This window comes from Gopherus flavomarginatus, chromosome 2 (assembly GCF_025201925.1).
Source record: "Gopherus flavomarginatus isolate rGopFla2 chromosome 2, rGopFla2.mat.asm, whole genome shotgun sequence".
Classification (NCBI taxonomy): domain Eukaryota; kingdom Metazoa; phylum Chordata; order Testudines; family Testudinidae; genus Gopherus; species Gopherus flavomarginatus.
The window spans coordinates 151,236,573-151,297,520 of NC_066618.1; the positions used below are offsets into that span (position 1 = coordinate 151,236,573).

Genomic DNA, 60,948 nt, shown 5'->3' on the forward strand with positions numbered 1-60,948 from the left:
GAAGGAGGTTATGGGGATGGATAGAGAGATAAAGGGGGTGTTTGGGGCTGGATAGATGGAAGGAGTGTCTGGGGATGGATGGATGGATGGATAGAAGGAGTTTCTAGGGATGGATGGATAGACAGAAGGAGTGTCTGTGGATAGATGGATGGATGAATGGATACAAGGAATGTCTGGAGGGGGATGGATGGAAGGAGTGTTTGGGGATAGATGGATGGATAGAAGGAGTGGTGAGGGATGGATGGATGAATGGATAGAAGGAGTGTCTGGGCATGGATGGATGGAGGGAGGGAGATTGTGTCTGGAGATGGATGGAAGGAGTGTCTGAGGCTGGCTGGCTGGCTGGATGGATAGAAGACGTGTCTGGGGATGGAGGGAGGGAGGGAGTTTGTGTCTGGGGATAGATGGATGGATGGATGGATGGAAGGAGTGTCTGGGGATGGATGGATGGAGGGAAGTTGTGTCTGAGGATGGATGGATGGATGGAAGGAGTGTCTGAGGATGGATGGATGGAGGGAAGTTGTGTCTGAGGATGGATGGATGGATGGAAGGAGTGTCTGGGGATGGATGGATGGAGGGAAGTTGTGTCTGAGGATGGATGGATGGATGGAAGGAGTGTCTGGGGATGGAGGGAGGGAGGTTGTGTCTGGGGATGGATGGATGGATGGATGGAAGGAGTGTCTGGGGATGGAGGTAGGTAGGTAGGTAGGTTGTGTCTGGGGATGGCTGGAGGGAGGGGAGAAAGGACATGATAAAAGGGAGAGACATTTTCCATGCTCTCTTTCTCTATTCCACCTACATCTACAGACACCATCACCAAGTGACTGAAGCACTAATCAAAGGGGAGAGTCTGGCTGAAGAGCAACTAGCCAGCCTGTGGTGAGAAGCATCTAAGTTTGTAAGAACAACGAGGAGTCCGGTGGCACCTTAAAGACTAACCGATTTATTTGAGCATAAGCTTTCATGGGTAAAGAAACCACCTCTTCAGATGCATGGAGTGAAAATTACAGGTACAGGCATAGACATACTGGCACATGAAGAGGAGGGAGTTACCTCACAAGTGGAGAACCAGTGATAACAAGGCCAATGCAGCCAGGGTGGATGTGGTCCACTCCCAATAATTGATGAGGAGGTGTCAATACCAAGAGAGGGAAAATTGCTTTTGTAGTGAGCCAGCCACTCCCAGTCCCTATTCAAGCCCAAATTGGTGGTGTTAAATTTGCCAATGAATTGTAGCTCTGCAGTTTCTCTTTGAAGTCTGTTTCTGAAGGTTTTTTTGTTGCAGGATGGCTACTTTTAAATCTCATATAGACTGTCCAGGGAGATTGAAGTGTTCTCTGATTGGCTTTTGTATGTTACCATTCCTGATGTCCGATTTGTGCCCATTTATTCTGTTTGGCCAATATATATGGCAGAGGGGCATTGCTGGCACATGGTGGCATATATCACATTAGTAGATGTGCAGGTGAACGAGCCCCTGATGGTGTGGCTGATGTGGTCGGGTTCTATGATAGTGTCGCTAGAGTAGATATGGGGACAGAGTAGGCAACGGAGTTTGTTACAGGGATTGGTTCCTTGGTCAGTGTTTCTCTGGTGTGGTATGTAGTTGCTGATGAGTATTTGCTTAAGGTTGGGGGGCTGTCTGTAAGCAAGGACTGCCTTGCCTCCCAAGCTCTGTGAGAGTGCGGGATTGTTTTCCAAGATAGGTTGTAGATCATTGATAATGTGCTGGAAAGGTTTTAGCTGATGGCTGTATGTAATGGCTAATGGTGTTCTGTTTTTTCCCTTATTGGGCCTGTCCTGTAGTAGGTGACGTCTGAGTACCCGTCTCGCTCTGCCAATCTGTTTCCCGACTTCCCCAGATGGTATTGTAGTTTTAAGAATGCTTAATAAAGATCTTGTAGGTGTTTGTCTCTGGGTTTTTGATCCACGAAAGCTTATGCTCAAATAAATCTGTTAGTCTTGTGGATAAAGACTAACACGGCTACCCCTCTGATACTTGCGTGTGTAAGGGCATTGAAAGTGTTCAGATCAGCTTAGAATGTGTTTTGTTTTCATTTCATTTGATCAAATCTGACTTGTTCTGCTCTGACTAATAATCACTTAAAATCTGTCTTTATAGCTAATAAATCTGTGTGTTTATTCTACCTGAAGCAGTGCATTTGGTTTGAAGTGTGTCAGAGACTCCCCTTGGGATAACAAGCCTGGTACAGATCAATTTCTTTGTTAAATTGACAAACTCATATAAGTTTGCAGTGTCCAGCGGGCATAACTGGACACTGCAAGATGATGGTTCCTAGGGTTGTGTCTGGGACTGGAGATATTAACTAGTGTCATTCCATTGCAAGTAGCTGGGAGAGGCTTACATGCCAGAGGTTGTGCGTGAACAGCCCAGGAGTGGATAACACCAGAGGGGAATGTCACACACTCCTTCTATCCATCCCCAGACACTCCTTCCATCCATCCATCCATCCATCCATCCCCAAACACAACCTCCCTCCCCTGATACCCTACAAGGCATGCTTTATATGTAAGATCAAGATTATATGAAAATGAGGAATACGGGGATTACAATATGCTCCCCCAAGGTACAGAGCATCGCATTTCCCCCCTTAGTTTACTGCAAGAGGGTTAGTCACTGACTAGCTCGAAGGCAGTTTGTGTTATAGTTCTCTTGGCATGCAGCCATCAAGGTCAGGAGGCAGCGTGCCTCAGTTTCCCCATTCACACACAGCAAACCAGGTTTTTTATGGTTTCTCGGCTGTGTTAAGCAGGTATTAATTGAAAAGAAGCATTATCATGAGGTTTAACATCCGTGTCAAAATTCTTATCCCCAAAACTTAACATTAATACCAACATTTTTATCACAGATGTGTGTTTACAAGTATCTTTTTGATCCCACGCCCTTTGTTCAGATATTCTAGTTCAAGGTTAGTTTGTTCATTACCCAGGGTGTCCTTTGACTCTCTCCCATGTAACCAGTCACTGGCTTTTCCTTCCCTCCAGGGTTCCCCTTTGCGTGGGCTCTTAATTTAATCATGTTTCTGGAATTTTGGTGCCTCAGGGTCTGGCAAGATGGGTGTTCAGGGGGATCCTGCACATTGACTGGCCCTTTGGGGCGCGGTCTCCCAACCCCAGGACTGTACATATGCAGAAAATCCACCTCCCCTTTGGGGTTACCCTGTGTTTCCCCCTCCCAGAACTGGGTCCTTCCTTGACCCTTAGAGGACTATGATCTGTGCTCTGTGGGCGTGGTGTGTTTACCTTTTGATCAGATTCACCTTTTCCCAGCAGCTTTCCCATAACTGCTCCCTGTGTCTCACCAGCCTGGGGGAAAACACACACACACACACCTCATCAGTTGGGTCATTTGTATTCTGGCAAACTACCACTTGGCCATTTCCTGCTCCCAACTCCTCTGATTATCACAGGCGTTGGAGCTGCATCTTGATGTAAAGAGACACAGTTACTTTCCAAAAACGTCTCAGAAATAGCATCCTGAAAAATTGGGACCTGGATTGAGGCACCTCCACCACCCCTTTCTCTGTTCCCGAGAAGTAAGCTGTGTGACTGCTCCCCTCCAGGAGGTCAGTTACACAGTTCCCTCTGAAAACCTGGGTCACAGGCTGAGTGTCCTGTGCATCCTGCCCCAAGTGACTAGTGAGGAGACATTCCTGTACCCCCACTAGTCCTTCCCCAGTTTCCTCCTCTGGGCCCCCATCTAAGACACATTCCTCTGTGCTCCCTAGGAAGGGGTCTGTCTCTTGTTCATCTGCAGAACTCTGCCAGCTAACAACTGGGACAGTTAATCCCGGACAACCACTCTCCTGCCCCTGCGCCTGAGGGCACGTTGCCTTCTGCTGGAAAGGAGCTAGTCTCAGCCCCTCCCCTACTTGAAAGCACCTGTTTCGTTGTGTTACAGAGTCACAGGAATCCTCACCCACTTTAGTGGTTTTTGAGATCCCCCTGCCCCTTCTCTGGGCTCTCCTCTGGGACACATTTCTCTCTGCTCTCTAGAGCCGGGTTTGCCTTTGGTTCAGCCTCGACCTGCCGGCAGCTAACAACCTGGACAGGTCTCTCCCTGGCCGGCATCACACCTCCATCCCTTCCCGATGTGGTGTTGCCTCCAGCTGCAGTGGAGGAGTTGGTCTCAACCACCCTCCCATGTGGAAGCATGTGGCTTCCCCCAGCAGCAGAAGAATCAAGGAGACTCTCTCCCATTCCCCAGCACTGAGCAGGGCCACCCAGAGGATTCCAGGGGCCTGGGGCCATCGGCGGCAGGTGGCTCCGGTGGACCTCTCGCAGGCGTGCCTGCAGAGGGTCCACTGGTCCCGCGGCTCCGGTGGAGCATCCGCAGGCATGCCTGCGGGAGGTCTACCAGAGCTGCGGGACCAGCAGACCCTCCGCAGCCATGCCTGCGGGAGGTCCACTGGAGCTGTGGGACCGGCAAGTGGCAGGGGGCCCCCCACGCGGCGAAATGTCTAGAGCTGGCCCTGTTCGGCGGCGGGGGACTCTTCCATTCTGGGACCCGCCACTGAAGTGCCCCGAAGACCCGCGGCGGGGACCCCCCGCCAGCGAATTACCACCGAAGTGGGACCCGCCGCTGAAGTGCAGCCCGCTCTTCGGCAGTAATTTGGTGACGGGGGGCCCCCGCCGTGGGTCTTCGGGGCACTTCGGCGGCGGGTCCCTGAATGCAAGGGCCCCCCGCCGCCGAATTGCCGCCAAAGACCGGGTTGCACTTCAGCGGCAGGTCCCGCTTCAGCGGTAATGCAATGGCGGTGGGTCCTTCCGCTCTGGAAGGACCCCCCCGCCAGTGAAGACCAGGAGCAGAAGAAGCTCCGGGGCCAGACCCCGAAAGAGTTTTCTGGGGCCCCCAAGCGAGTGAAGGACCCCGCTCCAGGGGCCCCGAAAAACTCTCGTGGGGGCCTCTGCGGAGCCCGGGGCTTGGGGCAAATTGCCCCTCTTGCCCCTCCCTCTGGGCAGCCCTGGCACTGAGTTCCTGAGACTGTACCCTTTGCCTCCCTTGGGGGTCCCAGCATAACACTCCCTCCTGTTGCAGGCAAATACTTTAACCTGAACTACACAGAAAAATCATTACCAAGGAGCAGGTGGAATGGGAGGTGTTCCATCACCCCCACAATCAGAACACTTTCCAAACCTTCCCACACCACATGGATTTCAGTTAGTGGTACAAGGAATCTGCTTTCGCCCACCCCCACGATCTCTGCCATTTGGCCAAGTAACATACTGGCCTTTGGAACCCCACTCTGCTTAACCAGAGACATCTGGGTCCCTGTATCCCTCTGCCCCAAATACTCCCTGCCATCAGTTTGGACAGCCGAAACATGCTCCATGTTTGTTCTGCAGAGGCTAGTCTCACAGAACCAATATGATAGGTTTCAATTGCCTGGGGGGTTCTGTGGTGAGGACAGCAGAACTAACATGAGCTATTGGTTACCTGCTTCCTCCTAGCACAGGGCATTTATTCCTCAGGTGATCAGTGGAATTACGCTGATAGCACCTGAACTCTTCTGCTTTAACAGGAGATTTGGGATGAGAGTTACCAGTAGAGGAATGTTTTAGGATAAGAGAGTGTTTAGGCTCCCAATCCCGTTCTCTCTTCCCAGGGGCAAAATGGGATCCTCCCTTCCCACCAGTTTTAAACCCCTCCTTCTGTGGCCTGCCCTCAATAGACATCTGATTCTGTTCAAAGGTATCAGCTAAAAAAGCCTCCTCATCCACAGACTTTACATCTTTGTCCCATAGACACTGCTTTACATCCGCTTTACAAGTGCTTAGGAAATGCTCTTGAACAACAAGATCCAACATTCCCTCAAAACTTCCCGTCTCCTTACCCCGCACGCATTTCCCGAACAAATCGATCATTGGGTTTACATATTCCCCATTACTCATCCCAATAGCTCTCTTCAGATTCCTAAATGGAACTCTATATGTTTCAGGGATAATCTGAAAACTCCACAAAACAGTATCTTTAAATTTACAATAGACTAAAGCATCTTCAATAGGCATCCCACTGAATGCATTTCGAGCTTTGCCTGTTAATTTCGCAATCACGGTAAGAACTCTCCTATCATAAGGAATTTCATGTATTACACACAGCCTTCGAAGGCAGTCAGTTATTCAGCAGTATCATCCTCGTCACTGTATGCAGAACATAAGTGTTCCCACTTGTGGATTTTTGGAGTGATGGAAGTCGTTGGGGTCGGGGGGTTCCGATTCTGCTTCTCTAGCAGGTCCAGTTGGTGTTTGGCTCTCTCTCCTTCTCGGTCTTCCTGCTCTTTTTCTTCCTTGGCCCTTCTGTGTGCAGCCTCCCCCTGGCTGCCTCTGCCTCCATAGTTTCCCTGACCGCAGCTGCTTCTTTGAGCCTCATTTCTGCCTGCCACATCTGAAACGCGCGGTCCTTTGCCTTCTCTGCCATTTCCAGTCTGGCAGCTCTAGTTTTGTAGCTGCCTCACTGCTAGTAATTTTCCTGCTTTCTTGTGCTTATTTCCCTCACTCAAAATAAACAAACAGAAAATAACAAACCTGTGACCTCCCCCCGACTGTTCTTAGCCACTGCACTTAAGACTCACATAAAATCTCAAATATCAGTGCTTAAAGTGTGAACTTCATTTGGAATAACAAGCCGCGCATACACCCTGCTCACTGCGCCACTGTGACGTTTCCCTGGTGTTGTCTGGGAGCTGGCCTGACAGCCTGTGAGACTCCCCACTCCTGGGCTGGTCACGCATAGCCTCTGGCATGTAACCTGCTCCCAGCTACTTGCAACCGAATGACACTAGTCAATATTTCCAGTCCCAGACACAACCCTAGGAACCTCTGTCATGCAGTGCCCAGTTATGCCCGCTGAATGCTGCAAGCTTATATGAGTTTGTCAATTTAACAAAGAAATTGATTTGTACCAGGCTTGTTATCCCAAAGGGAGTCTCTGACACGCTTCAAACCAAACGCACTGCTTCAGGTAGAACAAACAAACAGATCTATTAACTACAGAGATAGATTTTAAGTGATTATTAGTCAGAGCATAACAAGTCAGATTTGGTCAAATGAAATTAAAGCAAAACGCATTCTAAGCTGATCTTAACACTTCCAGTGTCCTTACAAACTTAGGTGCTTCTCACCACAGGCTGGCTGGTTACCCTTCAGCCAGGCTCTCCCCTTTGATCAGTGCTTCAGTCGCTTGGCGGTGGTGTCTGTAGATGTAGGTTGAAAAGAGAGAACATAGCAAATGTCTCTCCATTTTATCAAGCTCTTTCTTCCCTCTTGGCTTTGCCACCCCCCCCCCCCGAGTCAGGTGAGCATTACCTCATCACCATCTCAAACTGACCAAAGGAACCGGGTGGGTGACTTGAACAGATCCTTTCGTTGCTGCCTAGGCCAGTATCCTTTGTTCCTGTGTGACTGGGCTGAGTTTGTCTCATACCTGCCCTGATGGGGTGTGAACTGTCCCTCTGCTCTTGGAGAGTTTTTGCCTGGGCTTGCTTTAAACCATGAAGACACATTTTCAGCCTCATAACTATATACATGAAATTATAACCTATAACATAATTGTGACAACAATGCTCAGTGCATCATGAACTTTCCGAAGACACCCAACATGACAAACTTTGCATTGATACCACACAATCATTTTACAAGAATGAACATGAGGGTGCTGGGTGTTCCCCCTAGGTACAGAGCATCACAGAGTGTTTGGGGATGGGGAGAGGGAGGGAGGTTGTGTCTGGATGGATAGATGGATGGATGGATGGGGGAAGGAGTGTCTCGGAATGGATGGATGGACGGATGGATAGAAGGAGTGTCTGGGAATGGCTGGAGCAATAGTAACAATGCCTGCTGTCTCCTTCACACTCTGAAAGCCAGTCTGCACATCTTGCCAGGTATTTCCCAGCAGGCTGGAGGAGTTGGTTCCCCGAGGATTCCAGGTCTCTCGGCCAGTTGGGACCCTGATCTCTGGTGTCCCATGGGCCCCCAGCCAGTGAGGGATCGGGAAGCTCCAGGCTCTCTGATGCTGGCCTTGTCTCTGAAGTCCACTTTCCCATCAGCTATGGGTGGGTTTGGCTCAGGGCCAGGGCAGGTTGCCTGGAAATACCTACTCACACTGCAAAGTGCACTTTAAATGTTCTCCCTGCCATCCAGTCAGGGAGCTGACATGCCTCCACGTGACTTCAATGGCTGGCCATGCATCATGAACCATGGAAGGCAACTAGCCAGCTGGATCGGTTTGCTAAAAAGACTCCACTGGCCGAAGCACCTCTCACCAGTGTATGGGCGGGGCTTGGAGCAGGCAGACCAGTGACAGGGGGTTGTGTTTGCAGCACACATTCCTTGTAATGAAACTTCCTGCTGCTCTGCTGTGATGCCCCTCGGGCAGGAGCAGAGCCCAGAGTAGGGGCAAGGGAAGCATCTGAACTGTCAAAGGATCATGCTCCCATCTGCCCTCTCTTCAAGGCAGAGTCCAGCCTCAGCCCACATGCCGGGTCCCCGGGTCACAATGGCACCAAGACCACGGCTGAGAAAGCCAAAGGGCCGTCATATGGCTACCTGGGCATCATCTCCATCAGAGCTCTGAGCCCACAGGGTCCTTGTCTCTCCAGCAGTGCTCTTCACCTAGCAGTCACAATGCAGGTGGCATGTTAGTCTGGGGAAAACTGAGGCACAGAGAGTGGAAGCATCCCATGTGTCATTAACTCCTGTGCTGGAGTAGTCCTTGCTTTGTGGCTCTGGGTTCCAAAAGCACAGCTGGCAGGGAGGGGAGAGCAGGGAAACTAGGCTGAGCCAACTTGCCGAGTCAGCACAGCAGGCCCTCGTTACCCATTGCCAGCCCAGCTGTGCACTGGGGCTGAAACAGGGCAAAGGTGACACGCTCCCACTGGAGGTACAAAGGTTTCCCTCCAGCCATGTCTCCTAGGGGCTCGTCCAGGAGAGCAAAACAGAGCTGACAGCCCTAGAGACCACTGGCCTCCATCCATGGGTCATGGGCAGCAGCAGGGCAAGGGTAACATGCTAAGTAGGTGTGTCACAGCCCCCTCTGCTAGCTGAACCATGCATAGGATAACAACCTACTCTTGCCAGCAGCTCACGGCTGAGCTAAGACCCAACAAAGCTGGATGTCTTAGATTCATTGATTCCAAAGCCAGAAGAGACCAGTGTGATTATCTCATCTGATCCTCTGCATAGCACCAGCCAGAGATCTGCCCTAAAATAATGTCTAGCCCTGATCTGTTAGAAAAAGAGCCAGTCTTGATTTAAGAATGGCCAGTGATGGACAATCCACCACGGCTCTGGGCAAATTGTTCCCATGGTTAATTACTGTCACTGGTACAAATTTCCACCTCGTTTCCAGTAGGAATTTGTCTAGCTTCAACTTCCAGCCCTTAGATCATGTTAGACCTTCCTCTGCTAGATTGAAGACCCAGGTTTAGGTTGGATATTAGAAAAAAAATTTCACTAGGACGATGGTGAAGCACTGGAATGGGTTACCTAGGGAGCTGGTGGAATCTCCTTCCTTAGAGGTTTTTAAGGTCAGGCTTGACAAAGCTCTGGCTGGGATGATTAGTTGGGGTTGGTCCTGCTTTGAGCAGAGGGGTTGGACTAGGTACCTCCTGAGGTCCCTTCCAACCCTGGTATTCTACGATTCTATTAAATATTCGTTCCCCATGTAGGTACTGACAGGCTGTGATCAAGTCACCCCTACATCTCCTCCTTGTTAAGCTAAATAGATGGAGCTCCTTGAGTCTCTCACCATAAGGCAGGTTTCTAATCCTTTAATCATTCTCATGGCTCTTCTCTGCCTCACCTCTAATTTATCAACATCCTTCTTGAATTGTGGGCACCAGAACTGGGCACCAGATCCCAGCAGCACTCACAACAGGGTCAAACACAGGGGTAAAATAACCTCTCTGCTCCTACCTGAGATTCCCCTCTTCAGGCACCCCAGGGTCTCTTTACTCCTTTTGGCCCCAGCATCACACAGAGAGCTCGTGTTCAGCTGATTCTCCACCATGCCCCCCAAATCTGTTTCAGAGTCACTGCTTCCCAGGGTCCAGTCAGCCTGTCAGTACGGCCTGCATGCTTTGCTCCCAGATGTGCACATTACCTGTCCTCTTCACTATCTCCCACTCCTCCAGACTTTGGGTCACCCACAAGCTTCATCGGTTTCATCAGTTCATTAGTGATGATTTTATTTCCTCTGCCAGGTGATTAATAAAGATGTTAACTAGTCCAGGGCCAAGAACTGATCCCCGCAGGACTCACTGGAAACACGCCTGCTTGATGACCATGCCCCATTCACAGCTGCATTTTGAGATCTCTCAGTTACTCAGTTTTAATCCATTTCACATGGGCCATGTTATTTTGATACAGGAATCCCCTATTATTACGGCAGCTGAGGTCAGGGCTCACAGTCTGAACAGACACAGAAGAAATGGAGGCCCCGACAAGGGAGTGATTTGTCTGGGCCAGTAGTGGGGCCAGGACTAGAATCCAGCTCTCCTAACTCCTGATCCAGCTCCTCGCCTCCCTGGTGAGATGCTTGCTGATGTTTGGTCTCCACAGCGGAGCTGCCAATCCCCGAACACCGGCTCTTCCCCGTCCCCAGTTTGTATCGAGGCTGGGGTCTGCCCTATAGTAACACTCCCATCTTGGGATCCACACTCAGGGTCATCGCCCCCATTTCACAGATGGGGAAACTGAGGCATGGAGTGGCAGGAGACCCTGCCCGGCAGCCTCACACACAGAGTCACTAGGGGGCTATGTGAATCCACAGCCAATTTACTGTAGCTCAGTGAACCCCTTTTGAAGGCTGCTCTGTGGGTTCCCATCAAGACTCGCCAGATTTGAATCCCAAAGGGTTGGAGCCTGGGACAAGCAGGAGGGGCGAGGCCACACCCGCCGGTGCACAGGTGCTCACTCCCTGCAGTTAAATGGCGAGCAATTCACTCCAGGCAAAGGCCCCCACCAGGGCCTAGGAGGTTTGTGGGTAGAACTCAGGGGTTTAGACACTTCTACAACCTCACTAGGCACCTCTTCAGGTGCCTTTGCACCTCCTGGCCCAGATCTCCTGCCAGCCCTTTCTTTGGCTGGCCTATGAGAGTGGGTCCTTCATCCCCTCCCCCTCATTTTTGTCCCAATGACGCTACCCCTAGGGACCTTGGCACCGGCGTGCCACTACGGGGCTGCTTCAGAGGTAGGTGCAAGAAATGTCCCTTGGACTAGCCCGCCCATAGGGCACTGTCCTTCCTGAGCCTGTCTCAGAGCAGTGCCCAGATGTGTGCCCACTCCACAGCATCCCCCATCAGTCCCTGGCACAAGCGATTCCTTCACCACTGTCCCTGACCACTGGTGCATTGTACGGATTCCTCACCACCAGGGCTGGCTTCCAGGGACCTTTTTTAATTATAATTAATTAATGACCCTCATTTGCATGGGGCTCATTTCCTTGGTGCTGTATAATTACAAGGCAGCTGCAGTAGGTTAGCGAAGCGTCCTGTGTAGAGACACTAACTCCCCTTTCTAGAGCTCCTTGTCAAGCCCACGCCAGGTATAACTGGCAAGGAGGTGGGCCCCGAGTGTCTAGCCACCCACAATGGAGATGGGAGAGGATCATCTAGGAAACAGGAGGGAGGGTAGGGAGGGCAGGGCAGCACTTCCTCTTATCACCGAGCACCTAGAGCAGGGCTCTCAGAGATTTCAAAGCCAGATGGTATCATGGTGATTATCTCGTCTGACCCCCTGTATAGCACTGGCCAGAGACCTGCACCAGTTATTCCTAGCGCTGAGATGTTAGAAAAACGCCCCACCATGATTTAAAAATTGTCAGTGGTGGAGACTCCACAACGACCCTGGGTAAATTGTTCCCATGGTTAATTTCTGTCACTGGTAAAAATTTACACCTTATTTCCAGTATGAATGTGTCTAGCTTCAACTTTCAGCCATTGGATCGTGTGAGATCTTCCTCTGCGAGGCTGAAGAGCCCAGTATGAAATCTTTGTCCCCCTGTAGGTACTGCTAGTCTGGGATCAAGTCACTTGACCTTCTCTTTGTAAGCTAAATAGACTGAGCTCCCCGAGTCACGTTTTCTAATCCTTTAATCATTCTCGTGGCTCTTCTCTGCTCCCTCTCCAATTTACCAACATCCTCCTTGAATTGTGGGCACCAGAACTGGGCACCGGATCCCAGCAGCGCTCGCACCAGTGGCAAAGAGAGAGGGAAAATCACCTCTCTGCTGCTCGAGATTCCTCTGCTTGTGCGTCCCAGGATCTCATTAGTCCATTTGGCCACAGCGCTGCACTGGAAACTCATGTTCAGCCGATTCTCTACCACGCCCCCCAAATATGTTTCCAGGGTCCAGTCCCCCAGCCCGTCAATACCGCCTGCATGTTTTGTTCCCAGAGGTGAACTTTACATTTAGTCCTATTAAAGTGCATACTGTTTGCTTGTGCCCAGCTTACCAAGTGATGCAACTCATTCTATATCCGTGACTGGTCCCCTTTGTAATTTCCCACTCCCCTCGTTCTTGTGTCATCTGCAAACTTTATCAGGGATGATTTTAGGTTTTCTTCTAGGCCATTATTATCAAAATGTTCAACAGCGGGAGGCCAAGAACTGATCCCCACGGGGGAAACATGCCCACTCTAAGATGATTCCCCATTTACAATTATGTTTAAGACTTTTCAGTTACCCAATTTTTAATCCATTGAATGTTCACCATGTTCATTTTATATCTGTCTAGTTTTTTAATCAAAATGTCATGCGCTACCAAGTCACATGCCTTGCACAAGTCTAAGTATATTATATCACCATATTACCTTTATCAACCAAACTTGTAATCTCCTCAGAAGAAAAGATATCAAGTTTGCTTGATGGGATCTTGTCATAAACAGATAAGTAAGAGTTAATAGAACAGAAGTACTTCGTATCTCTTTTGCCTGTAAAGTGTTAACAAGATCAGTGAGCCAGGCTGTCACCTGACCAGAGGACCAATCAGGGGACAGGATACTTTCAAATCTTGAAGGAGGGAAGTTTTGGTGTGTGCTGTTAGATTTTGGTTGTTCACTCTGGGGGCTCAGAGGGACCAGACGTGCAATCAGGTTTCTCTCCAATCTCTCTGATACAGTCTCTTAGACGTCCGGAATAGTGAGTACTAGGTAAATAAGGCGAGTTAGGCTTGTGTTTGTTTTCTTTATTTGCAAATGTGTATTTTGCTGGAAGGAGTTCAAATGTGTATTTTGCTGAAAGGGTTTTAATTTGTACTTGTATACTTAGGCTGGGAGGGTATACCCAGTGTCTATAGCTGAAAGACCCTGTAACATATTCCATCTTAAATTTACAAAGATAATTTTTACTGTTTTTTTCTTTCTTTAATTAAAAGCTTTTCTTGTTTAAGAACTTGATTTTTTTTTATTCTGGTGAGACCCCAGGGGACTGGGTCTGGATTCACCAGGGAATTGGTGGGGAGAAAGGAGGGAAGGGGGAGAGAAAGGTTACTTTTCTCTCTGTGTTAGGATCACTTTCTCTCTCAGGGAGAGTCTGGGAGGGGGAGAGAGAAGGAGGGGGGAAGGTGGATTTTCCTCTCTGTTTCAAGGAGTTTGAATCACAGTGATCTTCCAGGGTAACCCAGGGAGAGGAAGCCTGGGAGAGGCAATGGTGAGGGAAAGGGTTTACTTTCCTTGTGTTAAGATCCAGAGGGTCTGGGTCTTGGGGGTCCCTGGGCAAGGTTTTGGGGGGACCAGAGTGTACCAGGACTGGAATTCCTGGTTGGTAGCAGCGCTACAGGTTCTAAGCTGGTAATTGAGCTTAGAGGAATTCATGCTGGTACCCCATCTTTTGGACGCTAAGGTTCAGAGTGGGGGTTTATACCATGACAGATCTATTGTCCATAAACCCCTGCTGATTGGCATTAATTATATGACCTTCCTTTAATTCCAATCAAGGCCCATATCAGCTGCTCGATTATCTTGCCAGGATCGAGGTCAGAATCACAGGCTTATAGTCGCTTGGGTCATCCCCTTTACCCTTTCATAGTATTGGCACAACATCAGCTTTCTTCCAGTCTTCTGGAACTTCCCCAGGGCCCCAAGACTTATTGAAAATCAATATTAGCAGTTCCACTTGCTCCTCAGTCAGCTCTTTTAAAACTCTCGGATGCAAGCACTCTGGAGCTATTCATTTTAAAAGGTGCAACTTTAGCAACTGGTGTTTAACATCCTCATGAGATACCAGTGCTATGGAAAGAGTATTATCATAGGATGTGACGACATCCCATTTTTCCCCAAATACAGAACAGAAATATTTATTGAACTTTTCTGCTTTTTCATCGATAGCACTGCCATTGCTATCTAGTAATATACTTTTAATAAATCCTTATTCCTGCCATTAACTCTGCAGCCCACAGCTCTTGCTTTGCTTCATTGGGCTGGCTGCTGTACAGACAAGTCAGTGGCAGAGCCAGGAATAGAAACCAAGAGTCCTGCTCTGACCAGCAAAGCACATTTCCCTCCCAAGCTCCAGGCAGAAGCCAAGAGTCCTGATTCCTCTCTTTCCTCACAAGACCCCACTCTTGAACCCAGGAGTCCGGACACATTGTCCCCTGCTCTAATCACTAGCACCTTGTCCCTAAGGGCTCACAGTGTGAATAAACAAGGCGGGGAGGGTGGGGAGGAGAAGAGAGAGAAAAGGCAAGTGGCAGAGCTGGGACTAGAATGAAGGTTCTTAGCACCCCAGGCCAGAGCACTACATATAGACCAGGGAATCTCTCTGAAATATTAGCCGGCAGGGCGAGAAGAGCTGCCCTTCTCCCATCTGCACTTCTGTTTGAAGCTCTGACCCCTCGCTTGCGCCCTCTAGGGAACGAATCTGTAACAGCAGCCATCACCGCTTGCTCAGTGAGACCCCCTTGCTGCAGCCCAGGATGGGGACCTGGGGCAGGGACATGCACCCCCCTCCACACCCTCTCCCCAGCAGGAGCTCTTGAGGCTCTACTGTGGTGGCAGGAATATAATGACTCTCATGAAACAGGGACCTGGGTCTGCAGCGCTGGCCTTGTGGCCCACGCCTGGTGCACTGTGGGTACTGGACGCCTCTCTCTGGTTATATTTTAGCAGCTCCTTTGCCCTGCACTGACATTCTCGGGAGGAGATTGGCTCAGAAAAGGCTGTTTGGCCACAAAGCCGCTGGCACGGCAGGAATAATCAGAGGACAGGACAGAGAGGCCCAAACCCCCAGCGGGGACAATAGCTGACTTATTCAGGGCTGGCTTGTCCTGTACACAACTCATTATGGCAGTGGGGGGGCGTGGCGAGAAGGAGTCAGCGTAGGTGAGTCAGAGGTGCTGAGTTTAAGGAAGCGCTGAGAAATTCCCAGCAAAGGGCAGGTAGGTCATTAATGTGCTGGAGCTGGATAGGCACAGGAGAAGGTCAGGGGATGAGGGGAGGTGACAGAAAAAAGAAAGATCTCACAAGGCCAAATCCTGCTGCGGTGCATCTGTATCAGAGGCTGCGGGTTTGCACCTGGGGGAGCTGATGCCAGCCAGGGTTAAATCTCTTCACTGGAATATTCGTGTTCTAGTCATTTCAAGGGCATTAAGGGAGCATAGCAGCCTTGCAATTCATTGGTCCATCCAGTCCAGTCTCCCGCCAATAGTTTATGCTTCAGAAGAAAGTAGGAAGTTCCCCAGTCGAGCAATGGTTGGTGACATTCCTGCCTGACCCCACCCAGCAGTGAAGAGTTGATGCCCTGGAGCATGAGATCTGATTAATCCTCCTCAGGCTGAGCAGCTACCAGTGCTATTATTGGACATGGTCTGCTGCAGCAGTGAGTTTCACAGGTTGGTCCCCTGCTATTCCCTGGCGATGCACCTGCCAGTCATGTTATCATGTGGCCCCTTCTTCTTGTATGCTGATGAGATGCCGGGTTGGAATTAATCCAATGGATACTTAGGCACAGCTAATAATAATTCTTTGCCTTTCCTTATTGAAGGACTCTGAGCATTTCACAGATGTGATGGGTGCAAATTCTCAGCACCTGGGGTTGAGAAGAGTGAGGCAGGAAGGTGAAGTGACTTGTCCCAGATCACTAGTAAGCAGAGACGGGAGCAGAACGCAGGAGTCCTCTAATCTGTAGATCCTGCCACCCTCCCAGAGCCAGGAATAGAACCAGGCCAGTAGACCCACTGCCCCCGTCCCCCCTGCTTTTCCCTCTAGGTCACACTCTCCTCACAGAGGTGGTGCTAAAACCCAGGAGTCCTGACACCCTGGCCCCTGCTCCAGTCCGTGGTACCTCTCCTGTTAGCAGCCATGTTGCAATGCTGCTGGGCAGTTCTGGGTTGGTCCATGGCCGTCAGCAGCAGCCCCCACACAGAGACTTGAGCTGCTCTTTACCCTAGGCCAGGCCGCATAGGCGTGAAATGCCACCTGTCCGCATTCCATGTGGGCAGACACCCCGTGAGTCTCACTCGCCTGGGCCTGCCGCACTGAACTGCTGTCATTTCCCGCTGCATGGGGCATTTCCGTTGTCCACGTCCTACCCTGTGAGGGCTTTGGTAGCTGAGACTGAGTGCGCGGGGGCCATGGGGCAGCAGCTGGGAGCAGCTCTTAGGGAGCGAGGGATGCTGTTCTGAGATGGGGGACGGGAGCAGGGCAGGGTGCCTGGTTTTGCTTTTCATGTACCCACACGCAGAGAAGATCTGAGTACTGATCCCCAGAGACAGGGAATAGGGGAGCAGGCCGGGGGGTAGAAAGGGGAGATTGGGACCTTCTGTTCTCCCGGCCTCCTGACACCAGCACAATGAGACTGAATGGTGAAAAATTCACAGTCAATGCGAGGAAACGCACTGGGAGCTTGGCCTGTGGAACTCTCTGCCACAGGGAGCCGCAGAGGCCAGGAGCTTCACAAGAGCTGAGCAGGAACTGGACATCTTGACTCTCTGGCGTGATCAGTATGAATGATGACATCCTGCTTCAGCACACGAGCCCTGTTAGGGCTCAGGGGGAGACCTCATGTAGGGGGCAGGGTCCATGGGCCACTGGACTGACTGGGCCTCGAGTCTGAGCCGGTTAGCAACACTGTCTGCTGGAAGCGATGCCTGCAGCTCAGGGGAAGCCAGCCAAAGCCGCAGGTGTGTGGAAGCCCCAGGCTGGATGGCCCAGCGCTGCCCATCCCAATGGCCTTCTGGCATGCTGAATTCCACAGCATCTCCAGCCTCAGGATCAGGGCACAGGGCACAGGGCAGCTAATGCCCTTGGGGTGATGGGGGTCCCTCCGAAGGCAGGGGAAATAGGGGCAAGGTGGGGTCTACTGGGGGACAGGTTAACAGCATCAGCACTCGCTGTGGCATGTCCTGGGAGCAGGCAGGTCGTGGGGTGGGGGAGTGAGCAGCGGCAGGGAAAGTGGGAGAACATGGTGCGAAGGGCAGAGAGACATGGTCCCCTCGTGTATGTGTCTGTGATGTATACGGCTGCAGGGGAGAGAGAGTGTGTGTGTGCATGAGCCTGCAGTGCTGTGTGTATGTGTGCACGTGTACTTTATGTGTGTGTACTCTGTGTATGCGTGTGCTATGTGTGTACTCTGGGTGTACTCTGTGTTTGTCCGTGTACTCTATGTGTGTCTGTGTGGTGTGTGTGTGCATACTGTGTGCATGAGCCTTCAGTATTGCGTGTGTGTGCTGGGTGTCTACTCTGTGTGTGTGTGCATGCTGGGTGTGTACTCTGGGTGTGTTTGTGTGTCTACTGTGTGCATGAGCCTGCAGGAGTGGGTGTTTTTGTGTGGAAGCGAGTGCCCAGGTGTGCATGTCAGTGTGTGAGCAGCAGTGGGGTGACATGTGTGCCAGGGCAGGCAGATGTGTGGGGAGGCCAGCAGGGGGTGCGCAGTGTGAAAGGGACAGCCCAGGGGTATGTGGCAGCCTGTCTGGGCCCAGCCGGCTCTCCTTCCAGGTCTGGCTAGGCGCTCAGGCAAAGGGAGGCAGGTGGACAAAAGAAGGGAAATCAGCAGCCGACTCTCGCGACAGAAGGGTTCTGCCTTCCCCACGAGCTCTTGGTTCCCGGCCTCAAACTCATGAATTTCCTCCCATTTGAAATGGACACCAACTCCCCTTTCCGTCCATGGGGCTAAAGCCAAATGACCCTCAATCAAGATGGCCACCACCACTTCCCTACAGTCTGGGCACATGAAAGTGAGGCTGCCCCTACTAAAGATGGCTACCATCATGCTTTCAATGGACCAGAAGGCAGGCTGTGGCCTGGGGGCTGGAGACAGCCCAGCCCTGTGGCCAGAGGCCAGGACAGGGTGGGGGAAGGCGCGTGGGTGGCCAGATGCCCTCTGAGAAGGACAGAACTACCCCACGAGCTGAACGAGATGTGGCTCTGCCTCCATCCTGCAAGGCATCCTGGATAAAACTAGGAGTGAGCGGGGCAGGGAGAAAGTGCAGGAGGGAAATTCTGCCTCCAGTGCCTGCCTGCAAAGCGGTGGCAACGGCAGCCCCAGGTGGGCCCAGCTGAGGACTGAGATGGACATAGCAGCCTGGAATGACGGGGGAGCAGCACTCCCTGGCCATGGTGGCATCAGCTAAGTCGTGCAGGGCACCATGAAAGCCTTTGTGTCTCCCACTGCCCATCAGCCAGTCTCCTCTCCTGCCCTCAGAGGCAGCATAGCCTGGTGGGGCACGCCAGACCTGGGTGCTATGCCTGGCCCTGCTGCTGACCATGGGGCAGTCCTGGCCCCGCTCAGTGCCTCAGTTTGCCCTCCCACCCTTTGTCTATTCAGCCAGTAAGCTCCTCAGGGCAGCGCCTGGCACACCAGGGCCCAGTCTCTTAGGGCCTACTTGAGCAGAAATAATCCCAGGAAAGGGCCCCGCTCAGCGAAACAAGAGCCAACGGCCGGAAGTCGAGGCTGGACAAATTCAGACTGGAAATTGGGAGGCGGCTCAATTGCCGCATTGGCTTCCCCAGGACATGGGTGGAGATTTCCCAGGCCTGGTGCTGCACGGGCTGGATTACAACAGGCCTGTCCAGGCCGCGACACTCGGCGCACTCCCCCGCCACGGCGGGTGGGCGATCTGACAGCTCCGGCTCCTGGCGAGCACCGGGCCCGGCTGCATTGCACGGCTGCTGAGTGATACATGGCAGCCAGAGCCTCCTGTCAGCGCCTGACAGGCAGAAGATAAACAGCCCCCTGTTAAATCTCACTTAATGCTGATGTTTATAAATTTATTCGGCTTGTGTTTACTGAGTCGAGAGAATGCGGCTAATAACATAACGTGCTTCATCTCACAGGGCCCTGCTAATGAGAATGCAAAGTGCAGCTTAATTTTTTTTTCCCCATTTGCTATTTTATTTGGGGGGTGGGAGATTGTTGGGGATTTTATTCTGTTGTGAAGCTGCCGGCAACTTCTCCCTTCCGGCAGAGCCCCAAGTACCTGGTTAGCCTGGCAGAGCCTGTGCTGGGGCAGCGGGTGGCTTGCACCTGCTGAGCAGGGTGGGGTTTGATCAGTCTCTGGATGCATTGGAGCAAGGGTGCGGGGGGGGGAGACGACTTCTTGATGCGCTGGGGGGGGCTCTCAGATAAGGAGTCGATCTGGATTCCTGGGGGGAGGGGCAGTCTGGGCTGGTGGGCAGAGCACCAGGCTGGGACTCAGGAGAACCAGGTTTCTAATCCTGGGTGACCAAATGCAAATCTCTCCTGCTGTGCATCTGTCTTGGCTTTGTAAAGGGTGAGCTTTGGGGCTGGGGAGCAGGGACTGTCTCTGTCCATGCGTCTGCAGCACCTTGGCTTTACTGGGGACTGCTTGCTCCCTGGCCTGGGGCATCTCAGCTCGGGGGCCCGACATCTGAGCTGTGGCTGGACTCCAGAGCAGGGTTTGTACCCTCCCAAGGATTCAACACTTGCCTTGTTCTGAGAGCATTGATTCTTCTGCCCATGGAAGTGTGGGGAGCCTGGCAGAACTGGGGGGGAGCCCATGGCTGGAGTTGCAGGGGGCTGTGGGTTGGGAGTGAGGAGCACTGGCAGAAGGTGGGGGAGCCTCAGGCTGGGACAGTAGGGGGCTGTGGGTTGGGTCAGCTGGGGTTTGGCTTTGAAAACATGGTCTAATTAGACTAGTGGAAGGAAGGAGCTAGGAGCCAGGACTCCTGGGTTCTCTCTCCAGATCTGTAGTGGTTAGAGCACGGGGGCTGGGTTCTGTGACTGACATCACAGCTCTGTGCCTCCCTTTTCCAGTCTATGAAGTTGGGAGGATGGGGCTGACCCACCTCTCTGTGAGGCTGGGACAAAGGGGTGATGTTAGTAAAACCCTTGGGGATCTGGGGACACCACTATAAAATGGCACATAAGCCCCTCATGAAACTGGACTAGAACCCAGGGCTCCCAGCCCCCCTGCTCTTACCCACTAGGCCCCATTCCTCTCCCAGAGCTGGGGAGAGAACCCAGGAGTCCTAGCTCCTCAGTCAGCCTTGCTGCCTTCCTTTCCAGGCAGGCCACTTTGCTCTTCCCTGGCTGGGGCTAGCTGTACTGCATGCTGGGAATCCTCTCTGCTGGGCTGCCAGTGTGTGCCCCTTGCTCTTTGGGGAGGGAGCTGAGCTAGGGGGGTCCAGCCTCCCCTTTGTTCTCCCGTCCCCTCCCACTTCCTCTGCCCAGCTGCCCCCTGCGACCTTTCCCCACCCCCAGGATGTCCCTCAAAGGCCCGGGGGCTGGTTAATGGCCGGGCTGCAGGGCGCTCACAAAGCCGCCTGAAGCCTTTGTGCTGCCAACAATGGCCAGCGCTGCAGCCATGGCACCGCCGCGCTGCTGTCTGGCAGCCAGCGTTGCCGTAGCGAAGGGGGGAGGGGGCTGTTCCCATCCCTCCTGGGGCTAGTGAGTCCCGGGCAGGTTGGGGCATTCCCTGGCACAGAGCTGGGCCCTGCGTGGCACGAGGAGGCTGGGCATGGAGAAGGCACCAGGAGAGATCCCCGACAGGAGACTCTTATAGATAGAGGATCCCATAAAGAGAGACTCATAGATGGATCCTCTGTAGATGGATTCACCTATAGAGAGAGCTTATAGAGATCCACAATCAATTATCTACCTAGATTCCGTGGTAGATAGCGCCTCCTCAAAAACCATACCTAGATCGACAGCAGCTCCCCCAGAGATAGCAAGCACCTGTAGGGTGGATCCTTGTGGGATTCCTCACCCCAGGAGGTGGTTTCCGGAAGGTTCTCCTCAGTATTTGTTGCCGAAATCCTGGCAAAAGGAGCAGGGCGGAAGGGAGGAGAGTGTGAATGAACCCAGGAGTCCGGGCACCCCAATCAGCTCAGCCCTGGCTGCAGTGGGCACAGTGGCACTCAGAGATGGCTCCTCCCAGCCCAGAGATGGCTCAGCCCCACCCTGGGGTGCCATCTTCCCCCCCACACACACACATACACAGAACGGGTGAGGGAGATCAGGCCCATGTCATCTTATGGCAGGTGCAGACAGCTCGTGCCCTCGTATCCCGGGAGCATCCTGTCACCTCCGAGCCTGGCTGCCCTGGGTGCAAAGCAGGAGTGGTTCTGCTGGACTGTGGGAGGGCCCTGGACCGGAGGGGCTCCCCTGCCCCCCACCACATAGGCTCCTTACCCCCCTGCTCCTACTCCCGGCCTGCTCCCACTGCCCCCCTCTCCCTACCTGAGCGCCTCCACCCCATACAGACTCTATCCCCTTGACACCCCGTGTGCCCCGGAGGAACCCTGACAGGGACCTTGATTCCAAGCTCCGCCCCCACGTCCCCGACAGCAAGGCAGCCCCCTGCCATGGAGCCTGGAGCGCCCCCCCCCGCCACACACACCCCACACTGGGGGGGAACATTCGCTGCTATTAAATCCTCCCCCCACCCGGGAGTCTCTTAATTTTGCTCGTTTATCTTAAAGGCCTGGTTGAGCGCGGGGAGCGGCTGGGGGGGGAATCTTGGCAGAGAGGAAACCCCTGCCCCCCTGTTCCCCTCCCAAAGGAGCCATCCAGGCCCGGCGCAGGCTCATTCCCCGCAAATAGTTTGTCAGAAGCATCAGGGCAAGTAATAAATCATAGTGGGAGAGCAAGGGAGTGAGACGGGCAAGAACACGTGCATGGGGGGGAATGAGGGGTGGGCATGGGGAGTGGGGGGATGGGAGGGGGTGGGCATGGGGGTAGGGGTAGATGAGGGTGGGCATAGTGGGTGGCAGAGATGGGAGGGGTGGGCATGGGGGGTGGGGGAGATGGGAGGAGGTGAGCATGGGGTGAGGGAGAAGGGAGGGGGTGAGAATGGTGAGTGGGGGCAGATGGGGTGAGCATGGGGGTGGGGAAGAAGGGAGCGAGTGGGTATGGGGAGTGGGGGAGAAGGGAGGGGGTGGGTATGGTGGGTGGTGGAGATGGGGGTGAGCATGGGGGTGGGGGAGATGAGAGGGGTGTCACAGAGGAGGCCGTGGGGCTGTCTACACTGCAGTGCCAGCGGATGTTCTGAGCAGGATGGAACCAGACTTGGCTTTGGACTGGCTCAGCACCCCACTGCAAACCCGGGCGAGTGTTACCGGGCTGGGGTGGGGGAGCTGAAGAGGAGAGAGGAGACCGCCTGGGGAGGGGGAGCTGGCATGCGGGGCAGGAATCAGGACGCCTAGGTTCTATGCCTGGCCTAGGGAGTGTGCCGTAGTGGTTAGAGCTGGAGAGGAATCAGGACTCCTGGGTTCTCTCAGCCTCTGAGCGGGAAGATGGAGATGGCCAGAGGGGATCATGGCCCATTTAGCCCAGGCTCCTGTCTGAGACCCTGGCAGAGGGAGGTGGCAGAACCTGGCAGTGGCCGCTGTGGGGTACCCTGTCCCCGGGAAGGTCCCGCCCTGTTCTCTGGCGGGTTTAATCACCCTTTCCGACCTAACGCTGGAGATTGGGCCAATCCCACTCTGAGTCTTGCTAATTTCTTGGCCAGGAGAGTTTCCTGTGGCAGGGAGTTTCACTGTCTGATCACACCTTGTGTGGGAAAATGCTTCTTTTTAGCAGGTTTGAACTTGCCATGTTTTAAAAAAAGTCATGGGGTCTCCTTGTTAGAATAGGATGGGCTGGGAGTCAAGACACCTGGGTTCTATCTCCAGCTCTGGCTTGCACTGTGATTTTTGACTTCCCTTCCCTATGCGTCAGTTTTCCCCAGTGTAATGCACCCACTCTGAGATCTGTGGATGGAGAGGGCTATTTAATGGTGAGATTTGTTATTAACGAGCTCCAAGGAGAGTAGCCCTGGGGCAGGTGTGTATGTGGGAGCGATCTCTGTTCCCCCTGGCCCCAGGGTGTCCCCCCCGACCCAGCGAGCAGCACCTCAACGTTAGCCCAGCCTTTACTTCCATTCCAGTTCTCAGCTAGCTCTTCCAAGCTGCTCCCGGAGCCTCATTAATGACCCTGAGCCTGGGCCCCTGCTGGTACAGGATCCCTCCATGCACCTTCCAGAGCACAAGCCTCACTGGCGCCCCTGGAAGGTCCCCCTTGCTGATGATGGCACTGGAGGGTGCTCCCATGGGGTGAGGTGTGTCTGGGCTGGCAGCAGGGGTGGCACAGGTGGGCCAAGGTGTTCTCCCTTTTCCCACGCTCCAGCTGTGGGTCCCTGCTCATGCTCTGGGCCAGATGGGAGTGGCTCTCAGGCCGCCTTCCCACCACATGGGCCACATGCCTGCAGTGGCTCGTAGGATTCCAGATTGGGACAGTGGGGCTGTTTCCTGGCCTCACACCCAGGCTGGCCGAGCAGAGGTGACCGGGTGTCTCTGCAGAGGCTGCTGGACACAGATGGACCCTGGGATGCACTCGGGCGCTCCTGCTCCTGCCCAGTGTCACCATCTGCAGGCTCCCTACAGCCCAGCCTGGCCCCCCGAGAGATGCCGTGTCAGAGGCTGGGCCCTACACACGGGTGCCATCACTACTCCCACATGGCACGAGGGGGCGCTGTGCTGTGGGTGGCCATAGCTAGAGATGCTTGTTCCTAGCCCCAGTATGAGGCTGGCACCTGGGCTGGGACGGGTTAGATTCACTTGCCCACCATGTTTGGGACCCCAGGAAGCACAGCTGCTGCGCATAGGACCGGAGCAATCACTGAGGGCTTTGGCCAGGTTGGCTGGGAGGCTGTAGGGGGCCTAGTGGACAGAGCACAGGGCTGGGCTCTGGGGCTATCTCCCCCAGATCACCCCCTCTGCCTCAGTTTCCCAGCTGTGCAGCAGGGGCTGCGAGAGCTAGTGCTGAGGAGGTGAGTGGCCGGATGCCCACGGCTCTCATGCCAGGCGATGCTCAGCAGCCCCCTCCCTGCACCACACACACACTGTCAAGGCAGAGAAGGGACGAGATGGATACTGCGCTCTGTCGCTGGGACTGGTTGGCATACAGCACTGCCGGGCAGCTCAGCATCAACCCCACAGGCCTCAGTACCTGGCTATCTCATTTCCAGCGCCTTAGCCCCGCAGTCATTATGCAAGTGAGGGGAAGGGGCACAGTGCTCTTAGCCCAGAGATTAAGGTCTTGCCCTATCTTCTCTGGGGCTGGGAGAGCTGCCTCTAGCCACTCGAGATGCCCCCACCCAATCCTGCCCCTCGCTGCCCAGAGCCAGAGGCATAGGGACCACTGAGCCCTGGGTTGGGAGTCAGGAGATGGGTCTATGGCTGGGGCTGTGGGTGCCCTGGGCAAGACTCCTCGCTGCCCTGTGACTCCATTTCCCCTCCCACCCTGTGCCCAGTTCGATGGAAGCACTTTGGGGCACCTCTGATCTCAACAGGGGCCTCCAGGTGCTACCATAATGTACCCAATAGTGACCCACTCTGTTGTTCATTTCACACGAGGGCTTGATGGAAATCAGTCGCCACCAGCCCAAGCTGCTCCAGGGGAACCAGCAGCAACAGGCTCCAGATGGCATCCCAGCTGAGCAGCCAGCCAGTCCCCTCCCTGGCCTGCTCCTGGCTTGGATAAACCAGCTGCCAAAACCTTTGCCACCCCCGCACCCTGCTGTACCTCCCCTGCCCCCATCCCATATCTGTCCCAGCCCAGGTGCCAGCCTCGTGCTGTGGCTAGGGGCTAGGAACAAGCGTCTCTAGCTATGGCCACTCACAGCACAGAGCCCCCTCGTGCCATGTGGGAGCAGCGATGGCCCCCATGTGTAGGTCCCGCCTCTGACCCGGCCTCTCTCAGGGGGCCATGCTGGGTTGTAGGGAGCCTGCAGGTGGTGACACTGGGCAGTGCAGGCCAGGAGCAGGAGCACCCAAGTGCACCCCAGGGTCCATCTGTGTCCAGCAGCCTCCACAGCGAACTCCCAGATTGGTGGCTGTCCTGCCCCGGCTCAGCTCAATGGGACCGGCTCCCAGCACCGTCTGCGGGTGTGTGAACCTAGCCAAGCGGCACATTATACAAATACCCAGCACATGCCCCTCCTTTGCTCCCTGCCCCAATCGACCAGGTACCTGCTAGCACCACAGCCATGTGGCCAGCCCAGAGAACGGGAGAGACGGCCCAGGCCTAGAATTCACTCGTGGCCCCCACAGCAACTGCTAGGCCCTGATCCTCTCCTCGCCCAGCCCTGGGGGCCTGATTCTCCTATCCCTTGCACCTCACCCCTGTGGTTTTCCCCCAAAGGATCCAGGACCCAACTCCCATTAATATCAGTGACGTTGAGGGGCCCTTTCTGGCAGCTCTCCCCTCTCCCCACAGATTGTCAATGAGCCCACGAGGCAGTGGGCAGGATCGGGCTTCTCAATGCTTTCCAACAACTTCAGCCCGTTCACTGTGACAGGAACAGGCCAGTCCAGCACCCAGGCAGCCAGCCAGGGCAGTGCAGGGAAATGCTGAGCAACTTCCTGGGCTGGCACAGCTCTGCTGGTGCCCCTCAGTCCCAACTCACAGCCCCTGCTAGCCCAGACCTGGGCTCCTCCCCCACAGCTCTGCCTGTGTCCCTTGCTCCTGGCCTGCAGCTCCCTGCTGTCCCAGCCCTGGGCTCCCCACATGCCCTGTGTTTCATGCTTGTGGTAGCAGCCCTCCAACCCCTCCCCCTTCCCATTTGCTCCTGAGACATTTCAAACACAAACATAATGAGTTTGACAAGAGAAGTTGGGGGTACTTCGCTGGGGTGGAGGGGGGCACAAAGCCAGAGAAGGAGCATTCTAATCCCCGGTCTCAGGGCCTAACCCCCTTCCCACTGACGCCCATGAAAGTGCCATGTGTTATCAAGAAAGGAGGGCAAAGTGGGGACTGGGAGCCAGGACTCCTGGGTCCTCTACCCTGGCTCTGGGGGTGGTGACTAGTGGTTAGAACAGAGGATTTCCGTGAGTTGCATGTTCCCCACCAGCCTGTTTCCCCTCTGGCTAGGGCTAGGGTGGAGTGGAGCAGCCTGGTCATGTCCCAGCAGTGGGGGAGAAGTGCCCTCCCTGCAGGTCCCCTGAGAGAACAGCGCCCCCTGGGGATGCCTTGTGCAAGTGATGATGGGGGTGGGAGAGCAGGGATAAGATGTCAGCCCTGCCCCGGGCCCCCTCCATGGTGAGTGGGGGATTCACCGGCAGTGAGGCCTCCCTGAGGAAAGGGCCTGAGACCAGAGCTTTCACAGGGGCCTGGGTCCAGGGGCCTAGTCCTGGGGGGGCTGGGAGCAGGTCTGCAGATGGGCCATGAGCTGGGGGTGGGGGCCCTGATCTCTGTTGGGATCATGGCCCTGTTGTGCCTGGAGCTGCCTAGACACAATGAAAAACAGCCCCAGACTTAAAGAGCTCACAATTGGAATAGACAAGGGCTGGGAGGGGAAACTGAGGCACAGGGCAGGCGAGTGACTCACTTGCAGATCAAAGCAGAACCCTGGCATCCTGACTCCCAGCCCAGGTGCCCTGGCAGAGCCCCAAACTCTTTCCCCGAGGCCAAGGGGCAGGTGGGTCTCTGAGAGGGGGCGCTAGTGCAAACCAGGCCGGGAGGCCCCGTCAGCATGCAGCGGGGATAGAGAGAACAGGAGACGAGGGGCGTCACCAGCAGTCGCTTTCCCCTCCCCATCCCGGAGCCTGGGAATCGGGAGGGGGAGGCGCCGGCTCAGCTGAGGAGGGCTGGATTTAATTCTATGCATCATTAAATAGTCCTCTTGCCGCCGCGTCCCCCTATACATCATCCATGCTGGGCGCCCCGCGCGCTGACATTACATTAGCGCCTGGAAATGAATTCCCTCTTTTACAGGGAAATTGAGAAGCCGCCAAGAAGCAAGACGGGGAGGGGGGGGGGAAATACCCGCAAAAGCAATTATCGGCGCAGTTATGAGCCTCAGTCGTCCCGTCCCCCACCCCCCCGCCACCCATGCTCACATGCAAAGGAGCATTTCCCAGGAAAGAGAGTAAGGGAAGAAAGAAACCTGGATATGTAGGAGGAAGGTGAGGGAGGAGGCACCCTGACCTCCCCTCCCCCCAGCCTAGGGCTCCCCCAAAGTTGGCACCAGGAAAGCAGGAGGGCAGGTTGTGGTTAAATGGTGAAAGTGGCTGGATCCCTGGCATTGCTGTAGGGATGTTGGGATTCAGTGTGGGGGTTACAGGGCCTTGGGGTCTAGCACAACAGGACCCCAATCTCAGTCAGGGTTTGGACAGCACCGGGCAAGACGGGGCCCTGATCTTGGTCGGGTCTGGGCAGCGCCCGGCACGATGGGCCCTGATCTCAGTGGGTCTGGGCAGCACCCGGCATGACGAGGCTCTGATTTCGACCACCTGCAATACAGCTGCTTCTCTCCTGCCTTTCTCGGAGCTGGGTTAAGCACTGCAGTGTTCCCCATGAGCTCAGTGCTCTGCATGTGCTAATGGCCCACCACTGCAGTGTTTCCAAGGTCCCATCTGGCTTCCAGATCTTCTCACTAGGGCGCTGATCCAAGCGCAGCTGCCCCAACTCCCCCATATGCCCCCAGCCGCAGACATCTCTATCCATGTGCCCCAGATTTCCCCAGTGCTCCCCTTTGAATTTGTCCAGACTCCGGAACCCTCTCAGGGCCACCAGGGGTGGTCAGTGGGTTGTTCCCTGAGCCAGAGAGCGACACGAGGACTCAGCTGCTCTGCTACCACTCCTGTGGACATACTCCCAGGTCCTGCCCTGCCTGGGGACACGGGGGTGGGGTGGGGGGGAGATTCCGGGATAAGCCAGAAATCGTGGTGGGAGGAGAATTTCCCAGAGGCAGCACTGGCCTGGGAGACAACAGCTGGCCCCCCAGCCGTCAAATCTTCCTACCATCTCTGTCCTTTCCTTCTCTCTATCCCCAGACACTCCTTGTCTGTCTGTCCACCCCCTCACTTTATCTATCTACCCATCCTCATACACCACATCTATCTATCTATCTATCCCCATACACCCCCGCATCTATCTATCCCCATACACCCCCTTTATCCCCCCATCATCCCCCCATCACTGTAGTCTTTGACTCCTCCTTCCCCGCATTGCCAGATCCCATCCCTGCGATGTCAGGGTGCCCATCACTTGCACCAGGAGCACGCCCCCACCTTCATGCCCGACCCAGCTGCCTCCATTGCCCTCCAGCCCAGCTCCTTGGCAGGCGGGTTTGGGCTGCAGGACGGTTCTACTAAGCCCAGGTGCCACTAGGGCAGGCGCCTGGGCTCTGATACACAGGGCAGCGGGCGAAGGCAGCTGGCAGTTCCTTGGCGCGGCCCCACTGGGCGCCAGGGCAGGACACAAGCAGGGGTTTTCTCCCAACACAGAGATCAGAGAGACATGGATGGGGGGGCAGCTCTGTACCCCCCCTTGCTCTGCGTAAACAACCGGCGCCCCCAGGCCGTATTTCACCCTGACAGCGCCAAGGCTTGGGGGAAAGGGGACAAGCAGAGAGAATCCCAATTTCCTCCTCTTATCTCTTTAATTAGCCGAGGCCTTTCATCTTCCTAACGAGCCCCCAATACAGGGTGAGCTCCCCCTCCCGCAGAGATACAGATCTAGTAACAGGACCTCGGCCCCACTGCCCCTTTGAACCCAGCCCTGTCACCTCCCAAAGGGCCCATATGTCACTGGGGGCACTGAGATGTCACATACACACCCCTCCAGACGGCAGCTAGGCCCCTTGGATCCAGGGTGGATTGAACGGCGAAGCAGCTACAGGCAGCATGGTCTAGTGGGCAGGGCACTAGTGTGGGACCCACACAGCTGGCTTCTAGTCGCAGCTCTTCCACAGGCCAGCTGGGTGATCTTGGGCCAGTCACCACCCCCTCTGTGCCTCAGTTTCCCCTCCCATCTTTAATCTGTTTAGACTGGAAGTTCTTCAGCACAAGGGCTCACTCTGTGTCTGGGAAGTACATGCCCAGCACATGGGGACCCTGATCTCAGTCGGAGTCTGAGCAGTGCCCGGCACCAGGGGACCCTGATCTCAGTTGAGGTCGGTGCAGTGCCCAGCCCAAAGGGGCCCTGATCCCAGAGGGAGACTCTAGGTCCCAGTACAGGGGCTGATCCTGGCTGTTGTCAAAGCTCGGGGGAAACTGCCCTTTGCAGCCCCCTGCCCGCAGTGCCCTAGCAGGTGGGAGGTCTGTGCTGTGCTGGCTGGACACGGCCATGGCTGCCCCTGGGGCACTGAACTGGCTCCTCCAGCCCCAGGAGTCTGAGCTGGTGAGTGACACTCCCAGGTCTCCCATCCTGCACGGCCAACGCTAGTCGAGGCGTGGCACTCATGGCGACCCACTCCCCTGGCAGAGCTGGTACTGCCACATGAATGGAGCCAAGGCCCATGGGCAGTGCTGGAGCAGGTCAGAGCAATAGTCTGGCCCAGACCCAGGATGGGGAGGCAGCAGAGGTGGGAGGTATATGCTGCCCCCTGGTGGGCACTCTTGGTGCCACCCCTGGTCCTGGGCGAGTCTCAGAGCTGGCCCATTGGCAAAGGCAGCAGCTGTCTCCCATGGTGTGTGGATCTGCTGGGGCGGGCTGGCTGGCGAGCCCCAGAGACCCCGGCTCTGTCTGTCCTGCAGCCAATGGCCAGGCCCATGTAGGTTCCACCAGCTGGGTCCTGGGGCGGCACTGGGGCCAATTCATCCCAGGGTAGCCAGCCCAGGCTGGCATTTTGCTTCTAAATGGTCCTGATTATTGGGGGGAGGGGCCCTATGCCTGGCTATTCCCCCCAGGACTAAGGCTGCAAAACCCAAGGAGGTAGGGTGGGGAATGGGCACGGTGTCTGGAGGATTCTTTATTCTTTATTTATTCTTTTAAAAAAACATTTTTTTTAAACTTCACCCAGGTCTCGGTAGACTTGCTGCAGAGGCAGTGGTGGGGGAGGGCACCTGTATTATGGTACTGCCTAGCAGCCCCAGTTCCAGCCCCAGCCCCCAGCCAGGCACTGCACAATACTAAATGTATTACAGTTCAGACGCTCCCCGTCTGTATTACAGTACAGACGCTCCCAAATTTGCACTTACAGAAAAAGTTCCATAAACCAGAAATAGGATTTTCGAGTTGTGGAAGTTTTTGCGTAACATACAGGCATACGTTTCCGACTTATGCAAAATTCGAGCTACTCAAGGCTTTCCGGAACAGAATGTTTTCATAAGTCGGGTGGCATCTGTACTGCCTAGCAGCCCCAGTCCCAGCGCCACCATCCTATGTCAGATGCTGGTCAGACCCAGACCCTGCCCCATAAGTCAAGGCAGGAAATCCAGAGTCGGGGTTACATTTGCGGGGGATGGGGTGGGAATCAGACTTTTTAAGCTCCCGAGACTCGGAGTTAAGGTCCCACAACCAACCATTAACTCCAGCCTGCCCCCAACACCCAGACACTCCCGCTCCAGCCACGACCGCCACCCCCAGCAGCCCCTCTTCCAGCTCGGGTCAGGGAGGCTCCCAGCCAGACTCTGCCTTCTGCACACCAAGGGCTGCCCAGAGGATTCAGGGGGCCTGGGGAAAAGCAAGTTTGGGGGCCTCTTCCATAAAAAAAGTTGCAATACTATAGAATACTATATTCTCGTGGGGGCCCCTGTGGGGCCTGGCACAAATTGCCCCACTTGCCCCCCCCCCGGGGCAGCCCTGTGCATTCCAGCCAGGTTGATGCAGTCCTGCCCTCCCTTGCCCCCCCACACACACACACCGTGGCCAGGAGGGGGGGTGACATTATCGTGGCCTATCACCTGCATATGCCCCTGCAAGTGCCTTCTAAAAGGGGCCACAGGTCCCCCCCAGGGCCAGGCTCTGGGGACGAGTCGCAGTAACGAGAGGTGGGTACTGGGGGGTGATGATGCCATCATCCCCTCTCCCCCAGGGAGATGCCCCCACATATCTCCCCCCAAAGGGGTGGCACTGGGACAAGGGGTCGATCATCTCCAGGGCAGCCCGGGCTGAGCCTAAGAGCAGGGGGTCTGTGCCCAGCTCAAGGCCAGTGTCCGTACCCCCTGGCGGCCTGGATCCATGGGGTTAGGGCCCCAGCCAGGCTGTCACGAAGGGGGAGCAGCGACCAGGAGACGGGCCCTAAGCGGAAGAGCTACATGCCAGCCGCCCACGGGCATGGTAACGTGTGGGCCGTATGGGCCTGTTAATGTGAGACGTGGCTGTGGGTCCATCTAGTGGTGGGAATGAAGAACTGCACCTCCTCGAGCCTGAATGTGTCCCAGGCATTCACCTATTGGGAAGGGGACAGCCTCCCTCCGACCCGCCCCCCACACCCCAGCCCCATCCCCCGATCCGCCCCCACATGTCTGCAAAAGGGAACACGAGCCACTAAGTCCCCCAGGACCCAGCGAGGCCACAAACCCTCAGCTCTGCCAGAGGGACTGGAGCTGGGCTGAGCTGAGAGGGTGACCTGCGACCCCCTTGGGGCAGGGGCTCGCCTCAGTGTATGGGGGAAACTGAGGCACGGAGCAGGGGAAGGATTTGCCCGAGTTCACACAAAGCCCAGAATAGAACCCAGGTGTCCTGATGTGTCCCAACGCCCCCTCTAGGAGAGCCCGACTGGAAATGGGGTAAGATGTGAGGGGTGCCAGAGTGGATCAGGGCCTGCATTCCTTGGACCTGGGCATCTGGGGGAGATCACAGCTGCTCCCCTTTCCCGTTTGCCCTTGGGAGGGAAAACTAGACATTGGGTTGGACTGGGCCACATCATGTCCGTCCCCACCCCGATCCCCCGCCTGGCCTAGGGCGAACCAGGCACTGAACAGTCTGGGTCCAAGAGCTCATGCAGGTCATGACTGCACCTAGTTTGGCTGTTCTCAGCCTAGTCCCCATTAGCTGTGTGAAAGCACTGCACGGGGGAGGAGGGCTGCAGCTCCGGATGGCAATGGCTGTTGAGGAGCCCAGGGTTAGAATAGCAGGGGGTTGTGGGTCGAGACTGAGGGACATTGTTACAGAAGGGGGAGTGGGGGAGGCCGCGGCAGCTGCAGGTCGGGATTCTGTGGCTGCTGTCACCCCAGGCCCATATTCCTGTAGGAATTGTAGACACCATAATAACTGTCCAGGAACATGAGTCAGAGCTCGGCTAGATTCAGAGATCCCCAGGCCAGATGAGACCAGTGTGTTCACCTGGTCTGACCATCTGCATAGCACAAGCCAGAGACCTGCCCACAACAATCCCTAGCACTGATCTGTTAGAAAAAGAGCCAGTCTTGATTTAAGAATGGCTGGTGTTGGAGAATCCACCATGGCCCTGGGTAGATTGTTCCCATGCTTAATTACTGTCACTTGTACAAATGTCCTCCTCGTTTCCATTCTGTTTGTCAAGCTTCAACTCCCAGCCTTTGGATAGTGGGAGACCTTCCTCTGCCAGGCTGCAGAGCCTAGTATGAAATATTTGCTCCCCCTGTAGGTACTTACAGACTGGGATCAAGTCCCCCCTTAACCTTCTTTTTGTTGAGCTAAATAAGTGGAACTCCTTGAGTCTCTCGCTCTGTGGCAGGTTTTCTAATCCTTTCATCATCCAGTCCTTGAGGGGGCCATTTAGGGATCTGAGGCCTTGGGGATAGGGAGGGGTGGGAGTCCCTGTCACGGGTACCCAGGCTCAGTCTCTGGAATGGCTCTGACTGAAGTTCAGACAGGCCCCTCTGGCAGTGTGACACCCCTTGAGGCGCCCGCTCGGCTCCAGCACCTCCCAGGACCGACCTCGGAGCGTACAGCCCCCTGCTCATCCCGTGACCTCCCAGCAATGAGCCCGCCTGGATGGGACCCCAGGGGAAGCCTAAGGCAAGCCGCTCCCCTGGCCTCTACCTCTCTTTGTTCCCCAAATCCTCTGGCTGGCTCCTTGTAGAGGATGGGCCCCGGCCATCAGTTGCCAGGATACAGAGTGTCGGCCATCGTCTGACCTGCGGGGTCTCTGCAAGGATCACACACTTTTGTCCCACCACTTGTGCAACACAGGGGGGAAACTGAGGCACATCCAGTATTCATACAAAACATTAAGAAAATTGCCCAGGAAAGAAACAAAGAACGGTTGGGCAGGACTGAGGCTGGGCAGTCTCCTGGGTGGGACTCGGCGGGGGCAGGGTTCTGGGCTCTGAGCCCCCCAAAATGGACTTTGCTGAATGTTCCTGCTTTCAATGCTAACAAGCTCTGATCTCCTGGTGACTAATAACCCATCTGTGTCGCACACTGGCTGGGAGTCACTGTGAGTTTGGGGGGCAGGGCCTTTCCCCAGCACTGGCCTATGAGATATGTGGGGGGGCATGGCTGTGGTGGAGACCAGAGGGTGCCCCAGGCAGGGCTGGAAGGGCCCAAGGAACAGGGCCGCTGTCACTCCCCCACCTGCAGAGCAAGGCAGGAAATGTGGCTCACAAAACCTCACAGATCAGAGTTAAGGGCGGGGCCAGGGCTGGGGTGAAGGGAAGTGACAGTGATGGGGGAGGCAGCCCCGTTATAAGCCAGGGCAGGGAACATCGCAGGCAGTGTGCTGCCAGCGCTGACATGGCCCCTCTCCTCCTGCTCCTCTGGCTGGGCTCAGGTAAGCGGCCGCCGGCAGGTGTCACCCACAGGGGCACCTCCCCGGCACAGTCCTTGGGGGAGGTCGCATGGGAGAGACTCAGGGCAGAACCAGACCCTCCCCCAAGCCAGCACCGCAGAGTATGGCAACTGCCTTGGCAGTGCCCCTGAGAGCATATGAGCCTCACCCCAATACAGGGGGGTTTCCAGCACATCCAGGGTCCACCCACCCTAGGGGAGCCTCCTGCCATGTGAAGGCACAGCTGATCCCAGCTGCAGCCAATCCCGGCACAGCGCCCTGGCCAGGTGACCGGGTTACCATATTTCCCAATGGGAAAATGGGATACTGCCTGGGACTAGCGGAAGCCTCCCATCCCTCCCTGTGCGGGGCTGGCATCTCTGCTCACCCTCAGACACACACACACATTCCTCCATGCCCACTTTTTTGACAAACATCGGCGTTTGTCCTCTTTGCTCTTGTTTGATCAAGTTGGCAAGAGCAAACAGCCAAATGCCCACTTTTGCCAAAAAAAAAGTTGGGATGACCGACACAGGGCTTAAAAACGGGACTGTCCTGGCCAAAATGGGACGTATGGTCACCCTAGGTGACCCCAATCCCAGCTGCAGCCAATCCTGGTGCAGCACCCTGGCTGGGGAGCCAGTGTCTCAGGGAGCACCCAAGGGTGATCTGTCTATTCCAGATCCTTGGTTTCTTGACCAGTTTTTCCGGAGCTGGCAAAGTCATGCCCACCACCGGCTCCAAACTGAGTTGACCCAAGCCCAGTGGGGTTAGGGCTTAGGAGAACTGGGTTCAGTTCTGCTCTATATCCCAGACCCTCCTGGACTAATCACTGAATCACCCTGGGCTTCAAATTCCTCAGTTTCTCAGTTGGGGTCTGGGCAGCGCCCGGCATGACAGGACCCTGATCTTGGTCAGGGTCTGGGCAGCACCTGGCACAGTGGGGCCCTGATCTCAGTGCTGCTGTAGCACATAATAAATAAGTCCCACCAGCTACTGTACTCCCAGCCCAGTCTGGTTTTGCTCCTTGCAGCCCTCTGCGCCCAGGAGCTGGTCCCCAAGCAATGCCTGCTGGGCCCTGAGTTTTGGTGCAGAGATCCAGGCACAGCAGCTCAGTGTGGACAGCAGCAGGTCTGCAAGCTCCTCGAGCAGCATGTGCCCCAGGTGAGTCGGGGGGCTCCCGCCCCTTGTTCTGATCCCATCCCAGCTCCAAAGGGGGCTGGGTGGTGTGGGGGGCTCTGGGATGGGAGGCTGAGGGGTCTGTGGGGGGCAAGGGGCTCAGGGCTGGGAGGCTCAGGGGGTCCGTGGGGGGGCTGGGAGGCTGAGGGGTCTGCGGGGGCAGGGGTCTCGGGGCTGGGAGGCTGAGGGGTCTGTGGGGGAAAGGGGGCCAGGGTGATATGGGGCACTCTGAGTGGTGACCCCTGGTTTGTGTCTGGCACAGCAGGGCTGGCACGTCCGGGAGCAGGCTCTTTCCATCAGGTGCACCATCTGTACCAACATCCTGAAGAAGCTGAAGTCTATGGTCGGTGACGACCCCGACGAGGTGAGGGCCCTGGTGCCATCTGGGGCAGCCCTGTGTCGGGGGGGGATCACCCCTGTGTTACACCAGGGCCCCTGGCTCCAGCCCTTGTGGGGAGCGGGTGGGCAGCAGGTGGGCTCTGAGACCAGGCTGTGGGGAGCGGGGTCTGCTCCATTGCCATCTGCCCCTGGTGCCAGGGGGCATGGGTAGCACCCAGTGCCCTGGTACAACCAGGAAGGAGAGGAGGGTCTAGATCCCACTGCCCCCCCTCCACCTGCTGCCCACATGGCCCCCTGGGGTCAGGGTTCCCCCAATCCCAGACACAGCCCCAGTGTCTCTCCCCTGGCGGGGGTGGGGAGGGGCCAGGCCCTCCTCCTCCCCTTCTCCTGGCCCAGCATCCCGTAGAGATGACACATCCTGCAAGGACAGTGGCTGGGGCAGTCACAGCAGTGGTGTCAGGGCAGGGCCCAGCGAGCGGGTGACATCCTGCGCTGTGTCCTAACCCCGGACCGGTGTCGTGCAGGACTCCATCGTCGAGGCCGAGGACAAGCTCTGCGGAGTTGTGGGCAGGAGTCTGCGGCGCCTCTGCCGCTATGTGATGAAGAAGTACAAACCCAAGATCACGGAGGCGCTGCAGGACGGGCAGGACCCCAAGGAGATCTGTATCAGCCTGCGGATGTGCCGGGAGTCCCCACCCACCCAAGGTTTTCCCACTTGTTCCCTCTGCCAAGGAGCCAGGGGGCATCAGCCGGCTGCTGCCAGCCCAGGGCGTTGCTGTCCTTGCTGGGCACAATGCCAGGGAAACCTAAGCCAGTCGCCCTGGCCAGTGGGGTATGGCCTAGTGCCTGGGGCATGGGCTCACACACCCTGTGCAGGACAGAGGGGAGACCCCCCACTCAGCTAAGGGAGACCTAGGGTGCCTGTGGCAGGGGGGAATGAGTGGCGATCAAACCGGGGTCCTTCCCAGGGAGGGTGGGGGACAAGCAGGTACTGGAATCAGTGCCACTGGCAGCTTGCGAGCTGGCTGCACCCCTGTACTTCAGAGCAGCCCTGGGGTGGCTGTAAATGACAGCCATTGCCCGAGGGCCATGCCCTGGCCTCGAATGCCCACTCAGCCCCCGGCCAGGCCCTACATGTCAGCAGCATAGAGCTCACTATGCTGGTCCTGCTCCCACCTGCTGCCAGAGGGGCCCCCTCTCCCCATGGGTTTAGGAGAGGAGCGCAGGGCCTCTGGGGGCAGGCACAATGCCTCAGAGAGGAGAGGGTGAGATCCTTGTTTTCCGTGTGCCAGGCGGCCTGGTGCCCCCCAGCGATGCCTGTGACCTCTGCTTGACCTTCACCAGCCTAGCCCAGCCCGACCTCCAGCACGTGAGGCCTGGCTGGGACCTTGGAGACGTCCTGAACGGCACATGCAAGCAGCACTTCGGGGGTTCCCCCAGGGTCAGTAGAATGGCTCAGATCTGCGTGGGGTACCCCAGCCCAGCCCCCCATTGGCTCTAGGAGAAGGGAGGGTCCCCAACCATCTCCATGGGGCGTCGGACAGTGCCCCAGAGGACTCATCCGCACCAAGCAGGGCCGTGGGGGCAGGGGCTGAAGTATGTATTAGAAAAGCACCAGCCTGGCTCAGCTGCGGTGTCTAGTGGTTAGAGCTGGGGAGGATTTAGATGCCAGAAACCCTGAGTTCTTCTCCCAGCCATGGGAGGGCAGTGGAGCCTACGGATCAGAGCTGGGGGGCTTGGAGCCAGGACTCCGGGAGGGCAGTGGGGGTTAGTGGGTTAGAAGAACAGGTGGGGGCTGGGAGCCAGGACTCCTGGGTTCTAGCCCCAGCTCTGGGAGCAGAGTGGGATCTAGTGGTTAGAGCAGAGGGGCTAGGAGGGAGCCAGGACTCCTGGGTTCTTTCCCCCAGGCAGAGCTGGGGGTCAGTGAGGTCACTCTCTAGCATGGGGCAGTTGACACCTTGGTGCCACGGGGGCCATGACCCAGGCTCTAAATCTTCCCGCAGTGCAATGACTTTGTTTCGATCTACCAAGCCAGGCTGCTGCAGGTTCTGAGGGTGCCCCAGGACCCACTCACCACCTGTCTGGTAAGAGATTGAAGGGGGCGATAGGCCAGCGAGAAGAGCCGGGGGGCTAGTTACAAACCACCCCCAGGGAATCAGCATTTGCTGGCGGGCAAAGATCTCAGGCTGCAGAGATGGGGCAGGTGGCATTAGCCACCACCCCTCCCACTCTCCCCACACCTGGCTGTGGCCTGACGGTGACAGATTGCCAGCGAGCCCCTCAGAGGGCGTGAGTCCCTGCTCACCCCCTCGGAACAGGCACTGCCCATGGCTCTGCCCCAGACACAGGCCGCTGGGAGGGTGGCACAGCACAAAGGGCCCCTTATTTGCCCAGGGACCAGAACTGCCAGAGCTAAGGGAGCAGTTCTGGGACCTTGCTCGCAGCAGCTGATAAACCTCGGCCGTGGCCCAGTCGCCAGGGGGAAGCTGAGTGCCCGGGGTCCCTGCAGCTCCTTGCACAGGCTGCGGGGCCACCCCAGGGAGGGGTCAGGATCAGGCCCATGGCATAGAGGGCATTGCTATGGCAAACTGACCCAGCTCCTGGGAGAGCTATTACCCTGTCCTCCCCGCTGGGGTCCCCAGGCCTCCCCCAGCCATCCTCCCCTCTGGAATGACTGCCCCTCCTCCCACCCATACAATGGGATCCTTGCCCCCCTCACCTCCATCCACACTACTAGGGTCCCTGCCTCCCCCAGGCACTAGGATCCCTGCCCCCCTGCAGAGATCCCCCCTCCCGCTGCAGGGGGCCCTTGGCATCTCCCCCGCAGCCCCATGCTGGCAATGCCCTTGGAGACGCCGTGTCCCTTCTCCCCAGGACGCAGAGGCCTGCCAGTTGCCAGAGGAATCCACCCAAGGAGAGACCAGCTCTGGCACCGACACCTGAGCATGGCCATGAGGTGAGCACCACAGACGGGGGGGCTTTGCTCATGATGGTGTCCATGGGGGAGGGCAGCGCCGTGCCAGGCCAGACACATGCCAGTGCCTCTGGCCATCAGATCCCTCTGAGCCCAGCCCAGCCCCATGGCCCCCCACTGCACCTTCCCCAGGGGGCACCTCTGCTGGCACCTCACTGACCCCTCTCCTCCTCTCCAGGCCCGAGCCTGTGCACCGGCCACAGCAGGCAGCTCCCCCCGCCGGCTCAGGGCGTGCCTCCCAGAGGGAACCGTCAGCCCCCACTGCTCCCCCCAGCTCCAACAGCGCCTCCTGGTGTGTGACAGCTGGGATGGCAGCATTATCGCCTCTGACTTCTGCTTCTCCTCCCCACTTTGGGCAATAAAGGATCAATATCGACCTGATGTCTCTGTGATCTCAACCCACGATGCCAGAGTCCTTGACTGCTGACCCTCCCAACCTCCTTCTGCCACCTCTCCCATCACTAGGTACAGCCACCTCTGGGGTGGGGTGCGGCAGCTGTTTATAACAGGGCGTTATGTGCCATCTGCACAGCCACAGGGGGTGGGGGATTTGGCTTCCATTTCCACCTCCTGGCTGCAGAGCTGACATCAGCTGGCCCTCCCAGACCAGACACACCTGCCAGCTCCCAGTCCCTGTTCTCATGCTGCCCGGCTCTGGGGCCTCGCTCCCAGGGATATCATTCAGCTCGGCTCAGCCAGATACAGCCTGGATCCTCCATGCCGCTTGTCACGGAGTGTGGGGGAGTCAGGGCCCTGCACCCCTCTTCCTGAGATTCACCGTGACTCTCAGCCAGCCAGTGAAACAGAAGGTTTATTAGACAACAGGAACACAGTCCCGAGTGGAGTGCGTAGGTACAACCAGAACCCCTCAATCAAGTCCTTCTGGGGAGTTTAGGGAGCTTAGACCCCAGCACGGAGCCCAAGACTGAAAACAAAAAAAAACACCTCCTTCAGCAGCTCTCTCCCCTCCCCTCTGCTCCTCCTCTCCTTTGTTCAGTCTCCTGGGCAGAAGGTGTCACTTCTCCCAACCCCTCTCCTGGCTCAGGTTACAGCTCAGGGATCTTCCTTCAAGGGAAGTCCCTCATCCCCAATGTAACTCCCCTGCAACATTCCCAGGTCAAATCCGCCCTGCTTCCTGCTCCGTCACACTGCTCTCTTTGCCAGGGCCTGATCCTGCAGGGGTGCCCCAAGGCAGAGAAATACCCCCTCCCCGGCAGTGGCATCTCATTAGCAGCAGTGGGTGGAGGGAGGCAGACCTGGGAGGCCAGGGCTGTGTGCTGAGGCTCTGCTATTTGTCGCTCAGTCTGCTCAGTCCCCATCTTGGGTTTCCCCTCCCTGATCCAGGCCCCCTTCAAGCCAGATCCTCTTCCCACAGCTCCACGGGGTGAGGTGAAGGGGGAAGGGTGGGAGGGAGCTCTGTGCAGGTGCCCCATAGGTCCAGCAGGAGAAGGGACCAGCCAGTGGGGAGCACAGCCTGCTGTCTCCAGGCCCCCCGGCCAGTGGCCCCCCAACCTGCATGGGGACCCGAGTGAGGCGCTCCATCATGAGGGCCCCCAGGAAAGCCCAGCGCCGTCGCCACCGGGTCAGGCCAAGAATGGAGCAGGGCAGGCTGGCCAGAGCAAAGACCACATGCCAGGAATGGACAAGGCAACCGGCTGGGCAGGAAACAGCCCCAGCACTGAGACACCCAGTGAGTGGGCAAGCAGTGCCTGCCCCCTCCCCACCTGGTCAGAACAGGGGCCAGCAGTGATGGAGCGAGAGGGGCCAGCAGTGACAGAGCGAGAATAGAGAGGGCCCCAGTTAGCAGGAAAAACCACCAGGAGTCCTTGTGGCACCTTAAAGACTAACACATTTATTTAGGCATAAGCTTTTGTGGGCCATGCCCCACGAGGACTATAACAAGGACTCCAGGTTGTTTTTGCTGATACAGACTAACACAGCTACCACTCTGAAACCCGTTTTTTGGGTTTTATAAAGTTTATTATTTCAGCTGCCCAGCTCTTGGTGGATGCCCTTTAGATTATTCCAATCTCGTCGGCTACATCCAATGCATCATAGTCTGGAGCAAGATGGACATAAACCTTCTTCTCACCATCGGGTCAGATCAATGTGTTGACCTTGGCCACATCAATATCATACAACCGCATCTGCTCTAACCCCTCAGACAGAGACCAACACCTACAAGATCTTCACCAAGCATTCTCAAAACTACAATACCCGCACGAGGAAATAAGGAAACAGATCAACAGAGCCAGACGTGTACCCAGAAGCCTCCTACTGCAAGACAAACCCAAGAAAGAAACCAACAGGACTCCACTGGCCATCACATACAGTCCCCAGCTAAAACCTCTCCAACGCATCATCAGGGATCTACAACCCATCCTGGACAATGATCTCACACTTTCACAGGCCTTGGGTGGCAGGCCAGTCCTCGCCCACAGACAACCTGCCAACCTGAAACATATTCTCACTAGTAACTGCACACCGCACCATAGTAACTCTAACTCAGGAACCAATCCATGCAACAAACCTCGATGCCAACTCTGCCCACATATCTATGCCAGCAACACCATCACAGGACCTAACCAGATCAGCCACACCATCACCGGCTCATTCACCTGCATGTCCACCAATGTAATATACGCCATCATATGCCAGCAATGCCCCTCTGCTATGTACATTGGCCAAACTGGACAGTCCCTACGGAAAAGGATAAATGGACACAAATCAGATATTAGGAATGGCAATATACAAAAACCTGTAGGAGAACACTTCAACCTCCCTGGCCACACTATAGCAGACCTTAAGGTGGCCATCCTGCAGCAAAAAAACTTCAGGACCAGACTTCAAAGAGAAACTGCTGAGCTTCAGTTCATCTGCAAATTTGACACCATCAGCTCAGGACTAAACAAAGACTGTGAATGGCTAACCAACTACAAAACCAATTTCTCCTCCCTTGGTTTTCACTCCTCAACTGCTGGAACAGGGCCTCATCCTCCCTGATTGAACTAACCTCATTATCTCTAGCTTGCTTCTTGCTTGCATATATATACCTGCCCCTGGAAATTTGCACTACATGCATGTGACGAAGTGGGTATTCACCCACGAAAGCTCATGCTCCAAAACATCTGTTAGTCTATAAGGTGCCACAGGATTCTTTGCTGCTTATACAGTTTCTTGACAGCCTGCTTGATCTCATGGTTGTTGGCCTTGACATCTACAATGAAGACCAGGGTGTTCTTATCCTCTATCTTCTTCATGGCTGACTCTGTGGTCAGAGGGATCCAGTTAGCAGGCTGGTTCCCCTGCTGTAGCTAGCATGACAAAGTGGGATTGTTCTATAGTATTTATAATTGAGTCTGATGCATGCCTCAGTTTCCCTCTTTGCAGTGGGTGCAACAGGGTTAAAAAGCTGTGCTTGGGGCCAAGCAAGAGCCATGGGGGGGGGTGTCAGGACCGGTCTGGGGCAGGGTGAACGGTGCGTTAAGGCCCGGCTAGGGTGACCAGGTGTCCTGATTATATAGGGACAGTCCCGATTTTTGGGTCTTTTTCTTATATAGGCTCCTATTACCCCCGACCCCATCCCAATTTTTCACATCTGCTGTCTGGTCACCCTAGGCCTGACTGACAACAACCCATAGCAGGCCAAGCAATGGGGCGGTGAGACAGAGCCTGGCATGCGCCCATGGCCGCGTGGCTGGGGGGCACTGGCTTGGCCAGCAGGCCCGTATCTCAGCCTTCACGTCTCGATGCTGAGCTCAGCCCGGCCTGCGCCCAGCTGACTAATAAACCTTGTTCTGCTGGGACAGGCTGCCTGGGGTCTCTGCACACCCGGCTGGCTCGGTAGAGCTCTGGGTGCGACGCAGGAGGCCTGGGATGCCATGGCCCACCCTGAAGGAAGAGGGGGACCCCTGGGAGGTTGGCAAGCTGAAGGGGTCCCCGGGGCTGTTTAAAAGCTGGGGTGTAGCACAGGGTCACGGACTCAGAGGCCAGTGCTCCATCAGCTCCCTACAGTCCCAGGGAGGAGCCCCCGTCAGTGTGAAGGTCGCACTCTCTCTCTAGAGTTAGGCCCTTTGTTACCACTGCCTCCTGGAACCACACTTATGAGCTTCCAGCCCCCTAGGGAATCCACTCCTCTGGGCCACCACCCCCAGGGGAGCAATCACCAGTACATCTGGACACAGCACAGGCAGTTCTCAGGGGCCTTGAGCCTAGAAAGTCTCAGCACAGCTCATGCTGGGTCTGTCCCAGCCTGGGTGGGCTCACGCTGCTCTCTGTCCCCAGTCCAGAAGCCCCCACCCAGCAGCTTCCACTATATCACCTCCAAGCCCTCCCTCCCACTTCCTTTGTCTTCTATCCTGGGCAAACGGATCACTTTGTGTCTCTCTTCCACCTGCCCACTGGCTCCTGCCTTGGGGCCATCAGGTGCTAAGTTAAAGTGCCCAGCCTGTCTGGATCCAGGCGGAGTCACACCTGGCCCTCTGCATCCACAAACACCTCGTCAACATGCAGCACAGCAGGAAACAGGCACACACCGCACTCAAAGCACTAAGAATTCCCCACTTCCTCTCACGCAGCTTCTGGGCCGCTGTGACAGATAGCGCCCCCGTCTGATTACCAGGTGGGGGTCTGTGCATGGGGTGGGCGGAATGGGGGCGGTGGGTGGACAGTGTGCCTGGGGCTGGCTAGGCAGCGTGCGCCCGCCCGAGGCTCAAGCCGGGCCGCTTACTCGATGTTAGGGGTGGCGCTGGGGGCCTTGCGGTGGCCCTAGCCTCCCCGATCGCACAGGTCAAACCTGGCACTGCCCCTCCCTGCTCCGGGGCTGCTGGTGGCGGCTCTAGAGGGCGGGGCTGGTTCCTACAACCCTGACCCCCCCGGCGGGAAGGGAAGCACCTGGCCGTGGCAAGGGAGCCAGGAATACCTTCACCCACGTGGTGCAACCTGGCCAAGAGGGGAGAAGCGCCTGATCTGGCCTCCAATCACAGCCCTGCTTGCTCTTCGCGGGGGCCAATCAGCGACCAGGGCACGGGACCGCACATTTAAACCCCCTTCCCGGGAAAACCGCCCGCTGCCTTGGATGGCAAAAATACAATACGGGAGGCGGGATGGTCCCTGAGCACCAATAAGAGACCGGAGAGGTGTGACAGACAGGTGAGTGCACCAATCAAGCAGCAGAGAAAGGTTGCGTGTATCTCTTTGGAACAGCTGGTGGCCCGGGGGCTGGGAGAAGGTTGGGGCGGGCGGAGGGGTTCCCTGCCCCCCACCAGCTGGGACCTGGGTTTGGCTCCGCTCTCCGGCCGTGGCTGAAGGTCTCCCTTGCCAGGGCTTCTGCAGAGGATCCAAGGGATGCAGGAGGTGGGGGGCTGGATGATCTGGGCGGGGGGGTGCAGGGCCTGGGGGCTGGAATGTGTGGCTGGGGTGCGGAAGGGGGCGGGTGAGGTTGCGAGGGGTGCTGGAGTTGTGCTGAGGGGTGGGGGTCTGGCACCAAGGAGGAGGCCTGACCCTGCTGGATGGACCAGGCTGTCACTTTCTGCTCCCTCTGCTAACCAAGGACTTTCTACCCCGTGTTCCAGACACCTAATAAACCCGACTGCTTCTGCCACGCTGGCTGAGCGGGACGGCAGTCTAGGGAAGGTGGGGTGCAGTGCTCCCTTTGGGGGTACAGGTCTCCCTCAGGTTCCAACCCAGGGGACTCGATTTGCTGCAGGGAGCTTGTGCTGTGACCCAGGGGTGCTGACGGCTCCGGGGGTCGGTTCCAGGAAGCAGTGAAGCCAAGAGGCTGCCCCTAGTGGAAGAGTGTGACCCTGAGGTGGAGGGGCAAGAGGACCCACCAACGGGTAAGTGGGGAAAGGCCCCAGGATGCCAATTCCACAGGGAACCTAGAGACCAACTTGCTGCCACAGTTCAAGAAGGGAGGGGATATGGATGTCTCTTGTCAGCTGGTGTGGGGAGTGTCTACCTCACTGCCTTTGAGAAGGCCTGTGATTTGAACCAGACTGACCCTGCAGATCAGCTCTGCTGTCTCACTGCAGGGCCACCCAGATGGGGGGGCAAGTGGGGCAATTTGCCCCAGGCCCCACAGGGGCCCCATGAGAGTTTTTCGGGGCCCCTGGAGCAGGGTCCTTCACTCGCTCCGGTGGCCCCAGAAAACTCTTGTGGGGCCAGGGCCCCCGGAACTTCTTCCACTCCAGGCCTTCAGCGGCAGGGGGGTCCTTCTGCTCTGGGGAGGAAGGACCCCCCCCACCCCTGCCACCGAATTACCACCGAAGCGGGACCCGCCGCCGAAGTGCCGGGTCTTTGGCGGTAATTCAGTGGGGGGAGGGGCCCTGCCACGGGTCTTTGGGGCACTTCAGCAGCAGATCGCAGAGTGGAAGGACCCCCTGCTGCCAAATTACCACCGAAGCGGGGGCACCCCACTGCCGAAGACCCCAGGCCCCCTGAATCCTCTGGGTGGCCCTGTCTCACAGTCATGGTCTGCCCTAGAGGCATGCAGCCGGATGGACGGAGTGGAGACTGGGGACTCTGAACTGCAGAAACCCCATGCTGCTGAAGTCAGACCTGACCCCTGAGGCATACAGAAAAAGGGTTCAGGATCTGCAAAAGACCCCAGGGATGACCTACATGGAGTTCGCCACTTTTCTGGGAGAATCTCTCCGCAAATGGGCTGATGATGCAGGGGTGGCTATGCCAGAGGACATGTATAACCTGGCGGGGTTGGAGCAGCTGTATGAGATTAGTCCTCCCCACCTGAGAGTGTGGTTAAAGGACCGGAAGCCTGAAGACCTGCGGACTTCAGGCTGGCTGGCCAATGAGTTCATAGAGAGTAGGTCTGGGTATGAAGAGAGACCTGAAGGGGATTAGTCCAGGTCAGGGGGCTCAGGTAAACCCAAACCGGGGGTGACGGCAATGCAAGGAGACCTCCTCCAAGGCACCTCTGAGATCTGAGGTGTAATTACTGTGGGCAGAAAGGGCATAAGTGGGCACGGTGCTCAAAGCTCAGGGACAAGATGACCAAGCTGACCCCTCCCAGGGGTAACTGGGTGGGAGCTCAGCCAGAGGAGACACCTGGTCCCCAGGCAGGTGTGGCTGGCAGCGTCCCAGTGGCTCAAGAGGGAGGAGGCTGTGCTTCCATCTGGGGCACTCAGTCTGCAGGGCAGGCGCAGGGCTGATCCAGACCAATCACTACATTGTCCCCATTAAGGTGGATGGCAAGAGGGTACTGAGCCACAGGCGTGGAGGTGACGCTGGCACTGCCTGCAGTGGTGGACCTGGATCAGTTAGTGCCCAATAAATAGCTAACCCTGAGGGGGGTGGTTGGACCCTGGTTACGGTGCCTGTAGCAAGGATCTGCCTGAGATGGGGGGCCAAGGAGGGCCCCAAAGAGGTTGAGGTGCATGATCAGCTACCTGTGGATGTGTTGATGGGGAATGATCTGGAGGACTGGCTGGGCAGGGCCCAGAGCACCCTGTTCCATACCGGGAGCTAGACCCAGAGAGGGCCACCCTGTGTATTTCCCTGTGTATTAGCATAGATCAAAGTGATTGTTAAGAGTATGAGAGTGTATCTGGGGTTTAAACTCCATCAAAACTAATGGGATGTTACTTTCATTGTTTCCATTTGTCTGTGTATCCTCTTCTAAGTTAATAGCAAACATTTACACTGCGTACATCCCTGTACCTACATGACAGGTGGCCATTGACAGGTGGTGTGACCACCGAGCTCAAAGACTCGGAATGGCTCTCCTTCAGCCCACATGGAGAATTCTGCATGAAGAGTTTCCCTGGGTGCTGCATGTGTGACGAGGTGAGGGGGTGTTTGGTGCAGAGCACCAGGTGTGACCTCACCTAGCAGCCTGAACAACTGGTGACTCAGGCCCACCCCAGTTTGGAAGTCAGCTGGGTCCTGGCCAGTGGGAGGAGAGAGGACCCTGGGCTGTGGGGGAACAAAGGAGGGAAGAGAGAGGGCCCAGGTGATCTATTTGTCCAGGAACGAAGACAAAGGGCAGAGGAGGGGCTGTTGGAGGTGGGGATATAGGGTGGTTGGCTGGGAGAAGGGGGTTGCTAGACTGGGGACAAAGGGCAGCAGGAAGCCATGAGGGCAGGGACAGACCCAGCTGGACAGGGCTGAGACTGGCCAGGTTGGAGGCCCCTGAGAACTGCCCGTGCTGTGTCCTGTCTGGACGTACAATGAACCCATCTGTGTTACACTGACAGAGAGTCACTGCAGGCTAGAGATCGGGGGGGGGGGGGCATTGCTCCGCTGGGTGTGCTGGCCCCAGGGGCCCAGCGTGAGTGAATTCCCTGAGGGGCCCACGGCAGAACCAGGTGTGCTGATGGCTCAGAGAGTTGTGGGCCCAGGAAGCTGTGGAGCCTGGGGAGGGCTGTCAGACTGATGGGGGTTCCTCCCAGGGGCCTTACGCAGCCAAGAGAGCACAGGGCCTGGGAGTCCGTGGTGGGTAGTGACCCTAGAATGGATTCAAGGAAGGATCCTGCATCTGTGGATTATTTGGACTCTTACAGGGAAGTGCACCGGATGCAAATCAGAAATCCTCAGAGACAATCTGGGTACCCTGAAAAGACTTTTGGGAAACTAGCAGTTTATTACATCACTGCCACCATGTGGGATTACAAACTGTGACTTACCTGTCTGTGTACTTTATCTGCTTTAACCTCTCAGTAACTCTCATTACTTTTCTTAACTAGTAAACCTTTAGCTAGTGTCCTATAGAATTGGCTACCAGCATTGTCTTGAGTGTAAGGTCTAGAGAACCAGTTGCTGTGATGATGTGATTTTTGGGGTAAGTGACCATTTTATCACTCAGTCCAGTTTCTGTGGCAAGATAGACTGGAGAGTCTAAGGGGACTGTCTGGGACTCCGTGATCAGACTCGTATAGTGATCCAGGAGTCCACATTTGTTACTGACTTGGTGAAATCTATAGAACATGCCACCAGCTTGCGGGGGGCTCTGTTTTCTGGGAGTTGCACTCATGGTCAGGAGCCACTCTAGACAGTGCCACAGATGACCCAGCAGGGGATGCAGGCACCTCTGAGCAGGGGAAGGGAGCTCCCGGGGACAGGGCTTCACCAGGCTGAGCTCCAGATTTTGTGGTGGGGAAACTGAGGCACAACCCGCAAGATGTCACAGGCCCCACCCCAGAAGCTGAATTTCAGGCTGAGCTTCAGCCAGATCCCTCCTTGAAGTTGGACACAGCGGTGCAAACGCCATCAGCAGGGCTGCAGGGGAAGATTTCTGTGGGGGGAGGGATTCCTGTCCTGGGAGTGGGGTCCCAGGGGAAAGTTGAACCTGGGGGAGAATCAGGAAGCAGCTGGTGGTCCCCTCCGAGGTACTACCCCAGGCTGCCGGACCTGGTCTGAGATGTCCCTTTCTCAGCACACCAGGGGATCCAGTGCACCCAGCAGAGGCTGCTGCTGACCTATGGACTCTCAGTCTCGTGCCGCCCTGGAGGTCCTGTGACTCCTGCCAAAGGATGGGGATAAGGGTAAAGCCACCCTGAGACCCCATCACAGGAACCTTTTCCAAAGGCAGCTGTGGACATAGCGGGGTCCCTCAGCAAGGCGACCTGGCCAGGGGAGACGTACATTTGGGGGGGGAAGTTTGCTGCCCAGAGGTGGTGGCTCTGGTGTCCATCAAGGCAGGTCAGGGTTCCTCAGTGAGGTCCTTGCAGAGCAGGGGTCCAATTTCATGTCAGCCCCAATCTGGCACCCCGGGCCTTGGTTTATCCCCCGGTCCAACAGGCTGGTGGGGTGATTTAATGGGACCCTGAAGATGGTGCTGAGGATTTTTATGGATCTGCACCTGCAGGATAGGGACAAGTATTTACCCCACCTGCTGTTTGCATACCACAATACGCCCTAGGAATCCATGCGGTACTCCCTTTTCGAACTGCTGTATGGGCAGAGTGTGAGGGCCCTGGGACTTGGTGAGGGATAAATGGGAGGAGAGGGCCTCTCCACTGGGGAACTGGTGGTGCAGTATATGCTGTGCTTTCTGGGAAGAGCTCATGGGTCTGGCTGCGGGAACCTAGCCAGGGCCCCAGGGAAACAGAAGGTCTGGTATGACTGCACGGTGCGTGCCTGCCTCCGTGGCACCGGGAACCAGGGAGGGTTCTCGTCCCAGGGTGACGTTATTGATATAAACTGGGACCATATAGAACTTTGTTTGCAACCAAGGTCCTGTAGTGGCAACAAATCTTATGTAAAGGGGGTCATATAAGGTGTCTAAGACCAGGTTATGAGTTGCTGGTTATGATTATGCTGTCTGGATGCATGTATCATTTTGTAGTTGAAGTTATGAGTATTGGCTCTATACCGTCTGTATTTCAAACTTGTGCTGTGCTTCTGGGTGACACCCCAGACAAGTTGGTGTTAGCTCTGCTTTGCCTGCTTGATGGCCCATTAAGGACCATCAGCTACACAACTGACCCACTGAGAGAAGGCAGATACGCCTTGTAACTCAGGCCATGTCTACATCTAAAATTTTGCAGCGCTGGTTGTTACAGCTGTATTAGTACAGCTGTATAGGGCCAGCGCTGCAGAGTGGCCACACTTACAGCAACCAGCGCTGCAAGTGGTGTTAGATGTGGCCACACTGCAGCGCTGTTGGGCGGCTTCAAGGGGTTTTGGGGAAGGCGAGAGCAAACCGGGGAAGGAGACCAGCTTCGCCGCGGTTTGCTCTCGCGTTCCGCGAACCACCCTGCAAACCGCAGGGAAGGAGACCTGCTTGTTCGGGGAACGCGAGAGCAAACCGCGGCGAAGCTGGTCTCCTTCCCCGGTTTGCTCTCGCGTTCCGCGAACCACCCTGCAAACCGCAGGGAAGGAGACCTGCTTGTTCGGGGAACGCGAGAGCAAACCGCGGCGAAGCTGGTCTCCTTCCCCGGTTTGCTCTCGCGTTCCGCGAACCACCCTGCAAACCGCAGGGAAGGAGACCTGCTTGCTCGGGGGTTCGGCGAACGCGAGAGCAAACCGGGGAAGGAGACCAGCTTCGCCGCGGTTTGCTCTCGCGTTCCCCGAACAAGCAGGTCTCCTTCCCTGCGGTTTGCAGGGTGGTTCGCGGAACGCGAGAGCAAACCGCGGCGAAGCTGGTCTCCTTCCCCGGTTTGCTCTCGCGTTCGCCGAACCCCCGAGCAAGCAGGTCTCCTTCCCTGCGGTTTGCAGGGTGGTTCGCGGAACGCGAGAGCAAACCGCGGCGAAGCTGGTCTCCTTCCCCGGTTTGCTCTCGCCTTCCCGGAACCACCCAGCAAACCGCAGGGAAGGAGACCTGCTTGCTCGGGGTTCGGGGAACGCGAGAGCAAGCCGGGGAAGGAGACCAGCTTGATTACCAGAGGCTTCCTCAGGTATGCTGGGATACCTGCTTATTCCACGGAGGTCAAGAAAAGCGCTGGTAAGTGACTATACTTGATTACCAGCGCTGGATCACCAGCGCTGGATCCTCTACACCCGAGACAAAACGGGAGTACGGCCAGCGCTGCAAACAGGGAGTTGCAGCGCTGGTGGTGCCCTGCAGATGTGTACACCTCCTAAGTTGCAGCGCTGTAACTCCCTCACCAGCGCTGCAACTTTCTGATGTAGACAAGCCCTCAGCAAAGTATGCAGGGACTTGCCCATGTGACTCCAGACTCCATTTTGCTGTAATTTTACACAGTAAGAAAAAAGAAGTGTTCTTACACCTGGAAAAGTCTATAAGAGGCAAATGCCTCATCTCCATCTTGTCTTCAATTCTGCTTCTTACCTCTGGAGGGACTTTGGGCTTGGCTACATTCAAAACTCCAAAACGCTGCCGTGGCAGTGTTTTGAAGTGCGAGTGTGGTTGCGGCGCCAGCACTGGGAGAGAGCTCTCCCTGCGCTGCAGGTACTCCACCTCCCCGTGAGGATTAGCTTACAGCACTGGGGCACTGTTTACATTGGCGCTTTGCAACGCTGTAACTTGCTGCGCTCAGGGGGGTGTTTTTTTCACACCCCTGAGTGAGAAAGTTGCAGCGCTGTAAAGCGCCAGTGTAGCCAAGGCCTTAGCTACAAGCTGAAGCTCTGCACAAAGAACTGATGACCCATCCCAGCAGCGGATGTTCTCCAGAGACTTGATTTAAACCTGCAGTTTACTCCATCACTGCTACAAGCCTGAACTAAGAACTTTGCCATTACTGTATGTAACTGATTCCATTTAACTAATTCTAGCTCCCATCTCTATCTTTTTCCTTTTATGAATAAACCTTTAGATTTTAGATTCTAATGGATTGGCAACAGCGTGATTTGTGGGTATGATCTGATGTGTATATTGACCTGGGTCTGGGGCTTGGTCCTTTGGGATCGAGAGAACCTTTTGTTTTATTGGGGTGTTGGTTTTCATAACCATTCATCCCCAGGACGGGTGGCACTGGTGGTGATACTGGGAGACTGGAGTGTCTAAGGAAATTGCTTGCGTGACTTGTGGTTAGCCAGTGGGGAGAAACCAAAGTCCTCTTTGGCTGGCTGGTTTGGTTTGGCTTAGAGGTGGAAAAACCCGAGCCTAGGGCTGTGACTGCCCTGTTTGAGCAATTGGTCCTGAATTGGCACTCTCAGTTGGGTCCCGCCAGAACCGCATCATCACACCCAGTGCGGAGGAATAAGCTCCAGGCCACCTGGGATGGGCCCTTCAAGGTCATCAAGCAGCTGAATGAGGTGAACTACATGGTGGAGCTGTCTAGCCATGTTCACATGATGAAGCCATACTTGGACAGTGAGAGGCTGGTGCTGGCTGTGTGTGGGCAGTGGGAGGAGCAGGAGGAGGGTCCTTGGTGGGTCTCTTCCCTGATACAGGGGCCAACCTCCCACTGAAATCAATCCCCCTCTCTGACCAGCTAACCCCTGCCCAGCAGGCAGAGATCAGAGAGGTGCCGCATTCCTACCGGCAGCTGTTCTCCAACCGGCCTGGGCTCACTAACCTGGCTTCCACTGGGAGGGGACAGGAGCCAACCCTCCCATCAGGTGTTCCCGGTTCAGAGTCACAAAGCCCAGGCCCTAGAGAGAGAGGTCAGAGACATGCTGGCTTTAGGGGTGATCCAGCCATCCACCAGCCCCTGGGCCTCACCTGGGGGGCTGGTCCCCAGGAAAAACAGGTCGATCCCGTTCTGTGTGGACTATCGGACACTCAATGCCATCAACATGTCTGGTGCATGCCCCATGCCTAGGCATGACGAGCTCCTAGACAAGTTGTGGAGGGCTTGTTACTTCACCATCATGGACCTCACCCAAGGCTACTGGCGAGTGCCTTGGACCCAGAGGCCAGTGTGAAATCTGCCCTGTGGGGTTCTGAGAGTTCCTGGCCCTGCCTTTTGCCCTCAAGGGGGCACCTGCCACCTTCCAGCGCCTGGGGGATCAGTTACTGAGGGGGAGGGAGAACTTTGCCCTGGCGTACATTGATGCTAGCTATATCCTTAGCCAGCCTGGGAGGAACGTGTGCATTCAGTCCTTAGGAGGCAGGACTTGAATGCAAAATGGGGATGGCCAAGGTGTCGCACCTGGGCCACGAGGTGGGGAGCAGTCGTGTTTGGCCAGAGCCGGCCAAGGTGGAGGCGATCAGAGATTGGCCCGCTCCCCAAACCAAGATACAGCCCCAGGCCTTTAGCAGGATGGCGGGGCACTGCCAGAGGCTTGCACCCCACTTTAGCTTCCTAGTAGCTCCTGTCACTGAACTACAAGAAGCGTGAGCCAGGTGGGGTGGTCTGGAGCGAGCAGTGCCAGAGGGAAATCTGGCTCTAAGCCAGGGCCCATGCTGGTAAACCCAGATTTGGACAAATCCTTCCTAGTGTTCAGAGATGTGCTCGCTGAGCTTTACTGCAAGGTGTGGGTGCCGTGCTCCCTTTGGGGGTGCCAGACTCCCTCAGTTGTCCGATGCAGGTGGACTCACTGCAGGGAGCTCATAGTGTGACCCAGGTGTGCTGAAGGCTCCGGAGGTCGGTCCCAGGAGGCGGGGAAGCCGAGTGACCAGCCCTAGTGGAAGTCTGTGACCTTGAGGGGGGCTGACACACTGAAGGCTCCTCCCAGGGACTGTTCCAGAGCTGTCCCTCACACTGGACCCGTGGCTCTGGGATGGGACCACTCAGCCCAGGGACCCTGCAACCAGCAGCTAAGGTCTGCACAGTCCCCACTTGGTAGCTGTTTCCCTAGCCTCTCAGGCTTGTCTGGGTACAGCCTGCCCTCGGGGCCAGCTCCCTGCTCTCCCTAGCCGCAGAGAGAGGCACCGCCGACCTCCTCCCTGCAGCTCCCTTCTGCCCTCAGCTACCTGGCGTTATACCAGCCCTGCCGTTCCCATCCGGGGAGCTTCACCATTCTTTCTGCCTGCACCCCCTCTGGGGGCCCTCAGCCACCTTAACCCCTTCAGGGCAGGTGGGGGATGAACACCTAGTCGATCCCCCACCATCGCAGGGGCCCCTCGTCTCTCCTGCTGTCCGCCTGTGCCCACCCCCCACAAACACACACTTTGGTCTCCTGAGACTGAAACGTTTTGGGCTGGAACAGGTGGCTGGGCTCAGCGCTGGGGCCAGGGCAGCGGCTCTGGCGTGTGCTGCCTGGGGGCTCGACGTGGCTGAGCCACGGGCCCTGCCAGCCATCAAGCCTATGCACCTGCAAATCCCTGAGTAGTCCCCCAGCCGCTGGGGCAGGTTCAGCCAGGCTGGCCCCTGCTCCCTGGGGTGGGGGCAGGGAGCTGCCCCCAGGGAGGGCAGGTGGCATTTCCAACAAGGGAGTGACTTTTGGGGGATCCCAGGAGCCCTGTCCTGTGGGGCTGCTGTGGCAGGGGCCCCGGCCAGTGCAGCCCATACTGTGGGCTCCAGTGACCTGGTGGGGGCCCCTATGGGATGGGAGTGTCTGTCTCCACAGCCTCCCCTAGTGGACTGGGCTTTGTGGCCATCCCTGAGACCATGCGCTGTGTGCGGGGGGGCTCCTTCGTCTTGATTTCCCCACCAAGCTCAGTGTTGCAGCCAGGCCATAGGGAGCAGCTCCTGCTCCTCAGTGGGCATCTGCCCAGCCCTTTGCCCTGGTGGCACTGCTCCAAAGCCTCTGTCCCAAAGCCCTTACCTCTCCCACATCGTTCCACCCAGCTTCCGCTCGCCCTCTTTGGTCTGGGGTGCCCCCATAACTCCGTCCCCCCCAAGAGCTGAATTCCTCCCCCCGGAGCTCCCTACTCAGCCCTCAGGTGTAACACCCAGGGCAATAGCAGGCTCATTAGCCTCTTTGCATGGTGCAGCAAGCAGAGGGGGATGGCGAGCTGCCTGGGTGAGTGAGGGTGATATGCCTGGCCTACAGCAGAAAAGCTCTTACCCCCATGCTGGGTCATCCCAGGGCAGGGGCCAGGCCGGGCACCAGCACCCCAGCATGGACCAGGGCCCCAAAGGGCATGTGCACCAGAGGATGCCAAGTTTGCAGTCCAAGCCCTCTGCCTTCCCAGGGCTGTCAAGTCAGCCCCCCGACTGGTGGAAATGCCCGTCGCCAGACAGAGCCCAGAGACCCCAGGACACTGGCTCCCCACAGTCATGGGCAGGGCTAGTGAAGTCCAAGGAAGGAGGTTCCCTTGGATTTGCCCATGAGCTCCCAGCCCCACAGTGCTTTGCAAGCGGCACAGGCAGTGAGATGGGAACCCAGAGCTGGTGGCACACACAAGTGGTTGGTCTTATCTCTCCCCACAAGGCTCTGTGGCCAGCCACTGGCATCTTCTGCGGGAAGCAGAGCTCTGCCCAGAGGAAATGCGGTGCAGTGAGGGCCGGGTTCCCAGAAACGAAGCGCAGAAGTGAGAAACTGTGCTGGACTGGCCAGCGCAGCCCTACTGGTGATACCCTGGCACCCCAATATTCACCATGGTGAATGTTTTGTACAAGGTATGCCTTGTGAGTAGGGCCCTACCAAATTCACAGCCACGAAAAACACGTCACGGACCATGAAATCTGGCCTCCGCCCGTGAAATCCATCCTTCTGTGTGCTTTTACCCTGTACGGTACAGATTTCACAGGGGAGACCAGTGTTTCTCAAACTGGGGGTCCTGACCCAAAAGAGTGTTGCAGGGGGGTCATGAAGTTATTGTAGGGGGATTGTGATATTGCCACCCTTATTTCTGCACTGCCTTCAGAGCTGGGCAGCTGGAGCACAACCCCCCCAACAATAATCTTGCAATCCCCCCCAACTCCTTTTTGGGTCAGGATCCCACAATTACAACACTGGGACATTTGAGAGTTAAATAGCTGAAATCATGAAATATATTATTTTTAAAATCCTATGACCGTGAAATTGATCAAAATGGACGGTGAATTTGGTAGGGCCCTAGTTGTGAGGTGGTATTCTAAGTCTTGATCTGCTAGACATTAATATCTCATTGGACTGTATGTGCTACCGGCATATGTGAAGTTTGGCTATGTAGGTGTTACTGAAACGTGTTGTGAGGATGAAAACACCCACAAGCAGCCTTTCAGCTACAACAGTAAAAAGGCCAAACAATGTTAATGGCTTACTGAGGAAATGCACAAGCACTAGGATTACCCGAGGAACTGCGTGCAACAGAAACCTCTCTGAGATAGCACTGCACAATGGGAACTGACTGACCCAGGTCACAGCAAAAGAGCTTTCCAGCAAGTGAGCGGGGGCTGCGGGGATCTAAAAGCAAGGAAGTGACAACATGGCAGGACCTCACTCTCCCGACAACACCACACCTGGAAACATCTGACGAATAAAGACTGAACAGGGGGGAAGTGATGGTCCCACGTTAAGGGATTTTTAGCCTGTGTATTAAAGCCTAGGAAAGCCAAGCTGTAAAGCCAAGGCAACCTGTGCCTTAAGAATCTGCCAGCCTGTTTATCACTCAGGGTGAGAATTTGCTAATTCATATCCTAGCTATCTAGTGTGTCAAGTTCAGTTTGTGGTTTGGTTTATTTGCTAGGTAACCTGCTTTGATCTGTTTGCAATCACTTGCAATCACTTACAATCTATCTTTCTGTAATTAATACACTTCTTTTAAGTTTTAATCCAAACCAGTGTGCAGTTGACTAAGGTGCCTGGGGAAAATCTCAGCTTGGTTACCACAAGTGTGCATGGTTCTCTTCACACTGAGGGAGAGGCGGACCAGCTATTAAACCCATATACCAGCCAGATTTGAGCAGGGCAGGATGGTACTGCTCTGGGGACCTAGGCTGAAATGCTGGTGGTTGGAAAGCCTGCAAGTAACTGCAGCTGGGTGTGTCCCAACCTGTGTGAATGCTGGTGACAGTGCAAGCTTGGAGGGCTTTGCAGCTTGTCACAGCAGCACAGTGTGAGTGGGAGCCCAGGCTGGTGGATCAGAGGGCTCAATTCCAGGTGGCATCCCAGGGGGAACCCATCACAGCCCCCCCACCTCATCTCTCACCCACAGCTCCAGTCAGTTTCTGGACTTGACTGATCTGTTGCTCCGCCACATGGCTACACAGAATAGTATTTATAAGGGCTAGAAACTCTCATGCTTCAAGGCAAGAGCTACCATTAACTGCTGGGGTCAGGAAGGAAAACTGCCCATAGCTTCCGAGGCCAGAAGGGACCAATGTAACCATCTAGTCTGACCTTCTGTATATCAGCCCAGCCCCCATGGGAGTGCCTGGCCTAGGCTGCTGAATCCCTGCTCCACTGGTCGAAAGCAGGCAGGCAGATGCTGCAATGGACCCTGGGGAGGAGACCCCAGGCACTGGGGGAAGGGCCTGGAGATCCAGCGGCCCACCCAGCACTAACCTCCATGCGAGGGCAGCTCTGTGTCCCACCTGTGCCAGGCAGCCCCCAACACCTGGGCAGGAGGGTCCTGTCTGGACAGGGCAGGGGGTGGCGAATACCTGGGGACCCCTTTAGATTCCTCATGCAGGCCACAGGGTGGCCCTTTGACTATGCACCCAGAGCCCCCATGAGTCTTGGGGGGCAATGGATAGGCCCTGCACAGGCACCCCAGCCATGCCCCTGATCCACCCTCTCTGGGCCCCGGGGGGCAGAGATCAGCCGCATTGCAGGGTGCCCCAGCCACGCCCCAGTCCCTGCCGAGTGCTGGCGGCTGGGAGCAGGGCAGATGTAGAGCCCTGTACAGTGACGGGCGGGGAAGGGGGAGGCAGCATGGGGCGGGGGATCCTCTGGGAACCTCCCTCCCTGCCATGATCCAGGGCTCCTAACACCCCTGCAGCAGGACCCTTGAGGCCAATACACCCCCCGGCCCCAGAGATCCTGCCCCATGTACCCCGTCCTCCCGGCCAGCAGCAGGACAGGGGGCAGGTCGAAGGGAAGACACAGGAGGCCGTGAGGGGTAGAGACCCCACCCAGCAGAGGAGCTCTGAGCTGCTTCAGCCTGGGCTGCTTGTGAACACTGAGGTTTCCTGGGGGGGCAGGAAGTGTTTGGCGCTCATGTCAGTTGCTATTCCTGGCCCTCCTGGAGAAACCAAACCTGCCCCACCTCCTGCACCACGGAGGGGGCTCCCCACGGCACCTCGTATTGGCTCCTGGGGCCCAGGAACGGGGCGTGGCCGCCCCCCTCAGGGGATATAGGGCCAGGGAGCAAAGGGGCGACGCGATGCGCCTACCTGGGGGGCAAGATGATCGCGGTGCTGCTGCTCCTCTCCCTGCTTGTGGAGGCAACTGGTAGGAGCCCGAGGGTGGGAGGGCTTGGAGGGAAAACAATGCTTAAGGTATAGGAGATGAACCCAGATGTCCAGGGAAGGAGTCCCGAGACCCCCAGCCTGAGATGGGGCAGAGTGGTGAGGACAGGCCATTAGCCCCGAGCACCCAGGCTGGATCCCCACCACACCCTCTCATTCTCTAGCTCCTGTCAGCACCCCCTCTGCTGTTATCATCGCAGTCTCCATCACCCCCCTCCTGCCACTCTCCTCTGTTGTCCCTCCCCTCCTGGCTCCTCATCCCCCCCATTCACTCCAGCCTCCCCCTGCGGTTCCCCCCCATTGTGTCTCTCTTCCCTATTTCCAGCTCCCCTAGTGTAAAGAGTTGGGGGCTGCAGGTCGGCAGTGAGGGGCACCAACAGACCTGTGAGAGGAGGCCAGGGCTGGGGTAGCAGGGGACTGCAGTTCAGGACTGAGGGGAACCAGCAGAGCTGGGGGGGAACTTAGGGCTTGGCTGGCAGGGGCTGTGGGTCAGGAGTGAGGGGCACCGGCAGAGCTGGGGGGGGGAGTCCAGGGCTGGGCTAGCAGGGGGCTGTGGGTCAGGGCATTAGCAGAGCTGGGGGGCCCCTTCATTCTGCCAGTTCTCTCCCCTTCCAGCCCTGGCCCTGCCGGGGGATCCCCCCGAGTGCCTGCAGGGCCCTGAGTTTTGGTGCCGGGACATGGCCACAGCAGAGCAGTGCAGCCGACGGCAGTTTTGCCTGAAGTACGACTGGGATGAGCTGCCCGAGGTGAGCAAGCTGGTGCCTCCATGGGGCTGGGCGTGGGGACTTTGGTGCCTCCCAGCTGATTCAGGTTGGAGGTGGGACCGGTGGGCACCTGGAGACTTATTCCCATCCCTTTGAGACCCCAGTGCAGGCTCCTTCCCTTGGGGGGGGCCCACAGTACACCCCTGGGGAGCCCTGATTCCCCCCCCCCCGCCAGCTCCAGAGCCCAAACCCCCACTGGCCCAGGATCCAGGAAGGCAGCCCCTGTGGACAGGTTGACAGGATGTGTTGGGAGGCACTGACCTGGCTGCTGTGTCCCGGCACAGGGCACTGACGAACGGCACCCCCTGGTGAAGTGCTGGGTGTGCAAAAAAGTCGTCAGCAAGCTGAAGAAAATGGTGTCCAACACGCACAACACAGTAAGGACCCCTTGCCGGGCAGTGAGTGTGCAAGGAAGATAGAGTGTGCGTGCCAAGAAGGGGGGCCAAGAGTGAGTGCGCTAGGGTGGGCATGTGCATGGGAGCCTGTGAGAGTGGCAGGGCACATGCCAGGCGGCATGGGGGGGAGGGTGAACACATGCGAGGGAGAGTGCAAGGGTGGGTGGGCATGTCTGAGGGAGTGTGCCAGGGTGGGTGGGAGTGTGCGAGGGTGGGTATGTCTGAGAGATTGTGTGATGGCAGGTGGACGTGTGCAAGGGTGGGTGGGTATGTCTGAGGGAGTGTGCAAGGATAAGTGGAAGTGTGCGAGGGTGGTGGGTATATCTGCAGGAGTGTGCAAGGGTGAGTGGAAGTGTGCGAGGGTGAGTTGGTATGTCTGAAGGAGTGTGTGAGGGTGGGTGAGCATGTGCAAGGGCAGGTGGGAATGTGTGAGGGTGGGTGGGTATGTCTGAGGGAGTGTGTGATGGCAGGTGGAAGCATATGAGGGCAGGTGGAAGTGTGTGAGGGTGGCTGGGTATGTGTGAAGGAGTGTGCCAGGGTGAGTGGGAGTGTGTGAGGGTGGGTGGGTATGTCTGAGGGAGTGCGCCAGGGTGGGTGGGAGCATGCAAAGGTGGGTGGGTATGTCTGAGGGAGTGTGCAAGGGTGGGTGAGTATATATTCAGGAGTGCGAGGGTGGGTGGAAGCATGCAAGGGTGGGTGGGTATGTCTGAGGGAGTGTGTGATGGCAGGTGGAAGTGTACGAGGGTGGGTGGGTATGTCTGAGGGAGTGTGCCAGGGTGGGTGGGAGCATGCAAGGGTGGGTGGGTATGTCTGAGGGAGTGTGCAAGGGTGGGTGGGTATGTCTGAGGGAGTGTGCCAGGGTGGGTGGGAGCATGCAAGGGTGGGTGGGTATGTCTGAGGGAGTGTGCAAGGGTGGGCGGAAGTGTGCAAGGATGGGTGGATATATCTGCAGGAGTGTGCAAGGGTGGGTGGGTATGTCTGAGGGAGTGTGCCAGGGTGGGTGGGAGCATGCAAGGGTGGGTGGGTATGTCTGAGGGAGTGTGCAAGGGTGAGCGGAAGTGTGCAAGGATGGGTGGATATATCTGCAGGAGTGTGCGAGGGTGGGTGAGAATGTGCAAGGGCAGGTGGGAACATGCGAGGGTGGGTGCACCGTGCCCCAGCCGGTGCCTTCCCAACTCTCCCTGGCCATCCCCCAGAGCAGCGTGGCAATGGCCATCAAGAAGATCTGCTCCACCTTCCCCTTCAACTGGGCAGGCAAGTGCCACCGGGTGGTGGACCGGTACGTGCAGCCCATCGAGGACGGGCTGGCCCAGGACCTGGAGCCCCGCGACATCTGCGCCTCCATTCACATGTGCAAGAGCCAGGACCAGCCAGATGAGGGGGGCTGCCCCTGAGCCCACCGCGCCTGGCTGGGCAGATCCCTGGGGGGCTGGGGCCAGCGCGCTGGGAGCTGGGCAGTGGGCTGGCTCTGCGGGGCCCCTGGCTCCAGGAGGGCAGAGCTGGGGTCTCCCCTGTAGCCTCCCGTCCCCTCTCACCAGGGATCAGGTCTGGGGGTACCAAAGTCAGGGTGTGTACAGGGTCCCACCTTCCCCAGCCTGGCCCATGGGTGCCCCCACCTGGGCTGGGAACCCAGTGGGGGGAGGGGATGTACCACTGCTGTCAATGGAGGGGGAGGGGGCTTGCTCCTGGGCCATGGGAGCTGTGGGGTCACCCAGCCCCAGCCCTGCGGCCAGGCTGCTGTCCTCTGGTGCCCCTAGCTGGTCACTGGGTCCCTGCTGCCCAGCACCTCCCCCAAAGCTGCTCCTCCATCCTGTCTCCCTGACCCCTGTCTGGCACCAAGCCCCCACCCCAATCTGCTTCCCTGTAACACCCAGCCAGGCTGGAGGGTGACCCTATGTGGCGCCCCCGGGCGATCCCCAGGGGAGGTGCCAGGCCCACCCTGCGGGGATGGTGCCCAGCCCCGAAGCATCCGAGGAAGCCCCAGGGTCTGCCTGTGCCCAGCAGCCTGATGCGAGGGTCCCTGGGAGATCCAGCCGGGCTGGGAGGTGCTGCACCCACCTGACTCCATGCTCCCACAGGCCTGCAGCTGGCTTCCAGGGAGCAGCCAGCCCGGGAGCTTCAGGAGGGGAAGCTGATGGGGGAAACTTGAGCAGGAGACATGGCACATGCCCCCTGTCTGCCCCTGGGAACGATGTTTCAAGCCCTCTAGGGAGAAGGCTCAGCCCCCACAAGCGCTGGGGAGGGGAGTCACCACCTGCGGCCCCTTCTCACTGACACGAGGCCAGTGCCCCGAGCTGTCACCCCTCAGACCCCCCCATGGCTGCCTGACACCCCCCCTAGACTTTCCCAAGCCCCACCCCGTGCCGCAAAGGGCCCTTGGCTGTGCCCACAACCATCTTCAGCCTGTGAGGGCACTTGAGACCAGGGAGTGCTCAGGGCTGGGCAGCACCACCCGCATCAAAGGAGCCGCTCCGGAGAAAAGTGATTTCACAAGAGTGACAGCTGCGGAAGTGGGCGCAGTGCCACCCCTGCCGCAGGAATGTGCTACTCCCCCCCACAAGGATGGGGGGCCTGGGGGAGCTAAAGGGGCTCAGTGCAGCCACCCCATGGGCGGATCTCCAGGGCTCTGGCCGGGTCCAGGCCCAGGCCCACCAGCCAGTCTCCTTCCAGGAGAGTGTCAGCACAGATCACCCCCTGGTCTAACCCACAGGCCCTGCTCCGGGCTCCACTCACAGCCACCATGTGGCCGCTACGCGGAGGAAGAGACCACATTGGATTC

At 56.8% G+C, this 60,948-nt stretch overlaps 1 protein-coding gene and 1 long non-coding RNA gene across 3 annotated transcripts; both read left to right on the forward strand.

Annotated features, from left to right (window-relative positions):
* The first annotated feature begins 33,785 nt into the window (after positions 1–33,785).
* LOC127043588 (prosaposin-like) lies at positions 33,786–38,742 on the forward strand. The gene is made up of 8 exons (XM_050937556.1): positions 33,786–33,877; positions 34,908–35,038; positions 35,316–35,417; positions 35,917–36,097; positions 36,685–36,833; positions 37,428–37,476; positions 38,267–38,348; positions 38,545–38,742. The coding sequence occupies exons 1-8, from the start codon at positions 33,841–33,843 to the stop codon at positions 38,726–38,728; spliced, it is 915 nt and encodes a 304-aa protein (XP_050793513.1). The 5' UTR covers positions 33,786–33,840; the 3' UTR covers positions 38,729–38,742.
* Positions 38,743–43,882: 5,140 nt separating this feature from the next.
* LOC127043636 (uncharacterized) lies at positions 43,883–59,516 on the forward strand. 2 transcript variants are annotated; one of them, XR_007772289.1, is made up of 5 exons: positions 43,883–44,203; positions 46,055–46,169; positions 57,626–57,756; positions 58,059–58,151; positions 59,368–59,516. It is a non-coding gene; the product is annotated as an uncharacterized LOC127043636 (long non-coding RNA). The 2 variants fall into 2 exon arrangements; XR_007772290.1 differs by lacking the exons at positions 57,626–57,756; positions 58,059–58,151; positions 59,368–59,516 and adding an exon at positions 46,886–47,605.
* Positions 59,517–60,948: the final 1,432 nt, after the last annotated feature.

Bases quoted from the DNA above. Each gene is read 5' to 3' on its own strand.
- LOC127043588 (XM_050937556.1), top strand. From the start codon at position 33,841: ATGGCCCCTCTCCTCCTGCTCCTCTGGCTGGGCTCAG. The intron at 35,039-35,315 runs GTGAGTCGGGGG...TGTCTGGCACAG, and splicing joins TCGAGCAGCATGTGCCCCAG to CAGGGCTGGCACGTCCGGGA. The intron at 36,098-36,684 runs GTTTTCCCACTT...TCCGTGTGCCAG, and splicing joins GGAGTCCCCACCCACCCAAG to GCGGCCTGGTGCCCCCCAGC.